Here is a 72,089-nt window from a genome sequence, read left to right as displayed (position 1 = left end):
CTCATGTTACAGCTTTGAAGTTTTTAAAATTACCAAATTAGGCTAGTTTTTAAATTATAGTTCACATTTCTGATTAAATAAATTCTATTTATATATTATAGACCAACAATTTAAATTTTCTTAACCCATCCCACAACATCAGTGATTTAAGCTTTTAACATCTTTTATTCCGGGTTCATTCTCAGTGCTTTGTTTACCTCTCCATAACCCATCTCCTTACTTTATCTATCTCTTTTACCAGTATGATGCATTTAGCCCATTTCAGTTCATTTTTACATGCAGTTATTTAATTTTATCATTAATGATTCCTTCATTGTTTTTTGTAGTCTCTTCATTTTGTCTTTATTAAATTGACAATGTCGGTCTAATTGTTTGATTGAAGAAGGTTTCTGCTGTTTTATAATCATGAAAATGTTTAGTTTCTGTCATGTGTTTCCACACGTTGGTGCTTCCTCCTCCCTCCTTCCCTTGTATGGACGAGAGGCGGATCTGGTGACTAAGGCAGCGCAGCTGGAAGGAATCAGGCTCATCACTCTTCACCTGCATATAAGCTCCAGGCTGATCTTCAGTCTTCGCTGGATCGTTGCTACAACTTGTGGTATACCAGCCGCGCACACAGATTTATGTCTAAAATCATTTGCTTGTGTCTAACGCTCCTGTGCTCTCTCTCAAGTACCCTGCCTGGAAACCACAGCTGCCTCCTGAGGATTCTGTCTGGCCGCTCCCCGCCTCGTCCAACAAGGAACCCATCCTACCTGCCACCTTCTGTTACGCAATAAAGTACTCACTGCATTCCTGTCGTTTACTCTGTTCTTGGGTCCTCACTCCGGTCGTGACAGTTTCCTGGTTAAAAGTTGTGATGAGTGTTGCTGGATATATCAGCTTTATATGTTTTACTTTTTGCCTGATGTAATTTCATCCTGAGATCCTTGAACTGCGCTCTTCTTTTGAACACCTCTGCTGTTAAATTAGGGAAAAATTTCACCTTCATTCCCTTGAAATTCAGCACTTTTTCTTTCTTTGCTATTTGTAGAGCAGCGGTTTTGGCCAGGTATCTCTGCATTCTGGCGATCACCCGTCTTGAACCAGATTTTCTTGCCTGCCCCTCTCTATGCGCCATGTCCATAGGAAGGAAGATTTTTATCTTTAAATACCTCTTGAAAGAAAGATGCCATGAACTCTGCAGGATGTTCCTTTTCCACAATCTTTGGCTGAAATCATGCCGCTTTTCCGTTTTTTCTGAGTTCTTTGTTTTCATTGTGGAGCATGTTGCAAACTTTCTCCATTTATTTTGTCTTGCATACTGGAGAGCGCCAGCTCCATATCAGCTAGTTTGTCTTTAAACTCCTTCAGTTCGACCTTTAAGAAATCCAGTTGAGGCTGCAGTTTATCTGTTACTGCTTTTATTTCCTCTCTTATTTTCAAGCGAATTAATGCAGCAAATTCAGGTTGATTGCTCCCTTGTGTCGTGTCAGCTTCTATCCTGATTCTCTCAGGTGAGACACGTGGTGTGTCTTTTTTCAGTGTTTTAGGCACCAGAGATGAAACAACTTCGGTTCCCCTAGTAACAGTTTTGAGACCGTTCTTGTAAACAGTTCATGTTGGAAAGATCCACATTATTTCTTAATTCTAATTACTTTAGGAGTTCGGAGTCCTCACCACCCACAACCGGACATGACGTCACATGCTTTAAATGTGATAGGATGATGGAAGCACTGGGAGCTGTGTGAAGGGATGGTGGGAGCTGTGTGAAGTGATGGTGGGAGCTGTGTGAAGGGATGGTGGGAGCTGTGTGAAGGGATGGTGGGAGCTGTGTGAAGGGATGGTGGGAGCTACAGCTTCCTTTGAGGTCCTCACATCTCAACAGGACTCTGCAAAGATGAAAAATGTCACAGACTTTGGTTCCAATCTGCATGATTTCTTACCGTTTCAGCGATGCTGGCCGCAGACACTCCGGCTTCTCAGACGATAATGAATTAATTTCTTGTGTAGCTCCTGCACAAGAGAAACTGCACAGTAATTCTGGGAAAATGTCAAACAAGCAAAGGGTCATGAAATTTGACCAGCAGAGCGATAATCAGCTGCACCAATCATCTGGGATGAATCTTCTGTAACAGACTTAGAAAAAAAGATGTTTGAACCAGCAGATCATCAGCAGAACAAATTAGAGAAATACACAGAGAAACAGGAGTTCTGTGGAATGCATCTTACGCTACCTTTTCAGCTCACTTTGGTTTATTTTCACTTACAAACCTTCAGCATTTAACAAAGTAAAACACTCCTCTCGTTTCATCAGTATAAACACACACTTTATACAGAATCATCTGGATCACGTAGCTGGATGAATTCCCTCTGATGGGATCCGGTAGGAATTCTCATATAACAGCACACAGGTTAAAAATCTGCTGACACTCATGTTAATAACAGCAGCAATAAACTCAGTTTTCCTGCAGTTCATCAACTGAAAATAAAGAAACTAAAAGCCAACCTCTGCACTGCTGGAGCATTGACTGTGTTCCTGGAGGAATCCGGTTGCTTGCCCTGACATGTTATGTAATGACCTGGATAATGTCAGTAATGCTGCTTTATGGCTTCCTGTTTAGGTTTTATTGTAACTGCAGCACAGTTTGGATGGTGTTGTGTTTTCTCCAGCTTCAGTGGTGCTAATTTTCACTCAGCACAACAGTGCTCACCTGAGATGGGATGGCTTCTCCCAATAAGGCCTAGTTTGTCATGTTTTGGTGTGTGTCTGAGTTTGCAGGTCAGGGTGAGCAGGTTACCATGGGGACTGAGGGCGGAGTCTGGAGCCACAATTACTACCACCTGCAGCTCATCAGCAGGCTCGTTACCTGACTCTACTCCCTGCTATTTAGGGGCAAGCAGGAGCTCCAGTCTTCGCCAGATTGTCACACTTTACTGCGTGGTAACCAGGCCATTCTCCAATTCTTGTGTTGTGTCTTGTTCTCAGTACGACTCACTTTGATATCTGTGTTCCTCAGCCCATGATCTCGATCCCTCGGATAACCACAGCACCCAGGATCCTAGCAAGTTGCTTGCCAAGCCAACTGCCAGCCTGCTCGCCCTGCCTGCAACCGAACACTCTCACCACCTCCGGAAACCAACTCCTGACAGCTCCCTCCATCTCTCGCCCCTCGCTGGACTTCAGTAAGCCGCGGCCACAACGGACACCATCAGGCTTTTTGTCAGACCCACACTAACCCTCTGTCCCTTCACAGAAGGATCTACCGGACCTGGACCTTTCCTCGCACATTCATTGTAATAAATAACATTTGCATCTCTTACCTCGTCTCTCCGAGTGTCTCTGCATTTGGGTCCAGTTCCTGGTACTACGGTCTCCGACCTTGTCATAGTTCACAGGTATCCGCCCAAATCAGACCCTTTATCCAATAACAAACACATTTTTGGTTTTTCCCGTTTCCATCCAAGCGAAGTGAAGGAACATTCTTAAAAATTCTCCCATTAAAATCCTTTTAACTTAATTACAGATTGTACGAAATATAAAACAAACTCAAACACAAAGTAATTTTTAACACCAATTTATTTAACTTGGGTCAGCAGATTATTTGAAAAATAAATAATTAGAAAAAAAAATTAATAAAACAGCTGATGAAAAATGAAATATGTACTGCTTGTTGAGTCTTTCTCCAACTCTGTTATTTTTATTGACATATTTCCTTGGTTATTTGTGGGGATTGTCTCTCTATCAAGTGAAGCTGTGCGTGGTCAGGGGTTACGTTCATGTTTCTGTTCTGCATCCAGATGTTACTGCTGGCGATGTTTACAAGCCGCTTCACAGAAAAATAAGCCCAACAAGCGACGTTTGCATCACTGTCCATGTGCTGCTGCATCACCGCTGTAAGCAGGAAGAAGCTCACAGCTGCTGGCGAGATGTAACAGAGTAACGCTCCTCAGGGTAACTGAGTTACTTTTTTTAAAGAGTAATGCGTTAGACCAGCCAAACCACAGTTGGCCAGGGGGCTAAATTTTCTCTGACCAACTGAATGGCGAGCCAAAATTAGAAAGCCTCTAAGGACATTATCTTGTAAACCTTTGCGACTACCTTCAGCAGTACCATCGAAACAGGCCAGTTCTCTAACAGCCCGTGTTGTTTCCGAATCACTTTTCAGATCAAGGACCATTTCATTTACATCATAGGGACCGCAATGCTCAATCTGGAGGTTTAATAACGATGAATGAACATACAGAACCTGTAACGTTCATCAGTCGTAACACTTATAGCCCATCTACGTCCATGAAACCGGCTAAAAACAAGGAAAGCCACGGGTCCTAACGGCATCAGCTCCAGACTCCTGTGCAGACCAGTTCTGTTAGGTGGTCTGCTACATCTTCAACCTGAGCCTGAGTCTGGAAAGAGTTCCTGTCCTGTGGAGGACATCTTGTGTGGCTCCACTCCCTAAAACTTTGCATCCAACCACTTCAGACCCTTGGTCTTAACATCTCACTTGGAGAGGCGCTGGAGAGGATCGTCCTCAGGCACCTCCGCCCCCTGGTGAACTCAGACATGGATCCCCCGCAGTCTGCATACCAACCCGGCATTGGGGTGGAGGATGCCATCATCTACCTGCTGCAGGGGTCCCTGTGTCTGGAAGATGCTGGAAAAACTGTAAGAATGACCTTTTCTTGACTTCTCCAGCGTTTTTAACACAATCCACACCTCACTGCTCAGGGTGAAGATGGAGAGAGTGGGGATCAGTGACCAGCTGGCTGCATGGGTCACCATCTACCTCACTGACAGACCCCGGTTCGTGAGGCTGCAGGACGGTGTGTCCGATGTGGTGGTCTGCAGCACTGGGGCCCCCAGGGAACAGTCCTCTCACCTTTCCTCCTCACCCTGTGCACATCGAACTTCACATCCTCCACGGACAGCTGCCACCTCCAGAAGTTCTCCGACGATGCTGCCATGGTGGGATGTGTGTCAAAGGAGAACAGCTCTAAGTACGTGAAGGTCATCATGAGCCTTGTTGACTGGTTTGAGTTGAATCAGCTTCAAGTCAGTGCCAGCAAGACAAAGGAGATGGTGATGGCTTTCAGCAGGAAACCCTCATTCAACATTGCACCGATGAACATCCAGACTTGACATGGAGAGAGCGAGGATGTCCAAGGGCCTGGGTGTCCACTTCAAAACCAAACTAGACTGGACTGACACTGACTCGCTCTACAAGAAGGTCAGAGTCGGTTTACATGCTGAGGAGACTGTGATGTTTTGGTGTGTGCAGGCCACTGCTGAGGACTTTTAATGAAACTGTGGTGGCGTTTGTGGTCTCCTATGTAGTGGTCTGCTGGGGAGGGGTGTTTTCTGGAAGGGATGAGAAGAGGCTCAAAAGACTAATAAAAAGAGCCAGCTCAGTCTGTTGCAGCCCCCTGAACCCATGGAGGTGATGGGAGAGAGGAGGGCTCTGACCAAGCTGTCCACCATCATGGATAACACCTGCCACCCTCAGCATCAGACTGTGGGGTAAGCAGCTCCTTCAGTAACAGACTCAGACATCCAGGTGTAGGACGGAGCTTCCACAGGTCCTTCATATCAAACACCATCAGACTGTTTAATGCTGCACTATAATTCTGTTATTGCAACAAACTTCTTCATATCTCAGTAGGACTGATGTTTACTGATGTCCTAGCTGCACTTTAGGCTCTTTTTCCATTCCACTCATTTATTTATACGGTTAATTCATATCTTCTGTATGTCCATATTCACCTGTAATAACACCTCACCGCTGCACATCACACTGGGTGAGGCTGTGGATATAAATACTGTTTTATTTTTTTCTGTTATTATTATTTATTGTACATTCTGTTTTTTTTCTTGATTTTTTATTTTGTTTAATGTCTCTTTTATTTTGTGTTTGAGCTGCTGTTACAGTGACATTTCCCCACCGTGGGATCAATAAAGGATCTTATCTTAAAAACTGCTAACATTTCCGTGTGCTAACTCTACTGAGTCGGTATAACCGCAGCCTCCGACAAATGATCAGATCCATAACTGTCATCAGGGATAGAAGAGATAGGAAGTATGCTGCCGTTTACATTAGAATTATGATAGAATAACTTGGTACTTACATCTGTACAAAATAGCCTCCGCCTGTATCGGTACCGCTGAGTCATTGGCCACCATTATTCAGCTCTGGAAAACTGGTCGAAAGTCCCTCCCCTTCTGCTACGTCAGCAAAATGGCGTCCGTTTAGTGTACGTAGTGTTCTTCATTTCACATTAGATGTTTGGGGCAGCAACCAGGTACTTTCAGAGTTTTTGCTTAAATGTCAGTGTGAGCGCACTATGCACTTAAACATGGTGTTAGAAACAGGGCGCTGAGTAAAACCCATCATGTCTCTGCACAACGACACATGACTGTTTTAGCGTAACGTGGCGGCCAAATGTTGGCAGCTGGCCAGTTTTGGCCCGCAGGCCGCCAGCTGCCAACCGCTGCATTAGGGTATTAGCTACTGACAAAAGTAATGACGTTACAGTAACGTGTTACTACCCAACACTGATCATCATCATCATCTTAATCATGAGTATTAATGTCCATAAGCATGAAACTTTAATCTGAAAGAAAAAGAAAAAAAACTCTCAGACTCCAGGTTTTCCAGGACTCTCCACGTTTTTCAGGACTCTCTGGGTCTGGATTATTGTCCACTTTTTCCAGGACTCTCCAGGTTTGGATCAGACTCCAGGTTTTCCAGGACTCTACAGGGCCTCATTTCTAAAACTGTGCATAGCAAAGATGACTACAGGTGGCGTGCATAGGGAAAGCATGTGAGGGAGCGCCTAGCCTCGCCTACAAGGTGGCTATAAAAGGTCAGGTGAGTGTCTATAATAAATATTCATGGACATCATTTCCATGATGGCTCAGGACAGCTGTGGCTACACACGTAGTTTACCGTCACCAGGTATGAGTGAGGAGTGGATGAATAATGAATAAACTATGTAAAGAGCTTTGGGTGCCTTGAAAAGTGCTATATCATATCCATTCCATTATTATTATTATTATTATTATTATATGATTTGAATGTTTAGAGAATGAAACTGCCTCAGGTAATGACAGCAGATTTTATTTCCAGTTTTCAATTTCCCTCTGGGACATTATTTGTTTATTTGTTTCTCTATTAATAATTTATTTTGTTCTCACCTGGTTCTTATTGCAACTTTAATGCATCAACAGCAGTGATTCCATCGGGGAAACCAGACGTTGCTGCAAACTAGGAAAGTTAACGTGCCTGGTTCCTCCTGGTGCGTCTCTGTAACGCCGGGCCCAAAACCAAACCATGCTGTTACCTTGTACTCTGGACCATCTCAGCTGGAAAGCTGTTAATGCACAGTGGAATTTGTTAGTGCGGAGACCGACTGAAGTCAATGACTGGTTCCTTTGTCTAGTCCATGTTGAGGGATAGGTTGTTGTCATTGCACCAGTTGGTGAGCTGTGCCACCTCCTCTCTGTACAGGGTCTTGTTGCCTGCTGATCAAGGTCACCACAGTCGTGTCATCAGCTAACTTGATCACTTGCTTTGAGCTGTGCATTGCTGCACAGTCGTGTGAGGAGCGTGACCTGAACATGCACCCTATGGGTGTCCCTGTGTTCAGGATGGTTGTGCTGGAGCATCACAGAAGTCCAAGACCCTCACAGAGGTCCAACATCACATCACAGCGCAGGGCAGTTGGAACCGGCTCCTGAGCCATGCAGGAAGTCTAGCTGGTCTCACTACGGAGTCTCACACTGTTGTACGACTTTACACACCAGGATGCCATTTTATATCCAACCATCAATTTTCTGAACAGCTACAGGTGGGAAACACCCCGATTGCAGCCTGACTGACAAGCATGTTTCCATGGCAACTAAGTCATTTTGATTGTAATTATTGTTAATCTGTCTGGCACATGTTGGCAGAACATGTTTTAGTGGTTGACGACCTTATTAACAACATCTCCCTTTCAACTGTAAATCCTGAGGAGGAGTATTAATATCAAATGTGCCTCTTTATTCATTTTTGCAAATTGCTTTAATATGTAACGTGGTGTGAAAGGTAAAATTTGATTTCTCACATTTCACATCATCTCCTTGGTTTAATTCTGGACCGTTGGTGTAGCCATTTCCTGTTTCTCCAGAGTTTGTGCGTACGGCAGGTTCATAGTTGCATGGAGGTAGGAACCTTCACCCACCAAGTTTGGTTTTTATAAATCCCAAAAGTTGACTAGAATTGGTGTACGCTGGTTTTTAAGTACACCAGCTTTATAAATGAGGCCCCTAGTTAGGATCAGACTCCAGATATTGCAGGACTCTACAGGTTTGGATCAGAGTATAATAACTACGAGATGAGGACTGAAAATATTAATTTAAAATTAATTAAAATATTATTTTTAAACTTTTTAAAATTAAATAAAAAAGACTTAATATTTTAATGAATTTAGATCCGGTACTTACAAGTCCAATAAATATTTCTTACATTCCTAAATCAGCAACAGCTGGACTTTTCTAATATACACATTATTGTTGTTCATAGCAAAAAACACTTGCTCACAAAGGTCGGTAGCCCCAATCATACACAATAATCCTGCAGCCAGGGCAGCTCATTTGGGTACCCTGGCTAGACTCACTGATGAATTGTGTCCAAACCCACCGAAGCAAATTTGTCCCTCAAATGTTCATCACGCCACAAGTGAGTTTCTTTTAAGTTAAAAGTTGGAAGGCAGATCAGAAGCCTTGACAGTGGACAAGAGTGTTAATTTCGTTAACAAAAACTAAAAGAAATTATTTTCGTCGTGCACATTTTTCACCGGACGAAAACTAGACTAAAACCCCCATTAATAACCAAGAACTGGGACTAAATCAGAATATGAATAGGAGGCGGAGGAGACATTTGACAAAATCATATCTGAATATAATTTAGATATTGTTTTGTCAAATCCTGTCTCCTCCTCCTCGGCTCTTCCTCCATTCACACACACCACCTTTCAAACCTGCAGCAGGCAAGTGAACAAACACACGGGACAGACAGGAGGTGGATTCACGGCGAAATGTTGAAAGTAAAACATTAATGGCCATGCTTTACACACGGCCCAAGAGAAAGAGAAGACATGATATATGGACCCATTTTCACTACACTGAAATGGATAAAAAAACAAACAAAAAAAAAAAAACAAAAGACATCGTGGTAAGTTAACAAAAAGTTTGGTGGTGGTTGTTTATAATGTAATATTAAACCACCAGCTGTAATGTTCCAACAACAACCGACCGCAAACCGCTTGCTAACTTACTAGCTTCGTAGCATGTAGCATAGTCACTTGTTGATAGAATTGTGTGAAGTTGAATTTATGCAAACTTAGATACGTTATACTGATCGGGCAACTATGTTTTCAGTTGAATTGCAAGTTTAATTAAAGCAGACATAAGTATGAGCTAATCAAGGAGCTGCAAGCGAACTATAGCGAACACAAAACACCTGGGCAGCTACACATGGATGCAAACTAAAAACTAAAACGTACTAAAACAAATCATCTAGATAAAATAAAATAATATGCCACACTTAATTGAAAACAACTTTAACCTACATTTTCATACATGAAATAACCTTAATGTGGTATAAAATAAGTAAAAATTTCTGTTTTGAATGTCTGGGGTCACCAGAGTTTTGTAATATCAAAATGGGCCTCCAAGCTAAAAAAGGTTGGGAACCACGGCTCTACGAGGTTGTATCCCTGTGTATTTATTTGGTGACATAAAATGTTGTTCTCTTTGTCTTCAGGTTACCATCACAACATTTGACTTAACTTTGCATCAATATTAATATAAATAAATGCATGTAAGCATAAAAATGCCTGCAATTATTTCTGCATAAAATAGAATAGTTATGTTTTAAGTATGAGTTTTAAATGGATTGTTAAATGTAGCTTAACAATGATAAACTTTTTTTTTTTGGATCAAAATAAAGACTAAAATGCTTGACTTATAGTCGACTGAAACTTGACTAAATAAAAATGAGATGAGGTTGAATAAATGTGATAAAACTAATAAGCACGATTGAAACTGGACGAAAACTGAGACTAAATTTAAAAATGGCTGACAAAATTACACTAGTGGACGGCCAGCGAAAAACTGCGAATTCTGTTTCAAGTTTGCCAAAGACATGAAACCATTGCTGGAACTCCTGCAGCAATCTCACAGTTTTGTCTTTGAACCGATTCAAAACAGCTTTAACTCCGGTCACACACACATCTCCTAGATGAGGAAAGTGAGCCGTATCTCCACCCTACAGCTCCCTCTCCCACAAAGCTGCTTCAGCTTGAACGCACACATGCTGTCATGGTGCTGCGTGACAATGTTTTTGCACCTGTGCAGCATTTTGTTGAGATTATTTAAGTGTTCTGTAACATCTATCATAAATGCAAGATCCTGGAGCCACTCTGGGGATTGAATTCTAGGACTGGTTTTCCTTTCTTTTCCACAAATTGCCCAATTTCCTCTTGTAGGCACCAACTCTTCAGTAAGAAAAGTAGCTATTGGCTGTCCTAAAAGTCACTAGAAGCCACTAAGTGACATCTACTTTGCATACTCAGCCTGGTACATGTGGTTGTGATGGAAGCTGCCTTGGAGAGGGATGTTGTGGGAAATGCAGAAATTGACAAAAAGACAACTTATAAATACTTAGAATGGCACAAAATAATAAAATAAAATAAAACAAAACAAAATAAAATAAAAAGAAATTCTCCAGTCAATATTTTCTTTGTTTTTTTTTTAGTATAATTTTATAAAGTGGTGTTTGTTTTATAATTAGGAGTCAGCAACATGTCACAACACTTTTTTTTTGTCCACACTCTTTATTAATCGACATTACTATCTGACCTAGCCAGGGCGGGATCATCCAGCAGCAGCTCTCTACGTTTAATTTTCCGCTTGGTGATCAAACAGAGGTGAACATCTCCTATTATGACTGTAGCTGGAAGCTGTTGCTGCTGATGATGCTACTGCTGCTGATGCTGCTGCTGATGATGCTGATGATGCTGATGCTGCTGCTGATGCCGCTGCTGCTGCTGCTGATGCTGCTGCTGACGCTGCTGATGATGCTGCTGTTGCTGCTGCTGCTGCTGACGCTGCTGATGATGCTGCTGCTGCTGCTGCTGCTGATGCTGCTGCTGATGCTGCTGATGATGCTGCTGATGATGCTGATGCTGCTGCTGCTGCTGATGTTGCTGATGCTGCTGCTGACGCTGCTGATGATGCTGATGCTGCTGCTGCTGCTGACGTTGCTGATGCTGCTGCTGACGCTGCTGATGATGCTGATGCTGCTGCTGCTGCTGATGCTGCTGCTGATGCTGCTGCTGACGCTGCTGCTGCTGCTGACGTTGCTGATGCTGCTGCTGACGCTGCTGCTGATGCTGCTGCTGACACTGCTGATGATGCTGCTGATGATGCTGCTCATGCTGATGCTGATGCTGCTGATGCTGCTGATGCTGCTGATGATGCTGCTGCTGCTGCTGCTGCTACTGCTGCTGATGCTGATGATGCCGCTGCTGATGATGCTGATGATGTGCTGATGCTGATGCTTTACCGCTTTACTTCAGTGTGGTGTGACAGGCCGTGGGTAATGTCTTTATTCACAGAAGGCTGTCATCAGATGAAATTCACAGTCTGGACAACCACCACATGATCCACATGATGCTTCCCGATGCAAAATACAGCAAAATGTCCAAAAATCATGTCCTCTGTTTGCTGCTTGTACTTTCTCTCTGAATTTAGTCACAACACCTGCTTTTTCTCGACCAGTGTTGGCACTCCATCAGTAGCCAGGCTGGCACCGCCTGACCCTGGCTAGCACTCCAACCAGAGCACCTTAAATCTCATCAAAAGTTGTGGTGTCTGTCAGTGGCACTAATGCGAGGAACGGTTAAAGTCTCATCGACCTCACACATGAATATGACCCCTTGAGCAACTTCTGGAAGGTCAGTAGGCTCATTGATTGCAACTGAAAATGCAACAAATGACTTGACTTTGCTTTTCATTTAGCCATCCAAGACTCCCGAGAGATCTGACATCCTGTCTACCACCGTGGTCCTTGTCATGTTATCAAAAACCCGTTGTTTCTCAGCACGTGATGTCAGCCTTCAACAAATCACCTACACAGTCTGTCCTGGATGCAGCTGCATCACTAACCTCACGGCTCTGGGTATAAACAGGCTGATTTTTCCTTAGAACTGCCAACAGTTTGTTTTCTTCTCTCTTCTCAGATGTTCTTGTGATTTGGTGCCAAATATTAAATTCTTTTTGCCCTGAAACTAGCTGCATACATACCAAGCACACAGATTTTTCTTTTACCTCAGTCAATAAATAGGACTTGCATAGATCTTCGGCTGCCATGGTGACTTCCTGTCGTTTTGAGAAGCCTTTCTGCAGCACACTCACCTCAGTATACTCACCTGCTGCCTTTCTCCCGGACCCTATGTTTTTCCTGGAAGTGCTTTCCTCATTGTCACAAGCCTGCTTATCCTCCACCAGTCATCCTCTCTGTGTCTACCTGGATTTATCAGGAGCCTTACCTCCCTCTCTTCAAAGGACTCCTCCAGCTTTAACTTAAGCTCCTCAATCAGTTCCATTCATCTTCACACTGCTGGTTATCCAGGATCCTTCACTTGTGGGAATTTTCTCTTCTCTCTCCCATCTCCCCATGACACCATTTAATTTTGGAATTCCCTCTGGCTCATCTTTGCTGTTTCATCAGTACTTGCCTCACCAATCTGTTAAATTATGAATTTGAATCCCTTCATGGTCTGGTTAGCGCCTGTGTCCATAGTTATTTCCAGCCTTTTGGCCCCTGACAAGGTCTAGGTTCAGCAACATCAGCTGATGAGCTGATTATACTGAATGAGCAGGTTATGACACGGCCATATTTCAAGATGACAATACCAGGATTCATGGGGCTAAGACTGTGAAAGAGTGGTTCAGGGAACAGGAGACATCATTTTCTCACATGGATTGGCCACCATAGAGTCCAGACCTGAACCCCATGGAGAATCTCTGGGATGTACTGGTGAAGACTTTGAGCCATGGTTGGACTCTCCATCATTGGTACAAGATCTTGGAGAGAAATTAATGCAACTCTGGAAGAAAATAAATCTGGTAACACTGCAAAAGCTTATTGAGGCAATGACAGATAATGATGCTAGAGTCAGAGATGAAGGAGGTCCAACTGGATACATGAGTGCCTTTTCTTTGGTGATACTTCTTTTGGCCAGGCTGTGTAGGTTTGTTTTACCTTACCAGAGGAGCCTTTTGATTCTGGGGCTCCCCTTGAATCTAAAATCTTATTCTTTATTATTAATTTAAAACATGTTGTTGATTATACCCACTGGACTGGACCGGAGAAACAAGGAAAAAGGTGGATAGAGGAGAAATAGAAAAAGAACAAACAAAAGGTAGACAACAAACCACAGCAACTACAATCAAAGCTAAACTGAGAAACTACAGGTAGTCCGGGTAAGAAACTACACAGCAGCTGCACCTGGAAAGAAGCAGGAAACATCCTGAAGGAGACCAGCAGACCGTCTACAGGGCCCGTGTTGGAGGAAAAACTGTAAAAAACATGACGTGTACTTAATTAATGACTTGTATTTATCTAATTTATTGTGTTTTGTTTAGGTTTAGAGGCAGACAGAGAGTGTATGTTTTTAAAGCTCTTAAAGGTGAAGCTCCTCATCCTCTGCCCTGATAACTCAACAAGAAGTCTTAGATCTGCAATAAAGGCTGATCGCGCTCTTTCCCAAAGCTTTGGAGCAGTCTTCCTTTCTCATATATATTCCATAAATATCTTCAAGGCTAAATTAGAAACTCATTTATTTTTAAAAGCTTTGGATGCTTTTTATCTTGAAGTATTTTATTTTTATCTCTTAACTGTACTGACATACCAAGGTGTACATGAGGTCTCAGAGGCTAGGATCATAAACCAGGATACAAGCTTTGAGGTGATGTTTGATGCCAGAAAAGTGCTAAGCCTCAAGTGCTGGAGTTCAGACAGAGGTTCATCTAAATATCTTATTCTGAATCGGAGCTTAGCAGAAGGACATGGCCAAGGACCAAAGGTGGCATGGGAAACTACCGTCACATCTCCTGACTGTCAGGTTTGGAACATTCAACACTAAAAGCACTCTCATAAAAAAAACCACCTCGTACTAGTTGTGTGTGTTCGGTCATAGCTGCATGGCTACTGAGGACTCCTAACCGTTCTGGGTGTGTAAATTATAGGAAACAAAATTCCTGTGGGTTCAGTTTTTAAATACAAAGTGTGTGTTTACATTATGGGTCCACAGGAATGTGAATATGGAGCAGTTTTTGTGAATTTCTCTCACCGTTTGTTTATTATAAATAAATATTTTACACACCTTGTGTGTGTGTGTGTGTGTGTGTGTGTGTGTGTGTGTGTGTGTGTGTGTGTGTGTGTGTGTGTGTGTGTGTGACTCAGTTAGGAGCACACAGGGTTTTTTCTACTGTGATGTTCAGCCATGGAGTTTAAAATATTACAACACTCCTCGGAACAACTGCAGAAAATTGGACTAAAAATGGGGCTGAAGTGCCAAATTACTTTAGAAATATATCCTTTCCTGTAATAAAAAATGAGTCAAAATTATTAAATCTTTAATGGTTATGGGCCATTATCTACTATTCCTGTCATTTCTAAAACTAAATGGATAACAGCAAAAAGGAAACTTTATTCCACCAGATAATATAAAGCAGCCAAGAGACAGTACAATTCATCCATGCATCCATCCATCCGTCCGTCCGTCCGTCCGTCCGTCCGTCCATCCGTCTGGCTCTGCAGTTAATTGGTTTGAGTCCTGTTTAAATAACAGGAACTACTTTGTGTCTATAGGAAACTATAAATCTGAGTGAACCAAAATAACCTGTGGAGTTCCCCAAGGCTCCATCCTGGTGCCACTGCTGTTCAACATCTACATGCTGCCACATGTTACCACAGTTATGCTGTTAGTTAGTTAGTTAGCCAGTCCTCCCTCGCACGTCTCCAGTTGGTGCAAAATGCAGCTGCACGCCTCCTAGCTGGAGTACGTAAGAGGGAGCACATAACCCCCATCCTGGCCTCACTTCACTGGCTGCCAGTGCACTACAGAGTTCATTTTAAGATTCTTTTATTTGTTTTTAAATCTTTAAATGGTCTGGCGCCTCCTTACCTCTCTGAGCTACTCCACCCCTATGCTCCTGCTCGGTGCCTCAGGTCAGCTGACCTGCTGCTCCTGGACGTACCGAGGTCCAAACGGAAGCTCAGGGGGGATCGAGCTTTTTCAGTCACTGGTCCAAAACTGTGGAATGAGCTCCCTCTCCACATTAGACAAGCTTCTTCATTGTCTATTTTAAAACTTATCTTAAAACCCATTTTTATTCTTTGGCTTTCAGCCCAGTATGACACTGTTCCTGTTTTAGTGTGTGTGGTTTTTTTTACTTATTGGTTTTATTTGTTTATATTTGTTCTTTTAAAATTGCTTATTGTTTTAAAACCGTTTTTTAAAACAATGAACAATTATTTTATTATATTTTATGATATTATTTATTTCCTGGTTGATTTTTGTACTTTGTGTTGCTTTGTCCATTTATGTACAGCACTTTGTTTCAGCTGTGGTTGTTTTAAAGGGCTATATAAATAAAGTTGAGTTGAGTTGAGTTGATGACACACACATCTACATAACCATCTCACCAGGAGACTACAGTCCGATCCAGACTCTGATCACCTGCATCGATCAGATTAGAGATCGGATGGGCCAGAACTTCCTTCAGTTCAATGAAGACTAAACTGAAATAATAGATTTTGGAGCCAAAGGAAGAAAGATTAAAAGTCAGTTCTCAGTTTCAAACAGCAAAGTTCAAAACTACCAACCAAGCCAGAAACCTGGGAGTAGTCCAGGAAAGTAGATCCTATAACTACAGTCCTCACTTAGACCAGGAAAGTAGATCCTAGAACTCTAGTCCTCACCTAGACCAGGAAAGTAGATCATAGAACTCTAGTCCTCAGATATTTACACAGGCTGATTTCAAAATCCTGCTGTTAGTTTACAAAGACCTGAATGGTTTAGGACCAGAATCCCTTCAGGATCTTCTGGTTGGTTATGAAGCAACCAGATCCCTCAGGTCATCAGGGTCAGGTCTACTTTCTGTTCCCAGAGTCAGAACTAAACATGGAGAGGCAGCGTTCAGCTTTTATGCTCCTCACATGTGGAACAAACTCCCAGAAACCTGCAGGTCTGCTGACTCAGCAGTTTTACGTCAGAGTTAAAACTTTTCTATTTGCTGCCTTTTATCAGAACAGCTGTTAATTCCCCACACTGGAACTTTATTTCTGGCTTTTTATCTATTTTATTTTAGCTTTTTCTTTCAGTTTTTTTCAGTTCTTTTATTATTTTTTTTAAAAGTTTGTTTTTAATGCACTCGTTATTGCTTCCTGCACCCGCTGTGGTGATTTCAATATTTAATGTAAAGCACTTTCAATTGTCTTGTACATGAAATGTGCAATACAATAACATTTACCTTGCCTTGCATCCTAACCAGATGCCCGATTCACCTCATCTGGCTCCTCTTGATGTGGAGGAGCAGCAGTTCTACTCTGATGGCCTCCTGAATCACCAAGCTTCTCATCCTATCTATGAGGGAGAGTCCAGACACCCTGCGGAGGAAACTCATTTCAGCCGCTTGTATTCATGATCTGGTTCTTTCGGTCACCACCCACAGCTGGTGACCACAGGTAATGGTGGAAACATAGATGGACCGGCAAACCCAGAACTGCTCCTTTCAGCTCAGCTCCTTCTTCACCACAACAGACTGATGCAGAGTCCACATCACTGCAGACCCTGCACTGTAGATCTCCCGCTCCGTCTGTCTCTTACTCTGACCCTAAACAAAACACAATAAATTACATAAATACAAGTCATTAATTAAGTACAAGTCATATTTTTCATTGTCATCATTTTTTATAAAAACCCAAAATGGCTGCTTTATTCCCTGAATATGGTGATGAATATGATAATATTACTGAATATGGTAATGACACGTAGCCCATCTAACAACTGGCAGGTAATTTTACCTGTCCAAATCTAGGACTGCTGGATTGATGTGAGCCGATCTGAGGGGCAGACATTATTGAATTTATGCAGATTTTTAACATTACTCATTTCATAACCATATTTATTACTGCACATATTAATGAAATGGGATGCTGTAGTTTTAAGATAACAGAGCACTCATTTGATCATCTGCATAACATCCAAAACCTGCATTACTTTCACAAAATTCAGTAAAAGCACTACATGTCACCAACAGCTTTTTTTCTGTACCTGGATAGCACCTGATAGTACCTGGGTAGTATCTGATAGTACCTGATAGTACTTGGGTAGTATCTGATAGTACCTGATAGTACCTGGGTAGTATCTGATAGTACCTGATAGTACTTGGGTAGTATCTGATAGTACCTGATAGTACTTGGGTAGTATCTGATAGTACCTGGATAGCACAACCCAAGTTGTGCTGGAGAGTAACTAATATTTTAGTGTCAATCCCCACATCACTTCAGTCCCATCCTTACGCACCACCATCAATAGTTAGCAGCAGTAGAGACAAGGCGAGCGGTGGGCTACTGCAGCCTTACGCACCACCATTAGTATTTAAGAGCAGAGACAATTTGTCTCTTGATTTTACACTTGATGGTCAATGTCTGCCACACAACTGAGAGAAAGTTTTCCCCCTTCCTCAGTCTGTGGAATTCTTAATGTGATGTTTAATATGTTTCTTTTTTGCACGTCCCTTCAAATCAATGGGATTAACTGGGCTATTCAAGATTTAATTCTATCTTTTCTTTATTCTTTAGCCATTCGTTGATGATTTACTGTTTTGGATTATAATCATCTTACATTGCCAAATTCTACTGTAGCTAGTATTTTGTCCAATAAACCTTTAGTACAGTGAGAAATTCATTCTGGATTCTGCAATGGTGAGTTTGCCAAGCCTTGTTATAGCAAAGCAGCACCAAACCATGACATTTCCAACTCCATGCTTTAAATATTACTGAGGCTCTTTTACACAAATGTAATTGTTTTATACTGAACTTGTCCCTTGTTACTGTTTTCAAATAACTAGATTATAAATGTATCCATGCAAAGCAGGTTGTTCAGAAGGTCCTGGTTTTTCTCTGGTGCTTCTTGCCCCTAAGTTCTTTTTCCAGTTTGCACAACTCTACAGATCAAACTTGTGCTGTCTCTAGCTAATTGCATACTTAGGTTTGAGCTGTGGCAAGACTTCCCTTTAAGTCCCACATGCAAACTGTAATTTCAGACTTTTTTTAATAAAACTGCAGCCAGGACTGAACTTGATAGGACAGCCTGACCTGGCCAAGTCACTTTTAAATATTCTCCTCTTGTAAATTATTTCTCAAACAGTACAATAGCTGTTTCCAAATTCATTTGAGTTTGTATGCACCTAAAATCTTCTTCATAAAAGCTTTAGAGAGCTACTTGGATCTCATCGTGGTGTTATACAATCAACTACAAACCAGATTTAATGTCTAAGACTTTAATAAGACAAACTCCTCCAAAATGCATTGAAATGAGGGGAGCTAACCCTGAAGCTAGCTGCTGCTGGGTAAAATGAAGGGCAGCACCTTACTAAACCATCCGAAATGTTACTTCAGGAGCAAAAAGTCCAGATAGAAAAATAAACACTTCTGTGGGTGCGGTGTGTAGGTCACCTGGTGTAGCAGCTGCCCTATAAATGCAGCCAGCCAAGCTGCAATCCTGATGTCTGCCTGCCCCACTTTCTCACCTGCTGGACAATAAAGGAGCCTACACATGTTGAAAATATAACAAATAAAATAAAAAAAAACAAAAAAAACACACTTGTTTATGGAACACACATAAAAATAACATTGCAGTTTTTTAAAAGGGGATAAAGTATTTTTCATTTAATTATTGATGACGTCATGACGACTTTTCAACTAGTTGACTTGAAAAATCACCTAAAATACCCATCCCTAGTTCAGACTCTCATCTGATTTTCATAACAATATAAGATGTAATGAAATAACTGCTAACATTACTTTTGGCAGCACAGCTGTTGGCAGTGTTTGATAAGTTTTAATGTTTCCAATAATTGGTATTTTCTCAGGAAAACAATGATAAAATCTTTAAAGTATCAGAAATTCAAGTATGGCTGAAGATGTATGGATAAACTAATGCTTATGATTTGACCATAATGCTTGGAGAAAAGTAAAAACTAGAACTGATAGACAGCCAGGACTAAATCTGTGCTGTCAGAAAAGTTTCAGTTAAATTGATTCATCTCCTCCAGTGGTAAACTTCCCTCTGAGCTTCTTAGGATGGACCTGTGGGGTTTTATTGCTTCCAAGTACAGATGAAATAATGTCATTCTGATCTGAAAAGTTATCTCATCTGAGGAACCTTTCCCAGCAACTCTCCAGTTATGACAGTGAATCTCACTCACCTGATAATTTACAACTTAAAGTACAGAAAGTCCAGACGTAGTCACATGGCAGCTGATTAGATGAGGGATGACAGGAGGGATGAGGCTAGATCTATCGGTGTGCAGCTGGGGTCTTTGGAACATAAAGGCAGTTCTTGGGGAGTAAATGAATGGTTTGGGGGGGTTTGGAACAAGGAGAAATGGAAAACAGCTAAATGGACTGTATGAATAAATACCACTCTTCCTCTGATCTATATTTATTCCAGAGCAGCTTTAACTGGAAAAATATATAAAAAATACCAAATAAAATTTTAAAAAGGTCAAAGTCTGCATCCAGGATATGTAAAGGCACAAATTAAGATTAAATTTAAATAGTTTTTTCCCTCTTTTGTTCTGGAGCTGCATAAGCCCCAGTAATGGACCACATGCATTCCTGTACATGTATCCAGTGCATCGCTTATCTCTGTGTGGTTGGACGTAAAAAGGACATAAAAAGGACACATAAAAGTCCTCCAACTTTTTACAGACTGCAATCGTAAAACTGTGTTGAAGTGAAAATGTAAGCTGGGGTAGAAAACTTGTTCTAAAACTTTGAGTCTTCCCACCAGCTCAGTGCCCTCATGTGCAAAAAGTTTTGAACCTTTAGATTTGACTGCATGGCAAAACCAAACAACTAGATGGCCCCCAGCTTGTGGTGACCAAGGCTCCTTTTTGACTAAAGATGAATCGGTGCTGGTTCGGTGTTGGTGCTAGAGCTGGGGTTTAGCTGGTGCTCCAGCAAACCTGTTCGGTTTTCCACAGATGGAGCCAAGTAGGTGCTGCATCATTACATCATCTAAAACACAACTGAATACGCTGCCTGAGGAGAAGGAAGGAGGAGGCGCTCAGGCAAAGATTAAAATGGAGTTTACTATCCTGCTCTTGTTTTTCCAAACTTGCCTGGACTCCCACAGAGGGACCAGTCATCTGTTCATGGCTGTCCATGAACGTTAGATCTGTAAGTGCAGAGAACAGCGACTACGTTTAGGAAGAGAGGTAATAATTCAAAGTTATGTTACGATGTTTTTACCCGTTAGGTACAAGACGTAGTCCAACTTAGCACTGACTATACTTACATCGATTACATGGTACAAACGTAATGATTTGTCCGTTTTGCTTTCTTAACAATGTGTTTTTCAGACATTACATGGTGTTGGAGTGGATCCTGATGCGGAGGCTGCCTGGTGTCTGGACACATCCACAGTCAACCTTCTGGTGGGATTGCATTGTTCCAGACTTTAAAACATAGCAGTTTGTTCAAAACTTACATGAGTCCTCTCTGTACATCTGTGATCGGACCACAGCCACCCATTCTAAAGAAGACACATTACTGAATGTGCATCCTGGTTCCAACATTGGCATCAGGAGCTACCAGTGGTGAACGCAGCCAGTGTTCAAGGGACTGACGTTTAGTCAGCTTTAATGAAGTATTTTAACCGTGATGAGCAATAACTGTCTGGCATATCGTTTCTTGTTTACCGTAAATTGTATTTGATCAATAAAAATGAACCTAAGTTGCAAAGCAGTTTACTCTGGCTTTTGGTTTTTATTGAAGTTTGGGTTAGAGTCTGTTACACCTGCACCAGGCACCTGCCAGGGACACACCCACTCCTGCCACACATCACTGCAGTCAATCTCCAGAATACCAATCATTCACACCTGCAATCAGTCTGATCACTGGGCTTTATTATATACTCCACATCCACATCCACTCCTAGTCGGACCTGATGGACTACCTCTATATCCCTTTCTGGTCCCCTACTCACCTGGCTGATCCACTGTTTGGTTCCCTTGATTTGTAAGATTACCTTTAAAGATCTCTGTCTGTAATAAAACCCCATTTGACTCTGATCTGTCTCCGTGAGAATCTTCACAACCAAACTTAAGCAATTAAGTTTGGTTTTAATTGAGCACCGAATGCAGTGTAATAACATTCTCACACAAACATATATATATATATATATATATATGTGTGTATATGTATATATATATATATATATATATATATATATTAGGGCTGTCAAACGATTAAAATTTTTAATCAGATTAATTACAGCTTTCAAATGAATTAATAACAATTAATCACCATTTGCAACTGCCTGAAATCTGCGCGTTTTTACTTTATTGTATCAACAGAAAGAACCAATGCTACAATTATTTACTGTTAACTGACCTTCTCTTGGGTAAACACAGATGTCGAAGGGTCAAAGAATGCAGCATGTAATGTACTTCTATATGTTCTAAAACATCTCTACCATGTACCGGATCATAATTCAGAATTAAAACTTTGTTTTTTTATATTTAATTATAAAAATTAAAAAAAAAAAAAACAGCAGATGTGACAACTGAAGTTAAACAGCCAATATTGATGAAAAAACTCTGATCAAACTCTGATAATTTGGCCCCCTGGTCAGTGCTCCTGTCTGGGCCCCCATCAGAACTTTTCTAGACCCGCCCCTGCATAGCTGAACTCCTTTCCACAGCTACTTTCTGTTGTCAGCTATTCTATTAGGGAAGGTCCTGCTGCACAAACAAAGACGACCAGAGATCCTCTAGAGCAGCCATGTTGGTGTAAAACGCAGGATAAGTTTTAAAAAGAATGTGGGAAAAGTTGGGGTGTAGAACCCTCTCACCGGGGAAAGAGTGTGTGTTAATACACTCACTTTCTCCACGGAGGCAACGTCCATGTTGCTCCATTAATGCTGTTTATTCTCAAATCCATCCAAAGAACCAGCGGGCGGATCTTTTCCATCGCACCTCTCCACGTCCTGATGTCATAGCAGAGAAATGACGGATGTCTGGGGCCTGTCATGCTGCACATGCATTAATTCCGTTAAAAATTTTAACACAATTAATTACATAAATTAATTAATGCCGTTAACGCATTATTTTTGACAGCCCTAATACATATATACATTTATATTTATTATAAAAGGTCCCATATTATCCAAAATTCACTTTCTAAAGGCTTTCTAACAGTCATATGTGTCCTCATAGCCTGTATGAGGCCCAAAAATGGGAAAATTCTCTCTTCTCTCACTTGCTTGCTCCACTTTTTAGCAAATGTGTGCTCAAATGGGTGAGTTTGAAATCTTTCTCTTTGTGACCTCACGAAGATGTGATGGTAAAACAAGTCAATATGTTCAATCAAACAACTCAAAGACTCTCTGGTGTATGCCTGGGGTGTCTTTCATTAAATTAACTTAGTTAGGACCCTGTGTGTAGTGTAAATTAAAGAAAAATACACTCATTTGTAAATCTCATAAAACAATACTTTATTCACATTAAAACAAATAAAACATATCAAATGTTGCAGACAGGAAAAAGCTCAATGTTGAACTGAACAACAGCAACACATTCAAAAACAGCTGGAGCGAAAACAGATGAAGCCGGGGTCTAAATCCAGCACCTGACTTGAATAAACCCAGCGGATCAGTCTGACCTCTGTGAGGCTCAATGAAGGTTGGTGAAAGTTAAAATAACCAGACTCTTCTGAAACAGGCTGGAGTAGCCGATCTTATTATTATTATGTCATCTTATTTTTAATCAGTCAGAGAGGTGGAACGGAGATCTTTTTCATCTGCTGGTGCTAAAGATGGAGCAATGCAAGATGGTGAGGCAGGCTTGCACAGCGGCAAGGTTGGTGTTTGAGCAATAAAAAAAGGTCCACATCCACCCCAACTTCATCATACAGGATTATTGGTCCTAATATACATATAGATGGTCAAACAATACAGCAAGTAAAAATTGTGAAGCTTCTTGGACTTTGGCTGGATTGCACATTGTCATAGTCAGATCACATCAATAAAATTGCTGCCAGAATAGGTAGAGCTATAGCCATAATCCAAAAATTTGCATCATTTCTCAATTCACAGTTGCTTCATCAAGTGGTTTGTGGTTGGTTTTGTCATTTGGATTACTGTTCAGTTGTATGGTCTGTTGCATCAGACACCCTTCTGAAGAAATTACAGGTGGCTTAGAACAAGGCTGCAGGACCGGTTCTTTGGTTGTTCTCCAAGAGCTACTGTTGCAGAAATGCATTAACGTCTCACCTGGCTGAAGTTTAGCACAAGACTATCTGCTAATGTACTTACATACTTTCATAGATTAATTAAGGCATTTGTATGACACATTTCATGTACAGGGCAATTCAGTGCATTACATAAAACAAAGGTATTACAGATGGTGCAAAGAAAGCATTCAGAAATAGTAAAAGGCAGCAACAAATAGCACTAATCACAATAAAATCACATAAATTACATTAAAATGATTAAAAGCAAGATAAATTTAAAAGTTACCGTGCAGATGAAATGCACAGGCACACAAGAAAAGACATGTTTCAACCTGGATTTAAACGTGTCTACGTTTGGTGAAAGTTTAATCTCCACTGGCAGTTTGTTCCATTTGTTTGCAGCATAACAGCTAAATGCTGCTTCTCCATGTTTAGTCTGGACTCTGGTCTGGACTCTGGTTTGGACTCTGGTCTGGACTAGTTGACCAGAGTCTTTGGATCCAAGAGCTCTGCTAGGTTTATAATCTCTGAACATATCACAGATGTATTCTGGGCCTAAACCATTCTGGGATTTGTAAATGATCAGAAGGGTTTTAAAATCTATTCTGTGACTGACTGGAAACCAGTGTAAAGATTTCAAAACTGGTGTGATGTGTTCAGATCTCTTAGTCCTGGTTAAAACTCTAGCAGCAGCATCTGGATGAGCTGCAGATGTTTAATGCTCTTTTTAGGAAGTCCTGTTAAAGACCATTACAGTAATCCAGTCTACTGGAGATGAATGCATGGATGAGTTTCTCTTGGTCTTTCAGGGAGACTAAACTTTTAATTCTGTTGATGTTTCTGAGCTGGTAAAAAGCTTCTTAGTGAAGCTTTGATGTGGCTTCTTAAAGTCAGGTCTGAGTCTATCAACACTCCAAGGTTACGAACTTGGTTGGTGATTTTAAGAGCCCGAGTCTCCAGGTGTTTACCAATGCTGACCCTCTACTCTTTGCTACAAAAGAGAATAATCTCAGTTTTGTCTTCATTTAATTGTAGAAAATTCTCCCTCATCCAGGTGTTTATTTGCTCCAGACTCTGACACAATAAGTCTATTGGACTGCAGTCATCTGGTGACAGAGACACATAAAGTTGTGTATCATTTGCATAACTTTGATAATTAATGCTATAGTTCTGTAATATTTGACCAAAGGGAGCAGATACAAGTTGAACAGAAGCGGTCCAAGGACTGATCCCTGGGGGACTCCACAAGTCATGGCTACTCGCTCAGATTCATAGCTGCCATATTTGTCATACTGCTCAAAAACCTCTGTTGAAGCATGAAATAGAAAATTGGGGCTGTTTGACTTGAACAACAAAAAAATGAATTAGTGTATAGACTGAAAAGTTTCCTTGTCCTCATCAGGGACAGATTTTAAGAACTAAAATAACAAATGGGCTTTTTTTTTTCTTTTTATTAATTAAGACCTAATCATTGGGTATTAGGTGCCTACTTCATTGGATATATGAATAATTTCCGAAAATCAGCACTGAGTGCATTATAAGTACAGCCTGGTCCTGCTGATAAGATACATGCAGACATCAATACTATATTGACTTAAAGGTCCCATATTATGCAAAATTCACTTTTTAATGGTTTTGGAACAGTCATACTGGTCCCCCCGCATGTGTAGGAGACCCGTAAGTGTGAAACTCTTTCAGGCGCTCTCTCTCCCCCCTGCTCCACCTCTAGGGAAGTAAGAGCTGAAATGAGCTTGTTTGAAAGCGTGTACGTTATGACGTCATAAGGGACAATAACCACTCCCCACAGAGCGATGGACCCGTCTACCGGCTCTCAAAGCCCGCCCTCTAAAAATCACCTAGCGCCCAGTGTTTTTCCCTCTTCGGCAACCCTCGTTAGCGGACATGGCTAAGCGACAGAAGCACTGTTCTGTTTGTGGCTGCATAAATGAACACGAAAACGTTTTTTTACTTCCATCCACTGAACCCACGAGGACTGAGTGGATTAATTTTATTTTTGGAGGAAATGTACCCGGAAAACTTCCAAAGGTTTTGCATGTCTGTGGCCAGCATTTCAAAGAGGACTGTTTCCACAACATGGGGGCATGGAAAGCAGGCTTCGCCAACCGTTTGAAGCTGAAGCCAGGTTCAATACCAACTGTCCGTGACACAGCTGGAGAGGTAAGAGCTGGCAGTTATTTTATCGTTTCGGCCTTATTAGTCTGATAGCTTGAAAATATATTAACCTGTCAATCACCTCATGACGGGCGATGCGATGGGCGGAGCCAACAGCTGAGCTGCTCCACCAGGGTTCCGCCCACCATAAACGGCACATTTCTGAAGCTGCTAAAAAGAGGGAGGTGAAGAGAAGCCGCTGCACTCAAACTGAGGGTCGATTTGTCCATACCATGGCGGAAATATTTCATTTAGATATTAATGAATGGTCTCAGATTGGGAATAAAGTGTATAATATGGGACCTTTAAAAAAAAAAACAAGAAACTTTCATAAAGCAAATAGAAAACCTACATACATACATACACATCTACGTAGGAGCATAGATCCACCAGTAAATCCAGAAATTTTCCTTTTAACTCAGTTCCTTCTTCACCAAAACAGAATGATGAGTCCACATCACTGCAGATGATCCCACAGTACATCTCCTGCTCCATCCTTCCCTCACTCCTAAAACAAAACCCTAAGATAGTTGAACTCCTCTACTTGGAGCAGAACTTGATTCCCGACCCGGAGGGGACGCGCCACCCTTTTCCAGCAGAGGACCATGGTCTTTAAGGCTGTTTTAGAATCTAGGATGGTTGACTAGAATTGGTCTGGTTGGGGACTCGGTTCAGTTGGGGTTGCAATAATCGAGTCTCACGCTGCGCTACACTAAATCACGCTTTTCACTCCTCACCAGAGGAGGTGCTGCACCAAGAATTACTAAAGAAAAATACGAGACCACCAGTGATGAAGAAAACGGGTTCATCTATTGGTTAATGCAGAACAACTTCGGTTTCCAGTATATTACAGCTAAATATGGAGCTGCATTGGCTCCTAGCAGTCTTGGGTTGATCAGATTTCTATCAAAACTTTTCTCGAGTTCTTCCACATCTGAGCGTGAGCCATTTCTCCCGCGCAGAGTCGCCTATCGCCCAACACGTGCAAATGTTGTGGTTGTGTTTACCCACAATGCTGTGTGCTGAAACCATAATACACTTTTTGTAGTTTGTTTCCTGTATTTGTTTCGCTTGAAGCCGACCGAGACCTGTGTCTGTAGGCGGACCGAGTCCGTTTCATTGATTCAAGTCAGAATTCATTTGCACAATACCCCAAACAAAGCAACCTTCCCAGCAAATAGACCAGGATCACAGAGGCTGGTGTGAATGTGTCCTAATTGGTGACCAAGGTTCTAGGCCCATCCTAGACATTCTTTCGGTAAAAGAATCAGTGATATGAGGCAGCCTAAGCAGGGTCCAACCCTCAATGGAAATTAATTCAGCATTGCGGACTAAGCTCTGGCACCGGTCCTACAGGGACCAAATGGCCCTAATCAGAGGGTGTTACCCCATACAACCGAATCACTCCCCACAGCCAGTTTAAGATGGACTTTGTCAAATATGAACAAGTTAATGACTTTTTAAAACTTGTTTCATTAATTTATTTTGTTTGTTTTTATTTTAACTCATATTACTGTCATTTGTGCAAAGTAGGTTTAGATTCTTGGTTTTTGTTGAAAACAGATGCAGAATGATCAGCTTGCTGATCAAAAAAACCTGGCTGTTATGTGCTGACAGAACAAACCTTGTTCACACTAAACAACAACCATAATGCCAGAGAGAACTTACTATAAGAACAGCCTGTAATGTCATGATTATATCCATTTTAGTGATTCAGAACTGGAACATGTTACATCTGTTATTCCAACAAGCTGACACATTTCTGTTGGAAGGCTGCTAAGCTGGCTGGATCAAGCTATAAAAACTTTCAAGCATTATTGTTATTGTTAAAGCAGCATTTGTTGACGTTGAGTTGAGAGTTCACTTCATGATTGACTTTGTTGAAATGTTTGTTAATCTTTTAAAGTTTCAAGTAGAGATCATTTTAAAACAAAAACTGGGAGACAGAGGTCAGGGCACTGAAGATGATGCAGGAGACTTAGGCCAGGACACAGGAGACACAAAGGTGACCCAGGCCGGGACACTGGAGATGACCCAGGAGACAACACAGGAAACCCTGGCCGGGACACTGGAGACGACCCAGGAGATGACACAGGAAACTCGGGGCGAGACCCAGGAGACGACCCAGGAGACGACCCAGGAGACGACCCAGGAGACGACCCAGGAGACAACCCAGGAGACGACCCAGGAAACTTGGGTGAAGACACTGGAGACGACCCAGGAGACGACACAGGAAACCCGGGTTGGGACTCTTGAGACAACCCAGGAGGCGACACAGGAAACCCTGGCCGGGACACTGGAGACGACCCAGGAGACGACACAGGAAACTCGGGGCGGGACACAGGAGACGACCCAGGAGACGACACAGGAAACTTGGGTCAAGACACTGGAGACGACACAGGAGACGACACAGGAAATCCGGGTCCAGACACAGGAAAAAGACCCAGGAGACGACACAGGAAACCCAGGCCGGGACACTGGAGATGACCCAGGAGACAACACAGAAAACTTGGGTCAAGACACTGGAGACGACCCAAGAAACGACACAGGAAACGTGTGCCCGGACACTTGAGACAAACAAGGAGACAACACAGGAAACCTGGGTGTGGACACAGGAGATGACACAGGAAGCATGGGCCGGGACACTGAAGACGACCCAGGAAACAACACAGGAAACCCGGGTCCAGACACAGGAGACGGCCCGGGACAAGACACAGGAAACCTGGGCGGGGACACTTAATGCAACCCAGGAGACGACACAGGAAACACGGGCCGGGACTCTTGAGACAACCCAGGAGACATCACAGGAAACCCGGGTCCAGACACAGGAAAAAAGACCCAGGAGACGACACAGGAAACCTGGCTCGGGACACTTGAGACGACCCAGGAAACAACACAGGAGACCTGGGTCCAGACACAGGAGACGACCCGGGACAAAACACAGGAAACCTGGGCGGGGACACTTGAGGCAACCCAGGAGACAACACAGGAAACATTGGTTGGGACTCTTGAGACAACCCAGGAGACAACACAGGAAACCTGGGCCGGGACACAGGCGACAACCCAGGAGATGACACAGGAAACTTGGGCTGAGACACTGGAGATGACCCAGGAGACGACACAGGAAACCTGGCTCGGGACACTTCAGACAACCCAGGAGACGACACAGGAAACCCGGGCCGGGACACTGGAGACAACCCAGAAGACAACACAGGAAACCCGGGTCCAGACACAGAAGACGACCCAAGAAACGACACAGGAAACCCGGGCCGGGACACTTGAGATGACCCAGGAGACAACACAGGAAACCCGGGTTCGGACACAGGAGATGACCCAGGAGACTACACAGGAAACTCTGGCCAGGACACTTGAGACAACCAAGGAGACAACACAGGAAACCTGGGTCGGGACACTGGAGACGACCCAGGAGACGTCACAGGAAACCTGGGTCGGGACACAGGAGACGACCCAGGACACGTCACAGGAAACCTGGACTGGGACACTTGAGACAACCCAGGAGATGACACAGGAAACCCGGGCTCGGACACTTGAGACAACCCAGGAGACGACACAGGAAACCTGGGTCAAGACACTGGAGACGTCACAGGAAACCTGGGTCGGGACACAGGAGATGACACAGGAGACGTTACAGGAAACCTGGACTGGGACACTGGAGATGACACAGGAAACATGGTTCATTCTGTCATGGACATGGAAGCTGGAAGCTAGAAGTTGGACCAAATTGCAGGACTGACGCACAGGAGGCAAATAGTACGGAGGTTTAATAGGAAAAAAGACACAACTGAAGACCGGACGACACAACTAACACATGAAGACTGGATCTAACCGGACTAATGGACAGACTGTGACTACCACACACACAATGACCTGGAACAATAAAGGAAAACCTGAAACACTGATCACATGACAAGAAGCAGTAATGGAAGCAGGGAACAGGAAGTAAAGCAGACACAATACACAAGGAGAAAAAACTACTGACTAAAACACGAAAGAAGACTGAACACAACTGAACAACAACAAAGACCCAAAGATCATGCCAAGATCAGGTTTTACTGAACCAAACCATCCCACTTCAAGCTGGATCCCTTGGTGGAAACAAGGTTATAGCAAATCCAGGCCTTAAGGGCTAGTGTCCTTTTAAATAAAATGCTTGATGTCAAGGTCTTCACAAGCCTGTCAGTTTTTCACAAGTCAGCTACACAGCATTCAGGTTTTCAATGTACTCCTGCTCCAACACACATCTGAATCAAATGAAATAGATCTAACAGCCTATCAAGTTCTGCATGATGACTAATTTTTTTAAATCAGGTGTCTTGGAACAGGGACACACGGAAAACCTGCTGCACTGCGGCCCTGGTATGACTGAATTAAGTGGCCCTGCTGTACATGGAGCTCCACAGCCAAGTGGCTGGAACGGTGTTCAGCAATATCTGTACTAAGTTTGAAGTTTGTATTTGAAGGTGGTGGAGAATGACAGGGCTAAGATCCCATGGGACTTCTAGCTCCAGACTAATAAAACAGGGACGGCGAACCAACTGGCTGTCAAACTGCCGACGGTCGCAGTAGATGGAAAAGTCTGAAGTGACAAGTGAGGAGGAGGAATGGAAGGAGCTGGAAATTACCAAGAGGGGAAGGAGAAAGTTGAAAACGTGGGAGCGAAGGCAACAGGGTGTCAGAGAGAGCCCCATCCCCACCAGCTTGAAGCGGTGTAGAGCAAACAGTCAAGACCTGACACAATAAATGAATGACTGAAGACCATTGCTGCTATTATACATATTCTTATAGAACAAAAACTGCTTCCAGTCACATTACTGCAAAAATCTTTATTTGCTGACACATGGACAGAAGACGTCTAGGCCTTACCTGCCTGTCCCAGCATGTCCATGTGAAAAGAAAACCTCTGATCAAATTAAATAAATTTAAATGAATCCAGATGTACTTGAGAATATTCCACATATGGAGCGAGGAACTCCTCCTCCTCCTCAGGGATTTAATTTGAATTATGACTCGTATATTTCTCAGAACCTCCACAATTTACAGCAAGCGACTTGTCCCAGGTGTCCATCTTCATGAGCAGATGGGGGAATTTATGAAAGTATATAAAATATTTTATACATTTACTGGATGGTACACAGTTATTCTTTACATAGGAGGGTTTTTAACACAGAAAACTGTTGATTATGATCACATATTTATTTTACAGCATATAATTACACTCTAACACCTGTACAGTCTGTATAATTTACTGTCCACATGCATAGACTTGTGACCATAATTTAAAAATAAATTCCTGGCATTTGTTTCCAGCTCACCTGCCTCCATGAAGATCAACTCATCAGTTATGAGTGAAAACAGTAAGAGATCGATAATATGTGGCCGTAACAAACTGAAATCTAAATAAAGCTGAGGTCGTCATGGCATGCTTATGTGGCTAAATGCTGTCCCTGACGGAACGAGATGAAACTGAGCTCTCCACGTGATGCCGCATGGACGTGTATGAATACATGCTTTACCGAAAGCATTTCAAAGGCTGCACAGACGAGTCATGCAGGCCGTACTCTCAGATGTGACAGGGTAATGACAGATATGATCTGGTAGAGGCTGGGAGACGGAGGGCGAAGGGAACGGAGTGGCACTCTGCTATCATCCCTGCTGGAAGCCCTGCTTGTTCTTCCAGTGCAAGGCATTACAAACACCTGTCCATCTACACAAGGGTCTCCAGTCTTTTCATCTGTCCACTGTTTGGATCATGGGCACGTCACTTCTAAGTTCATTTCAGAACACGTCGTCGTGTCCTTCCATCAGGCGTGGCAGGGGAGAACCTCTTCTGCCTGTTGAGAAAAAAATACAAACACTGAAATCTTTTATTTTTTTCCAAGCCCACGTGCATTTACTGTCGTAAAATCAATATGCTGAATATATCAGTCACGCTCATTTCTTACTTAATAATGCAGCATGGAAGATGTGCAGGTTGAACAACTTCAGGTTAGAAATGATGGTTTTTCTCTTTCTGCAGCGCATTTACCTGTCCATGCAGAAATGGCTGCAGTCGGCGTCGGTCTGCAGCGTGCACGCACATCGCTGTCTGTCCACGCTCCTCCTCCTCCTCTCAGCCCCAGCAAAGCGCCTCAGACGCAGGGAACTCTGGTAACTGGACATGCCGTATGGTACGGTGCGCCTATAAAACACAGCCAGACAGAATATTATAAGGTTATTAGGTAAATCGGTTCCATCTGACAGCAGCAAAGTGGTAGAAAACGTGAGGCTGCAGAGCATTAAAAGTTGAAGGTTTTTCCTTCTTTCATCTGGGTACAGATATTTAGATGAAACATGGACGCCTCTGACTGGGTGTTTCTCTGTAGCATCAGGTCAGACGGAGATTTGAAAACTCCAGCAAATAGACCGCTAATAACAGATGACTGCAAACTCTTTATAAATGTGTTGTTATGATCACAGAGAGATCCTGGTCCAGGTCCAGGTCCAGGTCCAGGACTAGGCACAGTGGAAACGGATTTAGATGTGATCTTACGCACCGTTCAATTCTTAGACCTGCACTGAGCTCTTAACATTAGATTATTAAACAGTTTGATACAAATCATGTGAAATCTCATGTAAGCAGCACAAATCAGGATTTTCCCATCGGATCCAGACTGCGTTCACATGTGGTCCTAAATCAGATCCATATCTAAGTGACAAAGACGTCACATTTCTGCACTGGAGGATGCGGGATGCGTAACCATGGCGACTTCCTGTGACGTCACCACATTGGGGTCATTTGGAGCATAGACTCTTCCAACTGCAGTCCGATGGAGGTCACATCTAAACTAGCACATGAAAGACAGGAGCTCAGTAAAAATAAAAACAGATCTGCATACTGAACGTAGCCATCGATGGTTCGCTCTACTTTTCCTGTGGCTCAGGTCAGATTGATCCTCATCCCTCCTGTCAGTACCAGCTGGAAGAACCACCTTTTCCACCCAGTCATACAGCTGCCATAACAAACCTATGTAACCCATGCCCTGAAGGCTAGCAGTTTCTGAACATTTCTTTGAGACTTTCATGGTATGTAAGTAGCACCTAAATTGTATTTATATGGAAATTGCCGGAAGATTTTAAGTGCAAACTTATTTAATATCATTTTCATAGTTAGTGTTGTGTTAAAAGCCCTTTTCTACCCCTCGGCTCTCCCCCTTCATGTAGCTGCTCATGTTAGTGGAAGAGCTATTTTTATTCTCTGGATGAAGGAGAGGGACTGAGGGTGAGGGCCACGCAACCCTCCAAACGAAGCCAGGACCACCAGGGTGACCAAACATCCTCTTCTACCCATATCCTCTTTTTGAGACGTATAACATGTGTCCGGACAGATTTTGCTCTTTCTCCGCCTCAGGCACGTTTCCATTGGATTTGCGTTTTATTTCCCACACTTGCCTGTTATTGTTATCCACTCAGACAACGGAGGGGTGGAGGAGGGCGCTGCAACGCAGAGGACACTAGGAATTACGAGACAACTCGAACGCACCATGACTTTGTACTGTGGTGAAGATGTCCATGATTCTTCTTTCTCGTGGTCTCGGATGGTTCTGCAACCCTGGAGGATACGAAGCCGTTCAAACTTTTCCCGGTGAGAGGGTTTAGCTCCCGCACTTTCTCCACCTTAAGTTTACCACCTTAACAAGCAGGAAGCTGGAAACATCTCTGTTCTGCAGAAAGACGGCCTCAGTCGTCCTTTTCTTGTGTGTGTTTATATTTATTTCTTACGTTATTGCTTTATAAAGGCACAAGCACCGAACAGAAAGACACTTGGTCCAAACGGATCTCCACCAGCCTGGAAGTGGTCTGAATATATTTCCTCCCACACATTCAAACATTTCACAAAGCAAAGTGCATTGTGGGTTCAGCGCACAGCATTGTGGGTAAACGCAGCCACAACATTTGCACGTGTCGGACATAGGCAGCTCTGGACGGGAGAAATGGCTCATGCTCAGATGTGGAAGAACTCTCTAGAAAGGTTTTGGTAGAAATCTGATCCAGAACGGTGCTAGATCCTGGAACTCCAGTCCTCAGATCTTTACACTAGTTTCCTGACTTCAAAATCCTGCTGTTAGTTTACAAAGACCTGAATGGTTTAGAACCAGAATCCACTCAGGATCTTCTGGTTGGTTATGAAACAACCAGCTCCCTCAGGTCATCAGGGTCAGGTCTACTTTCTGTTCCCAGAGTCAGAACTGAACGTGGAGAGGCAGCGTTCAGCTTTTATGCTCCTCACATGTGGAACAAACTCCCAGAAAAGTGCAGGTCTGCTGACTCAGCAGTTTTACATCAGGGTTAAAAACTTTTCTGTTTGCAGCCTTTTATCAGAACAGCTGTTAATTCCCCACACTGGAACTTTATTTCTGTCTTTTTATCTGTTTTACTTTAGGTTTTTAATCTATTTTATTTCCTGTTTTTATTTAATTTCTTTTATTTTTTTAAAGTTTCTTTTTACTGCACTTGCTTCTTACACTCTGTAATGCTTTTAATGTTTTATTAAAGCACTTTGAAATGTTTTGTGCATAAAATGTGCAATGCAATAAAATTTGCCTTGCCTTGATCAACCCAAGACCGCTAGGAGCTGATGCACCTCCATATTTAGCTGTAATTAACATTTTTAGTTAAAATGTCAAAAGACGCACTCCACTAGCGATGACTGCTGCCGGGTATCTCATTTCCTAGGGGAGTGTTTTCACCTTCGATTAATTTAAATGAGATCAATATGGGACCATTTCACAGCTGATTAAACACAGTCACGTCCATTCACATCAAATCCTGAAAAGCAGCTCTAATAAAAACCTAATTTTATTTCTGATCAATCAGACATTTAAATAAAAACAGACTGAAGCTCATTCTGGATGTTAGAAAGTTCACATCAAGGACAAAAGACAGAAAAACTTTCTATCTGTGGACAATAAATCCGGATCCAGAGTAAACCTGCCTCCTACTTAGACTTACACTACCGTTCAAAAGTTTGGGGTCACTTCCCTATTGAATCCCATGGCAAAGTGACCCCAAACTTTTGAACTGTAGTGTACTTATAATAACCAGGTTAGCAGATTTCCACATTTCCTTCAACTGATTTTACAAAATGGAAACAACTCATCAAGTTGTTTCTGACAGATGAAAACTGGATCCATGACTGATCCAGATGATCCAGATTGAATCAAAGTAGACTGGTCCCTCGCCACTCCCTGCTCAGACCGATGAGCAAATCCCCCCTCCAGCCCTCCTGGAGGTAGCCAGTTCCTCTTAAACCTGGAGCAGATGGGCTGTCTGAGCTGGTCTTTCTCAGACCCTGAGCCAAATCATTCACAGCATTGACGACTGACTTTTCTTGTGGCTCAGCATCTCCAGGACGTTTTAATTAAGTCAGAAATGTGACATTTTAACTAAGAGGAGCGTTAAATCTTAAAATTTGTCCACCATAAGCACCAGTTTACATTCATTACTGCCATTAACAAAGTTCAGTATGACAAGACAAAACTTTCCGGTGTAACTGGACCTGAGCCAGCACATGAACGACGGTGGCTGAAGTCACGGAGCTCATATTAATAATAATGTGATGATTTTAATGCTAAATCTTAGTTCATCAAATGGCCATAAAATCCAAAGTGTTTTTATAGCAGCTAGAGTTCCAGGAACCCTTCCATTTTATTAAAAAGGTTCAAAGTTGAGTCAGCATGTGTAACAGAAGAATCCTGCTGCAATCTCCAAGTGTCGCCACGGAGCGTCGCCACAGAGCATCACCGTGGAGCATCACCGTGGAGCATCACCGTGGAGCATCACCGTGGAGCATCACCGTGGAGCATCACCGTGGAGCATCACCGTGGAGCATCACCGTGGAGCATCACCGTGGAGCATCACCTCGGAGCGTTGCCATGTCACCCTGACAGGTTGCTAAGAACAATCATGCTGAGCTCGAACTAAACGTAGAAGCACCAAAATGCCTCCATGCACAGGAAAACGAGGCTAATGGGCTGGACACACGGGAGGCGACATCGCTCCTTCTCCATCGTTTCCTGTGGAACTTGCACGATGAGGTGAAAACGGCTGCCCTCCTCCAGCCAAGCGACAGGCAACATTCGTGCATGTGAAATGTTAGGCTCGTTCACGTAGACGTGCACACGGGGACTTGAGATGCGACACAAGAAAACAGAAAAATGTTAAATTTTTGTCGCTGTCACATGGTACTACAACCAACCAGCGAGGGTTTCGCTTACTGACCAATGACAGCAGGCTAGACAGTGCAGTCTGCAGACACTTCCAACATGGAGGATGAGATGATTCCAGCTGCGTCTGACTTTCCCAGACCTTACCGGACTTCACGCAGAGATTATAGAGGTGTAAATAAAAGGCTGCCGCGTTGCTCCAGGGGGAATCTGTCCTAACGTAGGTCCTGGATTTATCTGGATCAGCTTTGAGGTCCGCCATCAAATGATGAAATTTAACATGCTGTTTCCTTGTTTGTGAGATAGGATGAACCCAGGGTTGTCTTTTGCTTTTGTACAGTAATGTAAAGTAAGATTTCTGTCAATTCATGCAAAATCTTCTGACTCTTCATCCGTCTTACTTTGTCTGTCACTGGCTGGTTTGAAAATGTCAAAGTTCCCTCCAAAATCATAACCAATCCCATTTCTTGGAGAAAAGCGATGTCAGAGCGTGATGCATGACACCGTCGCTGCTATTTGTCACGTCCCATGGGTTCAGTTTCACCAGACTGGCGATGAGTTTCGCCTGTCGCCTCCCGTGTGTCGAGCCCATAACAGGTTTATTTCTACAGGGATTCTTTAACTCATCATGCCTCCTCTGGGTCACATCCACACCTGTGATTCTCTAAAAAAAATCATTACAGCTCCGGACACAGAAGCGGAGGATGAATCAGAGATGAACCTTCTTGCTGCATTGTTTCAGCTTGCCCACGGTGAGCTCATCTGCATCTCGTTATGTCGTCGCTGTGAGCCTGGAGGGATGTGTGAAGAGCCTGGTTTGACCTGCAGAGACAGCTGGGTGCCCTGGTGTTGATGGATGAGCTTCAGGCTGACCTGAACAATGACCCTCGCTACAGAAGCCATACCTCTTCTTCTCTATGAAAAGCACAGATAAATAAAATGAAGTTTAAACTAATCCATGCAGCTCATTTGAAGAAAGAACCTCTGGCCAGAAGATCTGAAGCACATTTAGTTTATTCTCCTGTTTTCAGTCCAGATGAAACTAGTCAGTAGTTTTATGATAAATGTTAACCTTTTAAAGCCTGACCCAAAAAATGGAGCGAAAAGTCACATTTTTATTTATGTGAAGTCTTTATTTGACGAAACGTTTTTAGTATATGTTTGTCTCTCTGCGATGGACGGGGACCTGTCCAGGTGTACCGGCCTGCTAATTGCTGGGACAGGCTCCAGCATCCTCGCGACCCCGACTTAGACCAAGTGGTACAGAAAATGGTTGCATGTATGATTTGTATTTTTACTGTTTATTGCTGTGTGATTTGTAAAAACTAGTGTAGTGCACATGTGTCCACCAGGGGGCAGAAGACAAATATCAGATTGTAAACAAGAGTTTTAAGCAAGTTTTTACCATAAAATCATGCGAAAGGTCTCAGAGACTGTATTATCAGATATGACATATACAGCATTAAAGGGTTCATATGAATGTATGTCAGGATGTTTTAAGTTATTTTGTTTTTATTTATTTATTGAAGACAATGCAGTCAGTGTACGTCTCACTGTGAGCAGAGGAAACTCAGCTACATCACCTGCTGTTTGCTTAAACATTTTCTTCCATCCAATTGTAGCCCTGTACACAGTTCATATAAGTTACAGGGCATAAAAGACAATTACGAGTGTAATAAAAGTATAAGTTTCAGAAAAGAGTTTGTAAATAGAGTTCATGATGGTTAAAATTGTTAAAAAGCATGCTGGTTTAAAAGCATAAATATAATATGTACAAGTTAATGAGACTATTTACAGTTAAAAGATAAATTCATATCAAAGTCTTGGGTTTATCTGAGAGAGGAGAGAAACTGTGGTAATGTGTAACCTAACCTGTTACCTGTTTTAGGTCAATTATCTAATTCCTGTTTTGCAATTGGTTGTTTATCCTCACGAGCCAATCAGAGTACCATCACCCGTTAAGGGGCGGGACTACTGGCACAGGTTAGTGTGGAGGGTAGTGAGCATGCGAGAGAAAAGAGATAAAGAAGCTGTTGAACAGAGAGCGAACTGAGAAGGCATCGTGGTGTAGGAAGCATTAAAGTTTTGTTGTGAAGGTCGACTACCCGTGGTCCTGATAAAAACTTTCAGTGTGACCTGCAAGAGGTGAATATGATTGTATATGCCTGTATTTTGTACTATATCGAAACTGTTATAGTGAAGAGGCTGGATGTGTAATGTGGTTAGTAACGTGCTAGCTAGCAGCCGCATTCAGTGCTAATGGCCCACATAATCTAGTTTTAGCCTGTAATATTTCTGAAGCTAAAGCAAAACTAACGCTAACTTCAACAAGAGATAGTGTTTGATAATGTGGCTCAATGAAGATAATATGTTCTAAGGAGCCGGACGTTGGTGAGAGAGAGACTGGTTTCCAGCCGATAGCCCTGCTGTTTTGTGCCCCCCGCGGTTTGGCTGCGGTACCCTGTCGCACATGGCCCGTGTCCTGCCGGTTTTCTCCTTTTGGTGACAGTCATGCCCATCACCATTTGCCATAGAGAGGCCTGTATTCCCCATTTACTTTCTGCCCTTACTGACATAACTTTGGATCCGTGAGTACATTTTTTCCAATGCACGTGCTTTTATTTTATGCTCAGTTTGAGTGAATCGGCCATTACAGTTTTAAGGCCCAACGCACACAAGCACCGAACAGGCCTGCAACGGGCTGGGTTTTATTTAAGATCAGCTAAGTCTTTTTTTTGTTTTGGGAAACAAAAGGTTTATTTACTGGTGGTTTTATTTTGAACCATTATTTACTATTGTGTTGTGCCACTTTGTGAGATATCCTTATTTATTTTAAGACACCCAAATCTTATTTCATTTTTGTAAATAAATTTTTGTAAATATTTTCTTATCCAAGATACAGTTGTGGTGGTCATTATAAAAGGTTATACAGTATACATTAACAAAATAACATAGAAAAACAGTTATATTTCCATATAACGAGCCCAGGCCCAGTCTCATTGTATTAACCACTCCAGCTTCATTTTAACTACATGGGACCTGGGTTACACAATCATTTCTGTTTGTTTGATGAGTTGGTTTATGTGGTTTTTATAAGTTGGACTAACATGGATCATATGATGGATTTGTTTTAATTGGGTTATAATTGGACTAGTATGAGCTGGACTTTGCCTTGAGATGACTTTGTCTTGAAGTTGCGCTGTATAAATAAAACTGAAATGAATAAAATTCCATTTAAAAAATTATATTAACCACATTTTCATTTGGCTGGAAATGAACACTATCTTTACAAAGCTGCACAAACTCATTTGGCATCAGAAATAAGGAGAAAGAAAGTGACTCATGAAAAAAAAACTAATTAATTTAAATCCAGACACATATTTAAGTGAAGAATGAAGACTTGAGAAGTCAGAGGAGGAAGTCAGAAGGTCAGCTAACCGGTAACAGCTGCAGGTACTTTAGCAGATGTCCCCTAAGGGCCATAAAACCACAGGTCTTACCAGATATGTTCACTTTCTCATACACTCCTCGGTTACTGGCTACAGCTGCTCCAAAACCAGAGTAAAGTCTGGGTATGGTCTAAATCCTGAGCTTGAAAAATATCTACTTCTAATAAATATGACTGAAACAATGGAGAACAGGTGCAGCGTCCAGCTGGTGTTAGCATGCAGGGTTTCAGAAGAACAAAGTGGGATTGCAGACTGATTAGATTTTTATTCAGCGTACAGGGTGGTGCTTTCCACCTGCTGTGGCCAATTAGGAATTCATATCTGCAAGAACTCCCCGTGTGCAAAGAAAAACATTTACATGACACGGTGCAACCCTCCGACCGATGGAGGACAAAATTCTGAAAATCCAGCCTCATCTGTACTGTTGCAGATAAAATGTCCAAGCTGGGATGCCGTACCTTTCATCTCATCAAGCTGTCGATGTGCTGCTTGAAGTATTCAGAAGCAGCAGACTGAATTTGCCCGTAAACTCTGCCAGGATGAAGCTTTCACTACAAGGCCTCGCTCCTGGAGAGAGCTTTGTAAGCGAAGGCCTGACAGGAGACGGATGCGCCCTCGTCATGGCCCTCCTTGCTTCCCCATCTCTCAACACGTCCACGTTTTCACATCCTTCTAAACGGAGACTCAGCGAAAGGCGTGTTTATTCATTAGAACCAAGTGAAACCCCAGCTGCCTGAGGCCGGCTGTTTGGGCTCGACAGCAGGTAGAAATCTGCTGTGAGGACAGACGTCACTGCTGCAAGCTGCCTCTGGAGGGTCCAGAAGTTCTTCAAAGAACCCTGTTGTAGAAAGTTAAAAGCCGTTTGCACATTAGCAGACTGTCAAGCTAATATTAAATAAAAACAGTGACAGAAACCAGAATGCTGAATGAGCAGAGGAAGGAGCACAGGGTTCTGGTCCAGACAAACCACCTGGGTGGTGGTTTTCCCAACAAGGCATGAAAAAGGCTTCTGGTTTAAATTTAATTTAATTTAAAAACTAGGATTATGTAAATTTGCAAATGGTCCCGTCTATCTCAGTTTCTAAGGTTACTTATTAACAATGCTGCCTGTCAGAAACCCTCAGAGAGCTCAGGTCCAGACATCGTGACTTTCCAGCCTTAAACCGCTGCATTCTGGACTCGTCTGGCAGCTCACTGACGTCTGTATGTGCATTTCTGCAGGCTGAAAACCGAGCTACCTTCTTCACCCGGAGCGCTGCGTGACGTTGCAACCGAGTTTCACGTCGCACGCTAGCAAATGGATATCAACACTCCGCCGTGTTGGACGCGCACCATGGCTGATTCAGCAAAGGAACGTTAGAAGACATCAGAAGAAGAGAGGAAGAGAAAGAGAGAAAGAGACAGAACAGGAGTAGGTAAGACTGATTTTTACGTACTGGGAGGACGAAGGTGAGGCTGGGTTAGCCCTGGATGGGCGTCCTTTCTAACTGAAACTATGTTAGGAAGAGTTGAGAGGGATTCTTACTCTGGTGTGTTGATCCAGATGATGTCCAGGTGGCAGTAATACACACATTCCTTGTCTTTGTAAGTGTAACACGTGCATCTCTTGGCACGGCGCCGGGCCCCCAGCGGGTGGCCGTCCGAGCAGCACTCGGCTTGAGCTGGGGAAGATGCCAGGTGCTCCATGCTGCCGGGCAGCTGGACCAGCTCCACCTCCTCCTTCGGGCTCACATCTTTACCAGACCAGGACCCTGCAGGATCAGAGCATCAAATGTCTCAGAACATTCCTGCAAGACAGGCAGTGAGTTTTCATCTGGGTTCACTCTGGTGGTTCTTTAGAGTTCTGGACGGACATACGTCTCCATCCCAGCAGATTCAGAAACATTTTAATTCATCTAGCTTCTTGAACCTGAAATAAGAACCCAGCTGTAAACCAGTGGAGAATAAAATGTGATGTTTTATTAAGCCAACGTGTTGAGATGACATGCGAAACCAGTCCGAACCAGTCTGGGGAGCCTCTTCCATAAAATAAACCTTTATTTCAGACTGATTAATACAGATGTACCTGTCAGCTTAACACCTCCAACAGCTTCTAGTATTAAAAGTAATTAGTGGTTAGAAAATCTGAATAATGGATTTTTTAAAGTAGAAAAGTGAACAAGCAAACATCTTCAGCTGTGCTGAGGTGCTCGTGTGTGACGGCTTTTTATACCACTGGAGAGAAATTACAAGAAAAAAAAAGAAAATAGAAAAAAAATGACATAAAATGAAACACACACACACACACACACACATATATATATATATATATATATATATATATATATATATTGCTGCACACTATTGTATAACAGATAACAGGACAACACCGTCTACTCACCATCGGCCAGAGAAGCAGTCACCACTATTAGAAACAAAACTCCCACATCAGCCGGTGAAGCATGAGCCATCACATGTGATTAGAAATCAACATTAGGAAATAATAAAAGAAGATTGAGAATAAAACGCCTGAAACTTCCACAGCTGCTGCTGATGACGTTCCTCACAACTCTGATGCTGCCACTCTGAGTCTGTCTGCTGCACACAGAGCAGGTTTATCCCCAGTTGACAAGTTAGCAGCAACAACAGACACACTTCCTGTCAGGACTGTCAGAATAAGACAGCCTATAGTTTGTTCCGCTAAAATAAAACACAGTCAGCTAGGTGGAAAGAAGCAGATCCACACACACCTTCTGGAAATGGGATCATTTCATGATGACAACATAGTAACATGTACACAAGTCAAGTCAACTTTATTTATAACCACCTGAAAAAAAACAACATATGTTGACCAAAGTGCTGTAAAACTAAGATGATGATGATGGTGGATGAATGCTGCTCTGCTCATCCACGTGCAGGAGGGGGTCTCTGTTTTTCAGGGTTGTTTCTGATGTTATTTCTTCATTAAAGAGTTGAGTCCAGGTGTGGAAACTCCTGCTGTGACCCACAAAATCTGGTCCAAGGGCTTCTCAAATCATATGAAAGGGTGATTATTCCCACACCAACATCTATCGGTGAGCAGCAGGACCGTTAGGGGTGGTTTAAAATGTCCTAGAGAGTAATTACATCTAGAAGGCACGGGCAAACTAGGAAACCTAAAGATGCAAACCATTCACTCCCCCAGGAATAAAAAGTCCAGATTTGTCCTTGGCATAGCAAATCTGGAAGGACATTCTTCAGACAGATGAACCGCAGGTCAGCCAGGGCAGGAAGAAAAGAAAATACTGAAGAGTCTTGGAAAGACTCGTGTTTCAAAGCACAGAACACATGTAAAAGACATGGAGGGGGTAATGACAGGGGCATGCCTGCTTTCAGTGGGTCACCAGGTTATTGATGATGTGGCAGAAGAAAGAGGCAGAGAGCAGATGCACAATCCTCAGAAATGCACAGAAAAGCAACACTTATTTTTAAAATTAAAAAAGATGTGGCATCAGCTGCAATGGCTGAGTCTGTCACAGGATCTGACTTTACCTTTCCTTTTAGAAAAAGAGGGTTCTACATTTCATAGATCTGCAGGTCCTCCACTCTCCACAGTTACAGCTGCAAGTTCGCGGCTTCTCAAAAAAAAAAAAAAAAGAGTTCTACAGGAGAATAATCTATACTGAACACAGCTTTCAGGAACTGAGCAAAACAAGCCAGTAAACTATGGGAGAGTGAAGGGGACATCCCAGATAAAGATTTTTGAGGGAGGTAAAGACTATGACCAGGTAAAGACCATGATGAGAATCTCCCGTTCCACCACATCCCAAAGCTGCTCTACTGGACTGAGATCTGGTGGCTGTGGAGGCCGTTGGAGTCCAGTGAACTCATCGTCATGTTCTAGAAAGCAGGTGGAGATGATCTGAGCTTTGTGACATGGTGCATTATCCTGCTGGAAGTAGCATCAGAAGATGCTCCACTGTGGTCATAAAGGGATGGACATGGTCAGCAACAATACTCAGGTAGGCTGTGCTGGTTAAACCAGGCCACGTTGGTACTAAGGGGCCCAAAGTGGACCAAGAAAGTCTCCCCCCACCATTACACCAGCAGCAGCCTGAAGCGTTGATCCAAGGCAGGATGGATCCATGTTTTCATGATGTTTCTTATTAGTCTTGTGAGAGACCGAGGCCAAGGATGACAAAAGCACAGGAGCGTTTTTTTAAGGAAAAGTTTTTTTCTATTTAATCTACAGAAAGACAACAAAAGCACATTCCAAAGTCACAGTTCTGGGCCCTTAAAGGAGGTCAAATAAAGAACACCAACATGAAGAACTGAAAACTAACTGACACACAAGGAAAACTGTAAACACTGGCGGATCCAACCATTTTGACACAAGAGGGAAAATATAAAGTAACTATCCCAACAAACTTAGACAAACCGAATTAATTCACAACAAATTTAACAATAATTTAGACTAACCTATTAGGGAAACAGAAATGTAAATAATCATAATTCTACATAAAGAATAACAAACAAAGTAATACAAAAGCAATAGAAAACCTAAACTCCTCTCCCACTATCTTCTGTTCAGAGTAGTAGTAGCAGCAGTCTACATACCTGCCTTCTTATCGAAGAGAGCACAACCGTCAGGGCCAGAGGTTACAAAGACTCAGTCTACTGCCAGACTTAGGGTCCACGTTGAACACCTCATCCGCAGAGTGAAGGAGCAAAAATATTTAGTACAGAAATCCCCCTTTCACTCACGGGCAGCATCAATCAACTTTACACAGTTGCATGTCTTTTGGTTAATTATCAAAATAAGCCCTTGGTTAAAGCCTGGACAAGCACTCACTAACTCTGAAAGACAGAATGCATCGTGATAAAAGGTTGTCTTTTTCTTTTTCATATCCGGCACAGATTAATTAGTACTCATATTAAAGTATTGTTTGTACTTCATTATATATATAATTTTCTTTTTTTTTCTTTTTTTTTTACTTTAGGACATGTGCAACTTATTATGTTAAGTTATGTAATTGAATGCAATTTCTTGTTACTTTTTTAACATATGCAAAATACAATGAGTGTACATACACAAATGCATTAAAAAATTAAATATGTTACAAATACTAAATGAAATACAGTTCAAATAATAAATGTTGATGAAACAAAACACATTGTTATTTTTTTATTTCATTACTTGCACATGGACAGGTATTTGGGCATGTATGTGTAAAAGAAAAACAAATCAGTCTTATTTTTCATCTCCCTGAGGACAGCAGCATCCTTGTAAATGCGTTGGACGAACATATCATCATGACCACATACGACAAAATCACACCACTGCGTACCAGTGATGAGCAACTGTCCTTGAACTTGCCAGTAGCAGCAGTGGCTCTTTCAGCTTATGTGCTTCGTGGTCAGGCCTTACAAATTTGCAATCTACGTAACTCGAAACATTTGGGCATTTAATTTCTACAAGGCCAAATGATGGTCGTTCAAGTGGATCAAACACAAGCCCATCAGGTGATGCACCCAGCCAAGGTGCATCTGGATGCACAACAAACCCACATTTAGTCAGGTTCAGGTTTTTAGAACCACGTAGTCCTTTAATGCACCTCTCTCCATTTCTATTCCCCTTTTCATAAGTGCAGTCTTGTCCCTCTAATCATCCTCTCAGCCAGGTTTTCTGCTGTACCTGACCTTACATGGCTTACCTCCCTGAAATGTGAAGCAGTCCCCCTCTCCCTCCTCAGTGAGCCACTCAGTTGTTGCGCTTTGGTTTCAGGTTGCCTCCTCAATCATATGGCACTGTGTCATGGTCACAGACAGAGAGCTTAGATGCAGATATTGTTGGTGTGTTGGCACAAATGAACACTCAGTGGGTTGCAAATGGTAACCCTCAAGTGGCAATCTAGCAAATGGAGGTGCATCTTCATGGATAACAACACTGTCAGGTGCAGGTGGAGGGTGTTGGTAAGACAGCACACTGCCAGCTTGCACCATGCCAAAGATGGAATTGACAAGTGGCTTCTCAGCTGAAATGTTCCTTTGGCAGATGAGGGGGACACATTCTGCAGTCATTTCGGTGTAGGCAGGTCCAGGGCTGAGAGTGGACGGACTGGGAAATCACCACTGTAGCCCTTGTAAAGTTTAGATCTGAAACAACATCATCAGGCAATAACATGCATTTTTACAACAACAATAACATGCATGTTTACAACAACAATAACATGCATGTTTACAACAACAATAACATGCATTTTTACAACAACAATAACATGCATGTTTACAACAACAATAACATGCATTTTTACAACAACAATAACATGCATTTTTACAACAACAATAACATGCATTTTTACAACAACAATAACATGCATGTTTACAACAACAATAACATGCATTTTTACAACAACAATAACATGCATGTTTACAACAACAATAACATGCATTTTTACAACAACAATAACATGCATTTTACAACAACAATAACATGCATTTTTACAACAACAATAACATGCATGTTTACAACAACAATAACATGCATTTTTACAACAACAATAACATGCATTTTTACAACAACAATAACATGCATGTTTACAACAACAATAACATGCATTTTTACAACAACAATAACATGCATGTTTACAACAACAATAACATGCATTTTAAACAACAACAATAACATGCATTTTTACAACAACAATAACATGCATTTTTACAACAACAATAACATGCATTTTTACAACAACAATAACATGCATTTTTACAACAACAATAACATGCATGTTTACAACAACAATAACATGCATTTTTACAACAACAATAACATGCATTTTTACAACAACAATAACATGCATTTTTACAAAAACAATAACATGCATTTTTACAACAACAATAACATGCATTTTTACAACAACAATAACATGCATGTTTACAACAACAATAACATGCATTTTTACAACAACAATAACATGCATGTTTACAACAACAATAACATGCATTTTTACAACAACAATAACATGCATGTTTACAACAACAATAACATGCATTTTAAACAACAACAATAACATGCATTTTTACAACAACAATAACATGCATTTTTACAAAAACAATAACATGCATTTTTACAACAACAATAACATGCATTTTAAACAACAACAATAACATGCATTTTTACAACAACAATAACATGCATTTTTACAAAAACAATAACATGCATTTTTACAACAACAATAACATGCATTTTAAACAACAACAATAACATGCATTTTTACAAAAACAATAACATGCATTTTTACAAAAACAATAACATGCATTTTTACAAAAACAATAACATGCATTTTTACAACAACAATAACATGCATTTTAAACAACAACAATAACATGCATTTTTACAACAACAATAACATGCATTTTAAACAACAACAATAACATGCATTTTAAACAACAACAATAACATGCATTTTTACAAAAACAATAACATGCATTTTAAACAACAACAATAACATGCATTTTTACAACAACAATAACATGCATTTTTACAACAACAATAACATGCATTTTAAACAACAACAATAACATGCATTTTTACAACAACAATAACATGCATTTTTACAACAACAATAACATGCATGTTTACAACAACAATAACATGCATTTTTACAACAACAATAACATGCATTTTTTCAACAACAATAACATGCATTGTACTCCAGAAAGCCATAAGACAGTCTGTGAATCGTGTAATGTTATCTAAAATACACAAGGTACACAATCAGGTAATAAATACATTGTTTTTCTTACAACAAATTATAGTCTGCCTGTATACATTATCTATTACACACCTAATTCCACTGGCTGTGGTAGCACCTGGTTTGGCCTTTCTGACAACCATGGTGTCGACAGGTCCTGGCTTCACTCCCTATTTATGTAAAAGTTCATGTTAGGAGAAAATGTACTAGTAAAGACTGATTCAAGTGTTTATTCATTCAAATAATACAAACCAATAATCGGGGTTTATGCCACTTCTGTTCGGTTTGTGTACAGGCAAGGACTGGAGGTACGACTGACAAACCACTTACAGAGTAATGGGCTGTTTGATATAACAAAGCAACCAAGTGGTTGCACATTCCACATCCAGCTACACAGGAACAGTGACTGTTGACCAATACAACTGGCTGTGAGTCACGTAATGTCACCTGAAACAGAGGTGAAGTTGAAAAGATTTTTTTCAAAATGAGGCTAACAAGCAAGAGCAACAAGAGCAAAACTAGCCCTCTACCATCGTTAGTGATGCAAGCCACTAATTTTATATATTCTTTTGCATGAACTTCTTAAACAATAATTTAACAAATTCATGCACAATAATATAATATAGTTGTGCGTGAACTTGCTAAAATATATTAGTTTGCAGGGACTTATTCAACTATAATATAATATATAATATAATATAATATAATATAATATAATGAGTCTACATTGAACATAGAAGCCTGGTGCCACTAACAACAGAACAGTGCAGGTTTTTTCTCCTACTGCCTCTTGCTGAGGGTGATAAGGTAAACCAGCTGATAGGTAGGCCTACTAAAATTGGAGCCACATGTAAAGAAGTAAAAAAGACAGGCAACACGATAGTGTTTCCTGAAACCCTTGTAGCACTAAGAGTTTCCTTATGTTGCATATTGTTCTAGTGTGTTCTTATATTATCCGTTACAGCAAGGGGCTACAAATGTTTTGGCTACCCTGATTTGAGTTACACTATGCAGTTTGAAGAATAGCTGAGTGAGAGAATTTGACCTGTATTTGCAGCCATAACATAAGTTAAAATCAGGACTTCTCTAAATGTTAATAAAGTGTGGAAATCCTATTTGTTTACTACAGGCCACACAAAGCTAATTTCCACGCAGCTACTCTGGAGCTGCATCTGGCTACCAACTTTTTTAAAGCAATGCCTGAACGGTAAAAGTAGTAAAACCAAGGGCAGAACAAACCTTTGAAACATGTTCAACAGAACCTTGAACGTGACACGTAACAACACTTTGAACAGTGTCATTTTAACTTTTCCTACTCTTAGCTGATGGGGCGCCTCTGCTTTCCTCATTGAGCGGTAGCAGTGAGCTCTCACAGTGAGCTCATTTGCCCTATTTTTTCCTGAGACATTCGTAATAAACACAAACATTAAAACAGCATTACATTTTCTAACTTGTGAATCACGACAGATGACAGCCACAGGTACTCCAAGCTAGCTAGCGAGGCGTTAGCAACGCACCTTCAAAATCACACAGATATGACGACACATAAAACTTGAAACCTTTTTCAAATTTAGACGAGGGCGTCTTGCTAGCCGATTGGACAATCCGACGCACATCATTAATGTTGATTTTTGGCAACTCTAAAAGGCAACGCGTAAATTTCTTCTCAGACTCCGCCATAAATAGCTGCTGTTATCTGCGCTTTGACCGCCAACCGGAAATAAGATTGCATCCTCAACCAAAACGCGGAAGTGTGACGTGCATAGAGCCTATTAGGCTGCAGCCTCAGCAAAGGAGATCCACATCAGCTGGGACTCTTGTCCTTAGCGGGCTTGGGCCTCTGGAACTGGTAACTCAACAAAAACACATTAACTGAAAGTAAACCAAATTAACAAGGTGACAAGAATGAGTCAACTAAATGTGTGCACCCAGTTAGTTAGCCACCCAGACAAACCTGTTAATAAAGTGTGAAAATATGAAACAAATGGTAAGTATGATAAATTAGGTATCTATTCAATTAACTGAAATAAGGAAAAGGGTTACCAGACTGGGCTCAGTGTGTGTGGCTGCCTAGGCAGCCATCACAAGTCTAGATATCAGCACGAGTTTCAGCCCAAATATCTAACAGGTTTTAACTGTCATCAGCTAAATCAGTGAATGGTCTGTAGGTCATGTCACAGACGATTTGATAGAAAACGTGCAGGGGAAAAGAGGTGTGGAAGAACAACACACTTCAGTGTCTTTACCTGACGGGAATGCACTGCCTGCTGTTGCAAGCCCATTCTACATGGAGGAGGTGGAGAATAAAGGTGGAGGTGATGAATTAAGCTAATCATTTCACTTCATCCATCCATCCATCCATCATCTGAAAGGTCAGTAAAGTCAAAAACTCTAAAATAAAAAAAACATTATGAAGCCAAACAAGTGCAAGTTACATAACTACTTGGGAACACCCCATCCTGAACACAGAGTAGCCTGTTGATTACTTAAGAAATAAACTACTCAGCCGTCGTATAGCAGAGCTGTTTTACTGGAGCAGCATCTGTCTCATCGAAAGCTCGACTCACCTGAAGCAGTTTTCTAGCTGAAACACCTCAAACTGTAACTGATTCCTTATGCCACCGACATGGTTTAACTATAGCTAACCAAGAACTCGTCGACAAACTAAAGACTATTTCGTGGTACATCTCTTCGTACGTTTCTTGGTAAGCATCGGGGTGCATGTGGTGGTGAGATTGGGGAGGATATGGGCTTTGACATTACTGTTGTCTGTGAAAAGGGGGCCCTGCATGAAAAGTTTGGGAACCTCTGCATTAGATGAACATGGTAATGTCACTGTTTGTTATCTGGTCAACTCGCTGTATACCCACTTTGTTTTCAGTCAGCATTGCGTGTACCCACTTCTAAATGCCAGTGATGCGAACCATTCAGTTATACCTGCAAAAATAATTGTCATTTTTCAACCAGATAGTTGGGCCATGACCCACCCTACTCTGCCTCCAACTGGCTAGTACTCACTGCTTCACTGATTTAATTGGTTAACTTTAGCCGAATGAAACTCTGCGAACAGTTTACAAGTTTACTTTAAATTTTCACCTTTGGAATACATGATGAACCGAGCAACTCAAACTAAAATTAGCTTTCACAGTTAAACATCCGTGTGACCATCAACCAGCAGCTTAGCTAATGTTAGCGATGCTACACCGGTGGAGTTAGCCAGCAGCTCAGCTAGTGTTAGCGATGCTACACCGGTGAGTTAGCCAGCAGCTCAGCTAGTGTTAGCGATGCTACACCGGTGGAGTTAGCCAGCAGCTCAGCTAGTGTTAGCAATGCTACACCGGTGGAGTTAGCCAGCAGCTCAGCTAGTGTTAGCGATGCTACACCGGTGAGTTAGCCAGCAGCTCAGCTAGTGTTAGCAATGCTACACTGGTAAAGTTAGCCAGCCGCTCAGCTAATGTTAGCGATGCTACACCGGTGGAGTTAGCCAGCAGCTCAGCTAGTGTTAGCAATGCTACACTGGTAAAGTTAGCCAGCCGCTCAGCTAATGTTTGCGATGCTACACCGGTGGAGTTAGCCAGCAGCTCAGCTAGTGTTAGCAATGCTACACTGGTAAAGTTAGCCAGCCGCTCAGCTAATGTTAGCGATGCTACACCGGTGGAGTTAGCCAGCAGCTCAGCTAGTGTTAGCGATGCTTCACCTGCGGAGTTTGCAGGCAGATCAGCTAATGTTAGCGATGCTACACAGGTGGAGTTATCCAGCAGCTCAGCTAGTGTTAGCGACGCTTCACCTGCGGAGTTTGCAGGCAGATCAGCTAATGTTAGCGATGCTACACAGGTGGAGTTATCCAGCAGCTCAGCTTGTGTTAGTGATGCTACACTGGTGGAGTTAACCAGCAGTTTAGCTGATGTTAGTGATGCTACACCGGTGGCGTTAACCAGCAGTTTAGCTGATGTTAGTGATGCTACACCGGTGGCGTTAACCAGCAGTTTAGCTGATGTTAGTGATGCTACACCGGTGGCGTTAGTCAGTCCATATAATGTCTCAAACGGCCCCTCATATGTGTGTGTGTGTGCTTCCTGTTTACTTATGCAATCTGTAACTAGCAGGCAACAGAAATTTAGAAATAAAATAGAATCTTTTAGTAACATGTAACAGCAGATTCAGCACCAAATTCATTTGCCAGGTGTGAAAGGTGTTAGGACCATTAAAAGAGTGACGAGTCATGAGCGAGTCAGCTTGCCTCGTACATCCCACAGTTCCTGGTCCCGGTCCTGGTCCTGGTCCTGGTCCTGGCATCTGGTCACAGCCGCTGACTCACCATGAAGCCCAGACTTAGAAAGGGACTGTGCATGGCTCCATGATTGGCAGCAGAGATTGGTTTTATAGATATTTGGAACCATGTGTGCATGATTCATACAAGCAGCTGTTGTCTGGGACGATTAGAGTGCAATTTATAGGTGGGTGCTGGAGGGTAGACACAAATTATGGCAAATTATGGATGTGTGTGTTTAGCATAGTGTGTGTGAGTATACTGAAAGTCACAGGACATTTCTCAGGGTCAAAAATGAATCTCACTAGTTGAGCTATGCAGCGGAAGAGCCAAACGGCTCCAGTTTATACCCACAAAGCCAAGCAGAAACAGAGTAAATGAAAGCAGAGCTGGGAAGAAAAAGCCTGAAAACACAGTGTTGATGTTTTTCAGCCACTGCAAATCTCTTTAGTCTTAAAAACGAGAAAATTATTTTCAATATTTATAAAATAACTAGAAGCGATCAAAGAGTGCAGACCTCCACCAAGCCATTGGAATTATAGTTTTTATTATTATTTATTTTTTTATTTATTTTTTGTCGATGATCATGAGCACTATATGGAGTTAGAGGCTCTAAAGGCTAAAATTATCCCTATCTCCTGGATCCAATCAATGATCTAGATAACCCCGAAAATCTAATCACTTGTTCCTTATTCAGTTTCTGAAATTTCCTGAAAATTTTATCAAAAATCTTCAGTTGTGAGTTGTGTTGCTAATTAACAGACTTCTGCCTTAGTGGAGGCAACAAGGTTTAGTATTTCTGTGTCTGGCTCTTGGTTTAGCTCATCTCCGTTAGTGAGCAAAGAACACAAAGATTATTATCTTATAGCTCATAGCTTATATAGCTTATGGCTTATGGCTTATGGCTTATGGCTTATTGCTTATTGCTTATTGCTTATTGCTTATAGCTCATAGCTTATACCTTATAGCTTATAGCCCATATCTTATAGCTTGTACCTTATTGCCTTATAGCTCATAGCTAATATCTTATAGCTCATAGCTTATAGCTCATAGCTTATAGCTTATAGCTTATTACTTATTGCTTATAGCTCGTTGCTTATAGCTTATAACTTATAGCTCACATATCATAGCTTATAGGTTATAGGTTATAGTTTATTACTTATTGCTTATAGTTCATAGCTTATAGCTCACAGCTTATAGCTTATAGCTCATAGCTTATAGCTTATTACTTATTGCTTATAGCTCATTGCTTATAGCTTATAGCTTACATCTCATAGTTTATAGCTCATTACCTTTAACTTATAGCTCATAGCTTATTGCTTATAGCTCATAGCTTATAGCTTATAGCTTATAGCTTATAGTTTATAGCTCATAGCTTATAGCTTATAGTTTATAGCTTATAGCTTATAGCTTATAGCTTATAGTTTATAGCTCATAGCTTAGAGCTTATAGCTTATAGCTCATAGTTTATAGTTCATAGCTTAGAGCTTATAGCTTATAGCTCATAGTTTATAGTTCATAGCTTATAGCTCACAGCTTATAGCTTATAGCTTATAGCTCACAGCTTATAGCTTATAGCTTATAGTTTATAGTTCATAGCTTATAGCTTATAGCTCATAGTTTATAGTTCATAGCTTATAGCTCACAGCTTATAGCTTATAGCTTATAGCTTATAGCTTATAGTTTATAGCTCATAGCTTATAGCTTATAGCTCAGAGTTTATAGCTGATAGCTTGTAGCTCACAGCTTATAGCTTATAGCTTATAGTTTATAGCTCATAGCTTATAGCTTATAGCTCATAGTTTATAGCTCATAGCTTATAGCTTATAGCTCATAGTTTATAGCTCATAGCTTATAGCTTATAGCTCATAGTTTATAGTTCATAGCTTATAGCTTATAGTTTATAGCTCATAGCTTATAGCTCATAGTTTATAGCTCATAGCTTATAGCTTATAGCTCATAGTTTATAGTTCATAGCTTATAGCTCACAGCTTATAGCTTATAGCTCATAGTTTATAGCTCACAGCTTATAGCTCATAGTTTATAGCTCATAGCTTATAGCTCACAGCTTATAGCTTATAGCTTATAGTTTATAGCTCATAGCTCACAGCTTATAGCTTATAGCTTATAGTTTATAGCTCATAGCTTATAGCTCATAGTTTATAGCTCATAGCTTATAGCTTATAGCTCATAGTTTATAGTTCATAGCTTACAGCTCACAGCTTATAGCTTATAGCTCATAGTTTATAGCTCATAGATTGTAGCTCACAGCTTATAGCTTATAGCTTATAGTTTATAGCTCATAGCTTATAGCTTATAGCTCATAGTTTATAGCTCATAGCTTGTAGCTCACAGCTTATAGCTTATAGCTTATAGCTTATAGTTTATAGCTCATAGCTTATAGCTCATAGTTTATAGCTCATAGCTTATAGCTTATAGCTCATAGTTTATAGCTCATAGCTTATAGCTCATAGTTTTTAGCTCATAGCTTATAGCTCATAGTTTATAGCTTATACCTTATAGCCCATATCTTATAGCTTGTACCTTATTGCCTTATAGCTCATAGCTAATATCTTATAGCTCATAGCTTATAGCTTATAGCTTATAGCTTATAGCTTATTACTTATTGCTTATAGCTCGTTGCTTATAGCTTATAACTTATAGCTCACATATCATAGCTTATAGGTTATAGGTTATAGTTTATTACTTATTGCTTATAGTTCATAGTTTATAGCTCATAGCTTATAGCTTATAGCTCATAGTTTATAGCTCATAGCTTATAGCTTATAGCTCATAGTTTATAGTTCATAGCTTATAGCTCACAGCTTATAGCTTATAGCTTATAGTTTATAGCTCATAGCTTATAGCTCACAGCTTATAGCTTATAGCTTATAGTTTATAGTTCATAGCTTATAGCTCATAGTTTATAGCTCATAGCTTATAGCTTATAGCTCATAGCTTATAGCTCACAGCTTATAGCTTATAGTTTATTGCTCATAGCTTATAGCTCATAGTTTATAGCTCATAGCTTATAGCTTATAGCTCATAGTTTATAGTTCATAGCTTACAGCTCACAGCTTATAGCTTATAGCTTATACTTTATAGCTCACAGCTTATAGCTTATAGCTTATAGCTTATAGTTTATAGCTTATAGCTTATAGCTCATAGTTTATAGTTCATAGCTTATAGCTCACAGCTTATAGCTTATAGCTTATAGTTTATAGCTCATAGCTTATAGCTCATAGTTTATAGCTCATAGCTTATAGCTCACAGCTTATAGCTTATAGCTTATAGTTTATAGCTCATAGCTTATAGCTCACAGCTTATAGCTTATAGCTTATAGTTTATAGCTCATAGCTTATAGCTCATAGTTTATAGCTCATAGCTTATAGCTTATAGCTCATAGTTTATAGTTCATAGCTTACAGCTCACAGCTTATAGCTTATAGCTCATAGTTTATAGCTCATAGATTGTAGCTCACAGCTTATAGCTTATAGCTTATAGTTTATAGCTCATAGCTTATAGCTTATAGCTCATAGTTTATAGCTCATAGCTTGTAGCTCACAGCTTATAGCTTATAGCTTATAGCTTATAGTTTATAGCTCATAGCTTATAGCTCATAGTTTATAGCTCATAGCTTATAGCTTATAGCTCATAGTTTATAGCTCATAGCTTATAGCTCATAGTTTTTAGCTCATAGCTTATAGCTCATAGTTTATAGCTCATAGCTTGTAGCTCACAGCTTATAGCTTATAGCTTATAGTTTATAGCTCATAGCTTATAGCTCATAGCTTATAGCTTATAGCCTGTAGCTTTATTGTGCTTGTTGAACTTTCATTTGATAAGTCAGATAACACTTAAAAAAAGCTCTGCTAATTTACATTGATTAGAAGCTCTGCTCATTTACATTGATTAGAAGCTCTGCTCATTTACATTGATTAGAAGCTCTGCTAGTTTACATTGATTAGACGCTCTGCTCATTTATATTGATTAGAAGCTCTGCTAGTTTACATTGATTAGAAGGCCTGCTAGTTTACATTGATTAGAAGCTCTGCTAGTTTACATTGATTAGAAGCTCTGATCTTTTACATTGATTAGAAGCTCTGATCTTTTACATTGATTAGAAGCTCTGCTAGTTTACATTGATTAGAAGCTCTGATCTTTTACATTGATTAGAAGCTCTTTTAGTTTACATTGATTAGAAGCTCTTCTAGTTTACATTGATTAGAAGCTCTGATTGTTTACATTGATTAGAAGTGCAGATATTTTACAATAATTAGAAGCTCCTCTAGTTTACATTGATTAGAAGCTCCGATCGTTTACATTGATTAGAAGCTCTGATCGTTTACATTGATTAGAAGCTCTGATCTTTTACGTTGATTAGAAGTGCAGATATTTTACATTAATTAGAAGCTCTTCTAGTTTACATTGATTAGAAGCTCCGATCGTTTACATTGATTAGAAGCTCTGATCTTTTACATTGATTAGAAGCTCTGATATTTTACATTGATTAGAAGCTCTGATCTTTTACATTGATTAGAAGCTCTGATCTTTTACATTGATTAGAAGCTCTGATCTTTTACATTGATTAGAAGCTCTGATATTTTACATTGATTAGAAGCTCTGATCTTTTACATTGATTAGAAGCTCTGATATTTTACATTGATTAGAAGCTCTGATCTTTTACATTGATTAGAAGCTCTGATATTTTACATTGATTAGAAGCTCTGATATTTTACATTGATTAGAAGCTCTGATCTTTTACATTGATTAGAAGCTCTGATCTTTTACATTGATTAGAAGTGCAGATATTTTACATTAATTAGAAGCTCTTCTAGTTTACATTGATTAGAAGCTCTGGTTGTTTACATTGATTAGCAGCTCTGATCATCTAGTAAAAGGAAATTAAACCTCCATCTTTCAGTTATAGCCGTGTCAGACACTGGGGGTTCTAAGTTGTTTCCAAGGTGCCTGTGCTGTGGCGTTAGAAGAAAAACAAATGTTACTGCCTGGAAATAAGATGTGGTGCTACATGCTCTAATGTTGTGGCCATAGATCACTAACTGGTGAGATCCAGATGATTCAGTTATGGCCACATGTTGTTCATCACATCAGCAACTTGTCCAATGTCCTCATACTGCTTTTTTCAATGTCCAACCTTGAACACCTCATTTGAGTTTCGCTTACTGATTGTAATTCTGTGATTAATTCCAACAGATCGCTGAAACAGACCCAGTTTTTCAGTGGGACAAATGTCCCTCCAGGGTTAGCGTAACGAAGGCAGATTGTTGCCTGTTTTGGGGGGATTTGACTGATTTCTTATTCACATTTAGGAAACTGAGTTGGCTCTGCCCCCTGAGTGACGTCAGCCACTGTGATTATTTCTAGCACACGTACAGAACGCTGGTTTTATTCATTTACCACCAGAAAGACTTGACAGCAGTGCAGATGTTTATTACTGACATGTAAAAAGCACAAAACAGGGAAATGCAGCACAGTTCTCTAGGATCCTTGAAGGACTTTCCAGGAATAGTTCTACAGGATCCTTGAAGGACTTTACAAAGTCTGTCTTTTGTCCTGTTCTCTGTCAAGATGACCCCACCCTGCTTCAGTACTATCGAGGTCTGAGTTCCAGGAAGGATCCATCCCTCCATCGGACCCGTTGAGGTCCGGGTTCCGGGGAGGATCCATCCCTCCATCGGACCCGTCGAGGTCCAGGTTCCGGGAAGGATCCATCCCTCCATCGGACCCGTCCAGGTCCGGGTTCCGGGGAAGATCCATCCCTCCATCAGACCCGTTGCCATTGATCTTCAGTCCAGTTTATGTGCCATGTGGCATATCTCAGCCTTTTCTGGCTTCCTGACACGTTTCCATGGAGACCATTTCTGATGAGGCTTTGGCCAACAATAGATGGATCAACTGAAGGTCCAGATGTCAGGTCCTGGTTCAGGTCTTTGCTGAATTTTAGATGCTCTTCATCTCGTGTTTTCCAGCCCAGCACATCTTTTTTTAGGCTGAATAGCGTGGTGAGAGAGGACTAATTCTGGGAGAACAGCTCTTTGGAAATCACATTGCTGGTGCAAAGATTCTAAATTATCTTGTCAAACTTTGTTTCTTTGGCGGCTTTTAGTCGATGAACAGAGAAATGGGAACAAACGTTGTCTGCTGAACATATTTAGGTGATTCTCTGTTGAGCTGCTTGTTGCGCAGACACAACACAGGATGAATTTTTATACTGAAATGAGTCGTAGGTCAGCTTCAAACTTATTACTGCGTGCAACGTGTTTGTCCTAAAGCTCGATAATAAGCTTCCCCTCATCATCGCTGCTGCTGCTGTCTTCTCGGTAGCAGCTCTGGACAGGCCTTACATCACTGGTCAGAAAATCAGCTGGCTGGAAGCCGTGAAGCGACCCTCCCATGAAAACAGACTGGTATTTGCTGGGAATGTTGCTGCTCTGACTGGAGTAGTCTTCCAGGTATGTGGCAGACTTAAATGGAGAGCCAGTATCCTGGCTGTCTGCAGTCAGTGCAGCAGTAGTTCTGCAGAGGTTAGAGCGTGCAGATGTTGAAGCTAATGTACCAGACCAGCTTACAGATGTGCTATAGTTACCTGTAGACGTGTTCTGAACAGAGAGACTGATGCTAGTTTGCTTTAGCTGTTGATGTGAGACTGGGTGGGTTTGTTGAAGAGAAGGCTCAGTTCTTGAGAAAACATGATGGCTTTCAGATAAATGAAGCTGAGCAGTCGCGAGGGTTGAACTGGTTTCGTGTACCTCTTGTGTTTGTTGCTTATGGATGATGTTGTCCCAGCTCTGTTGAAAGGGAGGGAACTGTTTAATATCCAGTGGGAGTGAATTTAGAAGGCTGGCATGAATGCTGCTGGGAGGCAAAGTTGAGTTATTGAAAGTAGCCGGAGTTTTGTGAGGGGCTGAAGGATGACACTCAGACATTCCTGAGTGAGTCCGGGAACGATCCTGAAGATGCTGTTCAGGTAGAAGGCAGTTTTTATCCACTGGCTCTTCTTCCTGTTCATAAAAAAAGAATATGAGCGGAAATATAACCACATAACACCTTCATAATACAGTCATTGTCCTCCCTTTATGAAACCTCATCAGCCTCCAGCATTGCTCAGATACCACAGAGCTTAACCCTTACAGCACTGAGTCTGTTTCCTAATGACTTTCCTCTGATTTTCAGCATCTGATTCATGATGCATGTCTGTCTGTAAATGCTAAGATGGACCAGGCGTAAATAACATGAAAAATATTAACACAGCACACATCTGTGGCCCTCTTGGATTTTAAGGTATATTTTTAAAATCCCTGAAGTAAGTAAATGAATAGTTTTTAGACTGATCTTCAGTATCTTTAGCTTTAACACGCAGCTTTCACTTCCCTGGAGAGAAATATTAGCATTTCCTGTTTGTAGCCTTTGCTGAAAGAAAATGAGAGAGGTTAAAGCATTTATGTGTCCTGCGAATAATGATAAAAATGATCTCAGTGAAAACTAGAGTACTATTGAGATATTAAACATTAATATTCAACCATTGATTTTACAGTTGAAGAATAGAAATGTTAGCTGCCTTCTAATGGTAGTAAAATGACAGACTGCTGATGTTTTAACTTGCCACCGACTCCAGCTCTGCGATGCCATCAAGTTTAACTTTCTCATGTTGTAGTTTTTTTTCTGTGCATCACCGTCTTCACTGATTTGACACATCCGAGAGGATTTTAATTTCATTTTGCTGCAACTATTTTATTAAAGAAATACAAACAAAACTGGAGTGGTTTAAATCTATTTGATGAGGAACAACTCCACGTGATTCCAAAAAAGGGAACAGATATGTGAGTTAGAAAAATAATTAAACCAGCTGAAAGTATTCAAAGAATCCTGGACTAAAACAAATCCTGTCTGATCTTTTTAATAATAATAATAATAATATATATATATATATATATATATATATATATATATATATATATATATTATTACATTAATATTGTGTCAGGAGACAAAGAATTTACCTTCTTTACTCTTATATGTGTGTGTGCGTATATATATTTACGCACACACACACACACACATACATATATATATGTGCGTGTGTGTGTGTGTGTGTGTGTGTGTCCTGTTATGCTCACCTTTATCCTGGTTGTTTCTGGTAAAAAGATGGATCTGCTGGATCTCTTTAGCTGGATCTGCATCTCTTTAGCTTCTCTGTTCCTGTCCTCCCCGGTCGCCCCACCACCTCCAGCTCTCTGCCCTTCGGCCTGGGGGTGGGTCTCTGCCTCGGCTTGGCTCTGCTTTGGTCTCCAGTCTGTCCTCTGTGGCTGCAGGGCGGTCCCTGCATGCTCCTGTGTCTGCAGCTCCTTCTGGGCTGCACATTCTTCTATAAACCCTCAGAGAAGAAAAACAAACTCTTCAGATTTTGAATCCACAGTTTTTTGCATTTCTCAGTCTTGTGAGTTTTTAAGTCTTTCCAAAAGAATCGTTTCAACTGCCGTATGAACACTGAAGCTTTGTCCACAGCACTAATTATTTTTCTTAATACTGACCATTAAAAGGAATGAATTCAGGAAGTCATCTGGAGTTCTTCGCTGCATCTCAATGCTGAGTCACTTTGGAGGATATCGTCTTTGTCAGCTCAGACTGAAGTCTGTCATTAATTTAAATAAACTGTGAGTAAAAATTTAGCCCCCAAGCACTTAGAATATAAAAACACCAATAAGGGCTTTTCTGATGTCCAGAGTCAAGGAGGATCTGGAGTCAAACAAGAAATTCCTGTTTCCGTGTTTACATATAGCCATGGTTCCCAGACTCGGGGTTATGACAAAGTAAAACACATAGATTTTGCACTGCTAGCACAACATGAACAAAGTTGTGAACGTACCAACGGACAAATGAAAATGAATCAACAACAGGTGTCAACTACCCCCAAAAATATGATGAGGCATATCTGGTACCATGGTAATAGTAATAGTAAGAGTAATAGTAACAGTAGTAATGGTTATGGTAATAGTAATAGTAATAGTAATAGTAACAGTAACAGTAATAGTAACAGTAATAGTAACAGTAGTAATGGTTATGGTAATAGTAATAGTAATAGTAATAGTAATAGTAACAGTAACAGTAACAGTAATAGTAATAGTAACAGTAATAGTAACAGTAGTAATGGTTATGGTAATAGTAATAGTAATAGTAATAGTAATAGTAACAGTAACAGTAATAGTAACAGTAATAGTAACAGTAGTAATGGTTATGGTAATAGTAATAGTAATAGTAATAGTAATAGTAATAGTAATAGTAACAGTAATAGTAATAGTAACAGTAATAGTAACAGTAGTAATGGTTATGGTAATAGTAATAGTAATAGTAATAGTAATAGTAACAGTAATAGTAATAGTAATAGTAACAGTAACAGTAATAGTAACAGTAATAGTAACAGTAGTAATGGTTATGGTAATAGTAATAGTAATAGTAATAGTAATAGTAATAGTAATAGTAACAGTAACAGTAACAGTAATAGTAATAGTAACAGTAATAGTAACAGTAGTAATGGTTATGGTAATAGTAATAGTAATAGTAATAGTAATAGTAACAGTAATAGTAATAGTAATAGTAATAGTAACAGTAATAGTAATAGTAACAGTAGTAATGGTTATGGTAATAGTAATAGTAATAGTAATAGTAATAGTAATAGTAACAGTAACAGTAATAGTAATAGTAACAGTAATAGTAACAGTAGTAATGGTTATGGTAATAGTAATAGTAATAGTAACAGTAACAGTAACAGTAATAGTAATAGTAATAGTACCAGTAATAGTAACAGTAGTAATGGTTATGGTAATAGTAATAGTAACAGTAATAGTAATAGTAATAGTAATAGTAATAGTAACAGTAGTAATGGTTATGGTCATAGTAATAGTAATAGTAATAGTAATAGTTATAGTAACAGTAAGAGTAACAGTAATAGTAATAGTAACAGTAATAGTAACAGTAGTAATGGTTATGGTAATAGTAATAGTAATAGCAATAGTAACAGTAACAGTAACAGTAATAGTAACAGTAACAGTAATAGTAATAGTAACAGTAACAGTAACAGTAATAGTAATAGTAACAGTAACGGTAACGGTAACGGTTATGGTTATGGTAATAGTAATAGTAATAGTAATAGTAACAGTAACAGTAATAGTAATAGTAACAGTAATAGTAACAGTAGTAATGGTTATGGTAATAGTAATAGTAATAGTAACAGTAACAGTAACAGTAATAGTAATAGTAATAGTACCAGTAATAGTAACAGTAGTAATGGTTATGGTAATAGTAATAGTAATAGTAATAGTAATAGTAACAGTAGTAATGGTTATGGTCATAGTAATAGTAATAGTAATAGTAATAGTTATAGTAACAGTAAGAGTAACAGTAATAGTAATAGTAACAGTAATAGTAACAGTAGTAATGGTTATGGTAATAGTAATAGTAATAGCAATAGTAACAGTAACAGTAACAGTAATAGTAACAGTAACAGTAACAGTAATAGTAATAGTAACAGTAACAGTAACAGTAATAGTAATAGTAATAGTAACAGTAACGGTAACGGTAACGGTTATGGTTATGGTAATAGTAATAGTAATAGTAACAGTAATAGTAATAGTAATAGTAACAGTAATAGTAATAGTAATAGTAATGTTATGGTAATAGTAATAGTAATAGTAAGAGTAATAGTAATAGTAATAGTAATAGTAATGTTATGGTAATAGTAATAGTAATAGTAAGAGTAATAGTAATAGTAATGTTATGGTAATAGTAATAGTAATAGTAATAGTAATAGTAACAGTAATAGTAATAGTAATAGTAATGTTATGGTAATAGTAATAGTAATAGTAATAGTAATAGTAAGAGTAATAGTAATAGTAAGAGTAATAGTAATAGTAATAGTAATGTTATGGTAATAGTAATAGTAATAGTAATAGTAACAGTAATAGTAATAGTAATAGTAATAGTAATGTTATGGTAATAGTAATAGTAATAGTAATAGTAAGAGTAATAGTAATAGTAATAGTAAGAGTAATAGTAATAGTAATAGTAATAGTAATGGTTATGGTAATAGTAATAGTAATAGTAACAGTAATAGTAATAGTAATAGTAAGAGTAATAGTAATAGTAATGGTTATGGTAATAGTAATAGTAATAGTAACAGTAACAGTAATAGTAATAGTAATAGTAATAGCAATAGTAAAAGTAATAGTAACAGTAAAAGCAATGGTAATGTAATGGTAATAGTAAAAGTAATGACTATGAGTAGTAGTAATAGTTTATCCAAATCCCTGAATGAATAAATTAAATCAGATTATGTTTAGATTAAAGGTTATTGCACTACTGAATAACAGCATTTTCCTCATTACATTGAATTAAGACATTTTAGTGGGAACAAATTAAAATGGAAATAAATTCCTTGTGTTGTTTGTTGAGCTTATCTCACAAATAAATGCAGTGCCTTGAGTAAAGGTTTCATATCCCTGCAATTTTTCCACATCCTGTCATGTTACAGTGGGTAGAGCGGTTGTCTTGTAGCCTGACGGTTGCCGGTTCAATCCTCGGCCTGTTGAGCTCAGGTCAAGGTGTCCCTGAGCAAGACACCGAACCCCAAATTGTTCCTGATTGGTCGTGGTGAGCGCCTTGCATGGCAGCTTCCACCATCAGTGTGTGAATGTGATGTATGATGTAAAACACTTTGGGTATCATTCCAGGTACAGTAAAGCGCTTTATAAATACACACCATTTACCATTTATTTCCAGTGAGAACTGGTTTGTATTGTAATGTAGAAATGTAGAAGGTCAAGGTACTGTAATAAAAGTCTGATCATTGTTTGTGTAGATGCATTGCTACACCTGCCTTGTGATGGGTCTGCGGTCAGGTGTGACATGTGCAGCCATCGTATTCATAAAAGTAAACCAAGAATCTGAATTTCTTTGGCCTGGAAAAAGTATAACGTGCTCAAAATTTAAAATCATGTAGCAACTTTATCAGTGACTTTGCAGATGCTGGACAGAAGCGATCCACAGCAGGTCCACGTGTCCGAGATCCAGTTTCGCAAAACTCGAAAGGGCACCGTTAGAAGGTTCTGGATGGAGGGAGTTTAGTTTGTCCTTAGCAGAGCTGCTGGTTTGGACCAAAGACAGAGCCTCAGTTTTCTGTGTGGAAGACGTGTTTTTCAAATCTAACTTTATTGTTTCCTCCTACAATAAACAGTCCCGACAAAGCTTTTGATTATCTGGACAAAGACTAGAAACACTAACACAATGAGGACTCCTGATCGATGCTGCCATCTTGTGTTCAAGGAGGATGTCTGATTTAAATCAGCCGTGTCTGCAACGTGCCGGCTCATCGCTGTGATCTGCAGGGTTATCGCGTCTGCACCGGCAGAACAAACTCATGCATTTCTGTTGTTTGTGAATCATCATCTTGATGCTCCATCTTATTTTTGTTTAGATTTTTTTCTTTCTTTTTTTAAAGCTCAATTTAGTTTATTTATACAGCAGTAATTTAAGAAAATGCTTAAAGTCCAAAAGTCCACAAAAATGTCCATGCTTGAAAGTTTTTACTTTTCTCAAGAGTTGAATTATTTTAAAAACTATCTTTGAAAAAAGACTAATAACTCCAGTAAAGGAATTCTAGCTGCTCTTGGCTTCCACAGGCAGATTCCTCACAGACAATGAAGAAGGAAATCAGGCATGAGCACATGAGCAGACCTCGATCATCTGGAGAAAACGAAGCCATTTTCTTGTGTTAACCAGTTTTAGATGTTTATTTCCACCAGTCAGGGACATATTTCTCAACATAATGAAATAAATGAGCTTGTTGTCATGTTGGTGAGTGTAGAACTGGGACAGTATGGACATGTCTCCACTGATGCTGCTGTCATGGTGCATCAGTGTTTATATGGCATTGCTGGTGTATGAATGTAGATGAATGCCGGCGGTGGTCAGAGAGGCCACAGGCGAGGACTGGCCGCCATGTTTCCGTCAGTGTGATGCAGGACAGCTGTGGCTACTCGCTAACTTAACCATCAGCAGGTATGAACGAGGAGTGGATGAATAACAGATATAATGCCTTGAGAAGCTCTGTAGAAATCTCTGTTATAGTAAAGCTCTGTGAGTGTGTATGTACACACTCACAGAGCTTTTAAAAGAGCTTTACAGTGTATCCGTTATTCATCCTCTCCTCGTTCATACCTGCTGATGGTAACCTGCATGTGCAGCAGCAGCTGAGACTGACGGAAACATGGCAGCCATCCTCGCCACCGCCCAGTCCGACCCAACATTCAGACTGAGATCACTTTATTTATCCCCACGGGCCAAATCAGTTTGCAGACATGAGGACATAATCCACATGCAGTTCACACAGCAGCTCCTGGAGCTTCACATTAAATTGTACAGACTAAAAAAGGCCTTTTTGTTTGGTAGAGATCTCTGAAAGAAATGGACCATCTTAATTTTAACATTTTTAAATTAAAATGAGAATAATGATGTAAAAACAAACATTCCCTCTAACATAACAAATTCTATGTGATTTAAATGAGCCCGCTCTGATTAATCTACCCTAAATGCAACAAAAGCATTTGTGTTCCAGGGAACTGATGATTTTATGTCTCTACCAAAGATGAGCTGCATGATCTTGAGATCAGGAAACCCCTGATTTTGATATAACGGCTTCAGGAACGTCTGCTCTGTTACAGGATTAAAGCAAAGTCCGACCGGGACAGTTATACGTTTATGAATATATTTGTTAAATGTGTTTTGTGCAGAACAAACAACGTAGGAGGTGGAAGATGTTAAATGCGAATTAATGTTCCTAAGAGAATAAAGGCTGGCCAGAGTTAATCGCTGCGTGGAGGTTCATATCAAGTCTCGCGATCATGGGACCAGAGGCGTTGGAGGCTTCATATACGTCCCAATACAACACCATGACTGAGATTACTGATTTAGATTCATTCATTGTGAGATGATGAAAATAATGTCTGGGGACATTCTGACTCCTGACACACACAAAGCTGTTTTATAATATAAAAGATGGTTTTGCTAATTGTCTCCCTGCAACTGCTGTGATGAATAAATGGTTGCAGAAAATAAATGAATGGTAAAATATAACATGTTTTAGAAGTTTCTGACAAATATGGCAGATTAGTCCAGCAATCATTGCGGTCACAGTAAAATGAGGGTCATACCACCGAACACTGATGTTAAAATCATCCCACTTCACAGCAGAGACCTTTCCTGTAAATCTAAGTCATGTTTGAGTAACTATAAGTGGTGACCAGACAGCATTTACACATTTTATTATTAAAATGAAGTTTTAAAAAGTCATATTTTGATAACTGGACTCTGATCCTCAGAATGAAGAAATGAATTCAGACTGAATTTACTGCTTTTGTGTTTAAATCGAGTGAATCATTTGGAAGTTTGTGGCTGCTGTAACTGAAACTGACCACTAGATGTCGCTGGTGTGGTGTGTCTAAAGATTTTAAGCTTCTGGGAAGAACTGGGAAGAAGTCTCAAACGCTTTACAAGCCTTCATCTGCCCATAACTCATGGGGACACAGGTGGATGTGGGAAGACGATTAAATGAAAGAAAAGACACAACTGAAGACTGAATAAACTAACTGGCCAATCACAGGACTAACAGACAACTCACACATACAGTGAACTGGAAATGAAGACAGGAAAACCTGGAGCAGGTGTGACAGTTAGGAGCCAGAGTAGGAAGTAAAGTGAGAGGAATAAACTCAATGAAATGAAACAAGAAACAAGAAACTGTAGAACAAGAACAAAACCCCACAGATCAGCAACACTTCAGCCAAAACGCAGTTAAAGGAAATTATTCAACTATATGTCCCATATGATGATTTCTATGACCCAGGCTGCTAAAAAGTCCTACCTGTAGTTGGACTCTGGACACTTGTACACACAGCTGGCTCATCTTTTTGTCTTTCCACCTGGAAGTTAGAGGACAGGGAGGTAAACGGTCCACTGTGTTTTTGTGGATCCTGCAATTCAGTAACTTCCAAGCAAGAGGAGGAGCAATCCGAAGGTCCCACTGTGTTGCATCGTAGGCTTGCAGGTTTGGATGGATTCTGATTGGCATACAGTATAGGTTCCTGTTGCTGACAGCAGTAGACGGATGCCTGTGAGTTCAGCTGGCCTGGAGCTTGGAGCTGGACATGTGCAGCACTGTCCGCCTGACTGAGGACTTCACCACCTTCTAATTGGCTGTTTTTACACCAGGCTCCATGATCTGGAAGTTTGTGTTGGCTTTCTTTACCTGCTAGTTCACCTTTCATGCCGCTCTGACTTGGTGTGCTGGTGGAAGGAGGACTCACGCTAAGCATGTGCTGGCCAGAGACCGGCTGGCTTCGGCCGGCCCTCCTGTCCAGTGAAAACTGCTCCTCAGTGCAACTGTTGGGAGGGAGGTAATGCTCATGGTCTGAAGTTCGACCTCTGAGTGAAGCAGCAGTTGGCACAACATCGCCCGCAGAGCTCTGAGGCTGCATGACGGTGCTTACAGGAGCGTATTTGTGTGGGTGTAGCGACAGGTTAGAGTTAGCTGAAGCTGCAGCCTTATTGCTTGTACTGTGTTCAGCCAGGTGGGGACCTGGATCTCCTTTCACAGATCCTCCAGACAGTGGAGGTGTTATTGCCTCCGAGTTAAGTGTGGGCAAAGACTTTCTTTCAGTTTTCTTTTCATTTCCTTGCTGTTCGTGGTTCTCGGCTTCATAGCTTTTTTCCACTGTGAGAGAGTTTTGAGCTTTATTCTGAGGATCCTCCTGGGTCATTGCTTCAACATCCGGTGTGTGAGACAGGCTCATACCAGGTGTACGTTCAATTTGGGGTGCAATGAGGGCCAACTGTTCGTCAGAAATGATCTGGAGGCAGATCTGGAGGTCTGCTGTGTGAACATGAAATATATTCTGAGCTGGCTGCACATGGTTAAGCGGTACAGTTGGGGTGTTTGAGCTGACGTGCGCACTGTTTCCAGGGTTTGACGCCTGTGACAGGGGGGTGTTAGGACTAAGGTAAGGTTGGGATTGTGAAAAAGCTGAAACTGTAGCTGCAGATGTCAGATTGTTTACTGTGGTTACAGATAAGTTTGCATCTGCAGGTGCAGGTGTGGGTAGCCGGGGAGGCACCGAGCCTGCTGCAGATCGTAAAGGCTGCATCAAAGCGTTGCATAATCCGGCATGAGAATCTCGTAGGCAACTTGTGGTTTGGGTGGATGTTGCAAGTTGCCTGTGCACCACAGTGACACTAGATGCTAAACTTTGACTGAGTTGTGATGCTGCAGCCTTACTAAGAGCTGTGACTGCGCACGTTAAGGCAAGCTGTTCTTGTGTGGAAGAGAAAGTTTTCATCCTGCCGACGTCACAAGGGAAGAGATTTCCACAATTCTGTACACAAGTTGCTCCTGACGGTGATGTTTGATCAGAGGCTGTGGATGGCGGCGCAGTGAGAGAGTAGTCATCACTTCCCTTCGGTTTTCCCACAGCTGTCTGTGAACTTCTGGGGTCAGGGTCAGGTGTATTAGGTAACTTGAGCTGGTACTTGGGCAGGAAGCTGCTCTTGGCAGCGGTGGGGACGGAAGTGGTTGGCGAAATTCTAACTGAAGGTGCTTTTGCATTGAGCATGCTTGACGGAAAGACAGCTCCTTGCAGCTCAGTGTGATTTGGATCTTTTGTAAAGTTTATAAAAGTCAGATTTGCATCCTGCAGAAGGACATTAGCAGTAGCAGAGGGAGGGGGACGAGTCGATGTGTTTGGGTCAGTCAGCATCCCCAGAGACGAAGTTATTTTGTCATCAGTTCTCTGCTTTTTCCTGTCAGAGGGAATATGGGCTCCACGTGGTTGCTGTTCAGCATTAACTGGCCTCTCAGCCTCTGTTCTGCTCACACACTCTGTTTTGTAGCTGAGCAGTGATCCGGTGGTTGGTGACGGCAACACCGACAATGACAAATTTCTCCTGAGTGGAGCCTTGATGGAGCTGTTAAGGTGACTGAAATCCACAGAAGAGATGAGGGGGAGGCTGGCAGACTGATGAGCGACTGTTGCAGCGCTGTTTGTGATGCTGATGGCTGAGCCTGTCTCCTTATGATCCACCAGTGCGGGCTTCTGTAGAACAACCTCTGGGTTTGTTGAACATTTCCTACCTTTGGAAGTACTGTTATCACCCGTCGTCTCAGCATTGTAGAGCCTTTTAAACGTCCCCCCCCTGTACATGTACCACTTGTAAAAAAACTTCTGTGGTTTCTTCCTCCGGATCTTTCTGGTGTTTGGCTCATCGCAGATGTCACCACCATCTCCATCGCAGCTGAGGCTGCCAGTGCACGCCTCCTCCACCGATGAGTTTGAGAAGAGACCATCTGTTGCGTGGTTGCAGTCTACGGCGGTCTGTCGGACAAGTGGGTGGTGGGTGGACGAGTGCTGGTTAACAGGCTTCGAACACGTTGGGTTGATTTGGCCAGAGCTTCTCCTCCGGGCGGGCGTTACATAATCGCTCTGATAAGAGGAGGTGGGGCTGCTTCTCTCAGGCTGCAGCAGGGCAACGCTGAAGGGGAGAGAATTGCTGCGCGTTAGGGGGGCATGCTCCATGGTGGAGGAGCGCTGAGTGGGCACAGAACTGTGCAGTCCCGGCTTGATGTGTCTCTGTAAACCAATGTGCTGAGCGGGACTGATCTTCATGTCAAAGTGAAAGGAGTCTTTGTAGGTGTATGGCATGGGAAGGTCAATGCTCCCCTGCTTTGACAGGACTGTCTTCCTTGGCCTCACATTCTCCAGCTGTTTGTCCTCCACAACAGCTGTGTTCTCTGAAATCAGCTTAGAAATGCGCTCCTCCAGTATCTTTTGCTCCTGCTCTCTTGCTGTATCTTTGGTCTCATGTCTACTTTCTCCTGAAGGGGTGTGTGTCCTGGTGGATTCCTCCAGATGCTCCTTGTTTGATTCAACCAGGGAATCCATGCTGTGGTCGGGTAGAACACTGCCGGGGCTTGGGTAGTGATCGCCTATCTCACTGAAACCAGAGTCTGTGCTGCTGTGACTCTGCGATTTACCTCGAGATACAGAGCACTCCCACTGTTTGGAGAACAGCATGGCTTCTTGCCTCTTGAGGGGAAGATGTCGACTAACTGGCAAAGGTGGTTTAGTATTTTCCATCTCCTGCTTATCCTCTTCTTTTCCCACCTCTTCGCTCCCGTTTGTTTCTGTATTGTGAACAGCGAGGCTCCCCTCTTTCTGTTTACAGAGAGATTGTTGCATCTCTGTAGTACTGCTTAGAGTGGAGCTCTCAGCAGCAGGAAGGTTGCTGCTCTCCACGCTGCCTGGCTCCTCACTGCGCTCATCTAAGGACAAACTGGACGTACGGGTCTCTCTTGAGCTGGATATGCTGTCCAAGCTGCTCTGCTCAGACTCAGATGAGAGCCGGGCATGAGCCTGAGTGCGTCTATGTTTGTAGAGGTTGCTCTGAGTCTTGAAAGAAACTCCACAAGTGGTGCAGGGGTAAGGCCGCTCCCCGGTGTGGCAGCGGAGATGCTTCTCCAGCACACTGGGTTTCATACAGTCTCGTCCACAGTGAGGACACACATGTTTTCCGGCAGACTTGGGTTTGGCTGAAGGAGTGCCAGCTGCCAGACTCAACCCTGGCAGAGACTGCAGCCCCCCAGCAAGATGCAGAGTCAGAAAAGGAAGTGTCTCCTTGGAGTAGAGTGGCGGCGTGGCCAGATGGAGCGTGGATGGCTCCCGGGCAGCTGCAGGAGGCTGAGGGTAAGGCACTGTGTGGATGTAAACAGCCGTCAGAGGGGCCTGGACATCCATCCTTTTCTCTACCGGCGCTGCAATGGAGCGGATGTGCATTGGAACACTCGCCAATCCTGGCTTGCCAGTCTCCATGGCAACGCTGCTGTGGTCGTGATGTGCCAGTGCCAGGTCTCTAATTATCTGTGAAATAAGAACAGTTTGTATTAGACTTTTACCCTTCGTTGGATCTGGGGGGGGTAACATTGTAATAATGTCTTAGCTGAAAGTGGAGGCATCACAATCCCAGCTGTTTAAGAACAGGTGGTGCAGGAGCTGTTCAGCTATGTACCCCATGCAGGCAGCAGAAAAGTGAGATCAAGCAGAGAAGTGAAAACATGCAGCAGACAGAATCAGGGACGAGAGAACATCTAAGGCTTTTATTCAGATCTGCTGACTTTAGCTGTTGCTTCTGTCGCCAGTTTGCACCAATTAAATGGCAAACCCGCCAAACTCCCAGTGGCATGTGGTGGCTTTTTCTGTCGCAAGCTGTCACGTATGTGCAGGAATCTCATCGGAGTGAAGCCACATACAGGAAACAATGAAAAAGGACGTATCATGGAAATGTGCTTTTCTCTTTCTGTTGTGATGCCGCTGCATGCACGGGCTGATTTGGCTTAAATACCACGGAGGTGCAGATGCTTCCAGCATGAGCACACCCACGTCTGAGACTGTTTGTGGTGAACTGAGCAAAGTTTTCTGACTGCATATGGGTGAGTTCTCAGCGTACAGCCAGCTCTGTGTGTATGAACTGTAGCTTGCTTTTATGACATCATTGGCTGCGTTGAAATGAGCCCTCTGGTTAAAATGTGCTTTCACTTCCTTAAAACTATGCAAATAATCCACACTGCTACCCATGCTGCAGCTCAGTGCAGGGTCAGTCACACCAGTACTTTGTCATTTTAGAAATATGTGTGCTGGGTGGGATGCAGTAAGAAGTCACACTGCACTGAACAACAGCTCTTACTTCTGTCAGAAACAGACGGTAGTTAACATGGCCAGAATTAAAATGTTAATAAAAAGGAAGATTCTTAAAGTTTTTTTTTTAATGGGAGCATAGTATTACAAACTGTTGTCATCTAAAAGTCTAGGCAAGAAGGCTGCAAGAGACCCAAACACTCTGCATCTAACTGAACATCAACAGAAGTCACTCACCGTTTCTCTGATCAGTGACAGTTATCCAGGACGAAAAGCCGGAGCAGCCTCATCCCCAGCGTTCCTGCTTCCTTCTGGCAGCTCTGCCAGCCACGCCGTGTTCTCCTCTCCAATCTCATCCCCTCTCAGCTCTTTGAATTGGACTATTTCTCGTACCGAGGAAGCAGAAGAAATGCAAATGAGAGAGAACATACAGGCTGAAAGTGGTGAGGCAGAAGAGGGGGAGTGGAAGGAAGGAGCGGGGCTGGGTGGCTGTCAAACAAAGACTTCCGGAGGACAAGTTGAAAACAGATTACACAAAGAGATGAGCAGCGAGGCCCTGAGCCCAGATGGAGGCTGATGTTTCACGGAGAGGTGGAAGCTGCTGCGAGGACAGTGAGCTCACCTTCACTAGCACAGTGACGGATATTCCTATCAGCAGTTTGAGGCAGTACCTGACTTCTGGCTCCTGCATGTACTCACTCCCCACCTACTTCCTCCTCCTCACAGTATCTCATACACCCACACAGACAAAGCTAATGTAGATGCTTGGCTGCACACGTGCTGCTCTCTCCTCTCAGCCACAGAACAAACATGAGTTGAAGCGAGTATCCCTCCTCCATCCACAGCCCCCATGATGCTGTTGCAGGGGTTCAGCAGTTCACGCTGCACATGCTGGTGGTGCTGGCTTTGTTCTGTTGCTTTAGTTGTTTTTTTGAAGGGGTTTTACTGTCTCTG

At 41.4% G+C, this 72,089-nt stretch overlaps 2 protein-coding genes across 3 annotated transcripts; both read right to left on the bottom strand.

Annotated features, from left to right (window-relative positions):
* Nucleotides 1-30,602: 30,602 nt before the first annotated feature.
* LOC121637464 (endothelin-3) lies at nt 30,603-58,663 on the bottom strand. Its single transcript, XM_041981663.1, has 5 exons — nt 58,652-58,663; nt 41,777-41,952; nt 40,922-41,147; nt 31,771-31,923; nt 30,603-31,576 (listed from the first exon to the last, which is right to left on the bottom strand). The coding sequence occupies exons 2-5, from the start codon at nt 41,844-41,846 to the stop codon at nt 31,516-31,518; spliced, it is 510 nt and encodes a 169-aa protein (XP_041837597.1). The 5' UTR covers nt 41,847-41,952; nt 58,652-58,663; the 3' UTR covers nt 30,603-31,515.
* znf831 (zinc finger protein 831) lies at nt 56,817-71,834 on the bottom strand. 2 transcript variants are annotated; one of them, XM_041981629.1, is made up of 4 exons: nt 71,373-71,834; nt 66,317-70,361; nt 59,520-59,776; nt 56,817-58,403 (listed from the first exon to the last, which is right to left on the bottom strand). In XM_041981629.1, exons 2-4 carry the CDS (start codon nt 70,311-70,313, stop codon nt 57,669-57,671), a joined length of 4,989 nt encoding a protein of 1,662 aa, XP_041837563.1. In that variant the 5' UTR covers nt 70,314-70,361; nt 71,373-71,834; the 3' UTR covers nt 56,817-57,668. The 2 variants fall into 2 exon arrangements, with proteins under 2 accessions (XP_041837563.1, XP_041837564.1); XM_041981630.1 differs by having other exon boundaries at nt 59,520-59,767.
* Nucleotides 71,835-72,089: the final 255 nt, after the last annotated feature.

Source organism: Melanotaenia boesemani, chromosome 3 (assembly GCF_017639745.1).
Source record: "Melanotaenia boesemani isolate fMelBoe1 chromosome 3, fMelBoe1.pri, whole genome shotgun sequence".
Taxonomy (NCBI): Eukaryota; Metazoa; Chordata; class Actinopteri; order Atheriniformes; family Melanotaeniidae; genus Melanotaenia; species Melanotaenia boesemani.
This window is presented reverse-complemented; position numbering and strand designations above follow the sequence as displayed.

Coding starts and splice junctions, on each gene's coding strand:
- znf831 (XM_041981629.1), bottom strand. CDS start 70,313: ATGGAGACTGGCAAGCCAGGATTGGCGAGTGTTCCAATGCACATCCGC. Junction 59,777..66,316: donor TGTCCAGAGTCCAACTACAG/GTAGGACTTTTT, acceptor TTCTTCTCTGAG/GGTTTATAGAAGAATGTGCA. Junction 58,404..59,519: donor CAGAAACAACCAGGATAAAG/GTGAGCATAACA, acceptor TTTTATGAACAG/GAAGAAGAGCCAGTGGATAA.
- LOC121637464 (XM_041981663.1), bottom strand. CDS start 41,846: ATGGCTCATGCTTCACCGGCTGATGTGGGAGTTTTGTTTCTAATAGTG. Junction 31,924..40,921: donor ATCTGGATCAACACACCAGA/GTAAGAATCCCT, acceptor TGTGTTTTATAG/GCGCACCGTACCATACGGCA. Junction 31,577..31,770: donor AGCCATTTCTGCATGGACAG/GTAAATGCGCTG, acceptor TTTTCTCAACAG/GCAGAAGAGGTTCTCCCCTG.